Source organism: Mustelus asterias, chromosome 25, assembly GCF_964213995.1.
Source record: "Mustelus asterias chromosome 25, sMusAst1.hap1.1, whole genome shotgun sequence".
In the NCBI taxonomy this organism is placed as follows: domain Eukaryota; kingdom Metazoa; phylum Chordata; class Chondrichthyes; order Carcharhiniformes; family Triakidae; genus Mustelus; species Mustelus asterias.
The window spans coordinates 17,594,134-17,666,222 of record NC_135825.1 but is presented as its reverse complement, the minus strand read 5'-3'; the positions used below and the strand labels follow the sequence as shown (position 1 = coordinate 17,666,222).

The window sequence follows — 72,089 nt, the reverse complement described above, 5'->3', positions numbered from 1 at the left end:
AGGTTTGATAAGGGATAGTCAGCAAGGTTTTGTCAGAGGGAGGTCATACCTAACAAATTTGATTGAATTTTCTGAGCATGTAACCAAGTGTGTGGATGAGGGTAGTGTGGTTGATGCAGTTAACATGGATTTCAGCAGTTTACATGGATTTGGCAAACTCCCACATGGGAGACTTATCAAGAAGGCTAATGCACATGGATACAGGGTGATCTGATAAGGTGCATTCATAATTGGCTTAGCGGTAGGAGACAGAGGGTGGTGACAGACGGCTGCTTTAGTGACTGGAGGCCAGTGACGTGTGGCGTACCACAGGGATCCATGCTGGGCCCCCTATTGTTCGTCATATATAAATGACATAGATGACTATGTGGGAGGTCGGATTTTGCCGATGACACAAAGATTGGCTGGGTGGTTAATAGGGAGGTTGAGTGTCTTGGATTACAGGAAGATAGAGACGAAATGGTCAAATGGGCAGATAAGTGGCAGATTAAATTTAACCCTGAAAAGTGTGAGGTGATGCATTTTGGAAGAAGTAATTTGACAAGGAAGTACACTATGAAAGGTCTGACACTGGGAAGTTCCGAAGAACAAAGGGACCTTTGTCCATAGATCTCTGAAGGCGGAAAGGCAGGTTGATAGGGTGGTGAAAAAGATATATGGCACACTCACCTTTATCAATCAGGGTATAGATTACAAAAGCAGAGAGGTCAAGATGGAGTTGTATGGAACTTTGGTAAGGCCACAGCTGGAGTACTGTGTGCAGTTCTGGTCACCACATTATCGGAAGGATGTGAACACACTGGAGGGGGTGCAGAGGAGATTTATCAGGATGCTGCCTGGGATGGAACATTTAAGTTATAAAGAGAGGTTGGATAGGCTTGGGTTGCTTTCTCTGGAGCAGACAAGACTGAGGGACGACCTGATTGAGGTGTTCAGGATTATGAGAGGCATGGAGGGGGTGGATAGGGAGCAGCTGTTCCCCGTAGTTGAAGGGTCAGTTACAAGGGGACACAAGTTAAAAGTGAGGGGTGAGAGTTTTAGGGGGGATTTGAGGAAAAACCTTTATACTCAGAGTGTGGTGACCGTCTGGAATACACTGCCTGGGAGGGTGGTGGAGGCAGGATGCCTCACATCCTTTAAAAAGTACCTGGACGAGTACTTGGCACGCCATAACATTCAAGGCTATGGGCCAAGTGTTGGCAAATAGGATTAGATGGGCAGTTCAGGGTCTTTCATGCATCAATGCAGACTCGATGGGCCGAAGGGCCTCTTCTGCACTGTGGGATTCTGTGATTTTGTGAAGTCAAGAGTTCTTAAAGGAAAATTCCAAATCAACGTCACAGTCTCCATTGAGAAACTTTAAGAACCGTTAGCCACTGTGGACTTGAAACCTTCCACTGTGAAGAAATATTTGGATACTCCATGAATATCTTTTCTGACTTGTTACTCCGTCAAATTTTAATATCTGATATACTAGAGTTTTAACTTTTGTGCATGCTTGGGAGGTTTGTAAGGCTATTGTTTTTGTATTAGTAGGTGGTTTGACATTTGAAATGACTTGTTAATTCCTATATGCGGCATGGTAGCACAGTGGTTAGCACTGCTGCTTCACAGCTCCAGGGACCTGGGTTCGATTCCCGGCTTGGGTCACTGTCTGTGTGGAGTTTGCACATTGTCTGCGTGGGTTTCCTCCGGGTGCTCCGGTTTCCTCCCACAGTCCAAAGATGTGCAGGTTAGGTTGATTGGCCATGCTAAAATTGCCCTTAGTGTCCTGGGATGTGTAGGTTAGAGGGATTAGTTGGTAAATATATGGGGGTAGGGCCTGGGTGGGATTGTGGTCGGTGCAGACCCGATGGGCCGAATGGTCTCTTTCTGTGCTGTAGGGTTTCTAAGATATCTTTGGGTTTTAGCAATAAAATTAATTTTTTACCTTTTGACTTAAGGACTTATTTTCCAACAAGCAACACAATATTTATTAAATTGGCAATATCACCTCTTTGTTAAATTCAAACTCTGTTATAACCAACTCAGGAGTGGAATAAAAAAACGACAGAGGGACAAAGAGAGTCAGTTCACCCCTATCAACATGGTCGTAATACTATTCAAGGACCTGGTCAGATCACATCTGGTATCCCGTGTACAGTTCAGGTCACCAGATCTTTGAAAGGATATATTGACCTTGGATAGAATGCAGGTCACATTCAGCGGAATATTATTAGGACTCCAAGCATCAGATAATAAGGAGTGATTACATAGTCTAAATTTGTATTCTTTGTAATTTAGAAGATTTCAAGTTAATTTGAGGATTTTTAGGATTCTCGAAGGTTTGATGGTGCAGATAGAGAGAGAAACATGATCTAGTAGCAAGTGATACAACTTTAATATCAGAGTCAGGGCATTGAGGAGAAAAGCTTAGGAACATTTTTTAACGTGCACATTGGTAGAACCCTCTCCCACAATAAATAGTAGGTGCTCACTCTATTAATAATTTTAAATCTGAGATTTAATAGGAATTCCCATTGACGTCACCCCACACAGCAGGAAACCCGTAGGCGGGAGTGAGCTGCCAGCGGGATCGGAGAATCCTGCCGGCGTGAATGGCTGGAGAATTTTGACCATTATCTATAAACAGCTGTGCATGGCTCGTATGAAAAAAAACAAGGGCAGGAATTCTCCAACCATTCACACCGCTGAGATTTTCTGGTCCTGCAAGCAGCGAAACCCATGCCATGGGTTTCTCAGTGACATGGTGTGACTTCACTGGGAATTCCCATTTACAGTGACAGGACCAGAAGATCCCACCACCAGCAAACAGTACACCACCTACCACTGCTGGGAAAAACTCTGGGGGAAGGCCAGAGAATCTGGTGATGCATCCATGGGAAAATGCCCCACTCATGATTATTATTGATTAATCAAACAAAGCACAATCATAAATGGGTTAAGTTCAATGTCCACCAGATAAGATTAAATACCTTTGCTCAGTCTTTAAGCATGATCCCAAACTTTGTGTGGCGTGCTATTTTAACTCAGCACCTTGTTCTCATGCCCACATCTTCAATCTTGGCCTGCAACAACGCTCTAGTGAAGCTTGGTGCTAACTGGAAGAGCAGTGTCTCATCTTCCAATTAGGCACATTACAACCCTCAGGACTCAACATTGAGTTCAACAACTTTAGACTGTGACCTTTCTCCTCCATCCCAAACCCCTCTATTTAAACATCCCATACATTTATTATCTCAATGCAATAACCCTCTCTCTCTCCCACTTCCCCAGCCTCACCTGCACCCTGACATATACACACACACACATGTTCTCAAATTTGCTACTTCTTGTTGCAATCTCTCACAGCTACCACTTATTATCTAACACATTTCTCCCCTCTTTAGTTCTGATAAAGAACCAAATGGACTTGAAACATTAATTCTATTTTCTCTCCCTGTAGATGCTGCCAGACCTGCTGAGTTTTTCCAACATTGTCTGTTTTTGTTTCAGATTCCAGCATCCTCAGTATTTTGCTTATTAAGATTAAATACAAAATAACTTCAAGTCTTCACTATCGGCTTAAAATCAAGAGCAAAGAAGAAACAAATACAATTATACAAAATTGCAAAATTTAGTGGCTCCAGGCCTCAGGCCTACATTACCCCTGATTCAATGCAGGAAGTTTACTAACTCTCTGGAGATGGTTATGAGGCAGAAAGGTTTGTAAAATGGAGGTGAAAGACACTGGGAGGTAAGCCAGATATCTTCCCGGCAGCACAGGACATTCCCAGGAGCGGGAACAGCAGGAGATAGGCCACCCTCCGACTGGAGATGAGTGGTCAATTATTTCAATTAACTGTTCAGCTAATGGTCATTCTACCACAGCATCATGCCTTTTTCAGCATTGACAGGTCCTCTCATCACGTAGGGAGGCCATGGACTTCACTGAGGAGGCCTTCCATTGGCCATTTCTGGGAGAGGCAGTGGGTGGTGGTGAGGATGGACCTTCCGTTCTGTTTGCTCCAAGGCCGACAGTGCATGCCCTCTGTGGCAATGCCCGTGCCATGCGTTTCTAATGCCATCAGCCCAACCCACTGATCACTGGGACCTGCTTGCCCAGCGCATTGAGAAACATTCCTGACTGTCTCTTTGAGCTTCCCTCAACATGGAGGTGGCCCCTTCTTCTCCCTGCAGCCCCAGTAGTGGCCATGCCTGTTGGTCACATCGCTACAGATGCCAACCTGAGGTTCCTGCTGACAAAAATGAGAAAGCTTAAATTTGGAGGCAACTCAACAGCATCGTTAGATTAGAATTGTTCAGGAGACAGAGAGTCAGAATAATGAGTTTGTGCTCAAATTAGGAGGATGTGACTGGCACTGAGCCTCAGGAATCTCTGCTGTCTCCTCAGCATTACTATATTTGTGCCTTGGATGATGTAAGAGAAAGCCATATGCTCAGGTTTGTTGAAAACAAGAACTGAGAGTAACTTATGTAGATGATTGATGTTTATGTTAGAGGGGCTGCAATACAATGGGATGGAAGTTGTATAAAGATTTGGTTCGAACCCATTTAGAATACTGCAGTCAGGTCCAGGAACTGCATGTCACAAAGAATTAGAGGGGATGTAGCACAACTTCATCAGAATGATAGCGAGGGGCAAAAGAATTAAATTATGAGGGCAAGTTGCTAGCATTTGGCTTGTATTTCCTCGAGTGCTAAAGGGGTGATCTTATTGAGGCCTAATAGATAACTAAAATAACAAGAATGAAAATACTTCCATAATGTTTGCCTTCATAGAAGTCCTTGAAGTGTACACTTCTAGAGGTCCCTTGTTTATCTCTGGTCTCCATCTAACCTTTTCCAAGATTCAGGTGGCATACGTCACAAATTTGCAGTCAGTACAAAGGCACTTTTATGTAAACATGTGGAAAGCAGATTTGTTTGCTTGCATTCTAGATTAGACTGCATGTAAAACCATTAAAGGTTCATTTATCTGCAATGTTTTTCAGATCATTAACATTGCTTTCCATTAAATTGTTATTCTATAAGTGCTTATCTCTTTAATAGAAGGCATTCAATTTGGTTAAGCAATATGGCGGGGCGAATTGGTAGAAACACCCACACTTCCAGCTCAAGGCCATCTCCAAACTAATCAGTAACCCCAGAAGGTCAAATCAGATACTCTTATCCCAGAAAATGAGGATGCTGCATCAGTCTATTCCGCATTGTGGCTGATTGCTGATTGTCTGCTACCAATTAGAAAAAGTCATTCCGTATTAATCCTGACAAACCTCCTAAAACAATAAAATGTCTTGAAATGATTGGAACCACCGACACCCATTGCAAGTAGCTGGCACGGTGGCACAGTGGTTAGCACTGCTGCCTCGCAGCGCCAGAGATCTGGGTTCAATTCCTGGCTTGGGTTGCTGTCCATGAGGAGTTTGCAAGTTCTCCCCATTTCTGCGTGGGTTTCCTACGGGTGCTCCAGTTTCCTCCCACAGTTTCCTCCCACAGTTTGGAAGACGTACTGGTTAGATGCATGACCATCTAAATTCTCCCTCAGTGTACCCAAATAGCGCCGGAGTGTGACAAGGGGATTTTCACAGTAATTTCATTGCAGTGTTCATGTAAGCGTACTTGTGACACTAATAAAATAAACTTTAATATAAAACTTAACTGGATGGGCCAGGCACTGGATAATGCTGTATAGTCCCTGGAAGAGAACCAAGAGGCAATCAATGAAGACATGACTCGGTAACAGTATAAGCTAACAAAATAGTACAGTTTTTAGGTTCCCAGATCACCAACAACCTGTCTTGGTCTCCCCATGCCAACACTATAGTTAAGAAAGCCCACCAATGCCTCTGCTCTCTCAGAAGACTAAGAAAATTTGGCATGTCCACTATGACTCTCACCAACTTTTACAGATGCAACATAGAAAGCATTCTTTCCAGTTGTATCACAGCTTGGTATGGCTCTTGCTATGCCTAAGACCTCAAACAACTACAAAGGGTCGTGAATGAAGCCCCAGCCATCACGCAAACCAGCCTCCCATCCATTGACGCTGTCTACACTTCCCACTGCCTCAGAAAAGCAGCCAGTATAATTAAGGACCCCATGCACCCCGGACATACTCTTTTCCTCCTTCTTCCGTTGGGAAAAAGATGCAAAGTGTGTGGTCACGTACCAACCGACTCAAGAACAGCTTCTTCCCTGCTGCCATCAGACTTCTGAATGGACCTTCCTCGCACTAAGTTGATCTTTCTCTACACCCTTCATTCTAACACTTCATTCTGCACTCTCTCCTTTCCTTCTCTATGAATGGTATGCTTTGTCTGTACAGCATGCAAGAAACAATACTTTTCATTGTATACTAATACATGTGACAATAATAAATCAAATCAAATCAAATCAAAGCATCAGATCAAACCTAAGAATCGGTGCAGTGCCTTATTTTGCCAGCTTGGATCTTGTGTATCTCTTCTGTGGGGACCATGAATTGGATTCAATTGAAATTTGAATTTGGTTTTTGAAGCAAGCAAGGAATGAGTTTGCATTTGCCTGGTCCATTCTGAGCATTGACTTTGTAACTTTGAAATTGAGTTAAAAATGTTTTTAAAAAGTGTACAATTGAATAGGTTCCAAATATTTTCTCCAGTGTTATGGTTTTAACACCATTGACACGTCTTTTAAATAGTGCATCATGTGTGGTACAATTAACATTGATGTGATAATTTATAGTGACAGAAACAATGTAACATACACCACACGAATATTTTTCCTCTAAACACCTTCAACTCAATCCCTGATTTATTGTTAAGAATAAATTATTGTTTTTATGCAGTTAGTTGTTAGGATCTGAATGTAGTGCCTGAGAGTGTGGCGGAAGCAGATTCAATCATGGCCTTTGAAAGACAATTGGATCATTATCTGAAAGGAAATATGCAGGGCTACAGCAACGGGTGAAGTAGTGACACTAAGCGAGACAGCACAGAGACAATGGACCAAATGGACTCCTCTGCAATGTAACCCTTCTATGATTCTATGATTACTACAATGAAGGGAATTTGTAGAATTCTAATTGCTTATAAATTCCTGGCATCTGATCTGTCAACAAGGTCCTCTCTCAAAACAAAGAACAGAGAAAAGTACAGCACAGGAACAGGCCCTTCGGGCCTCCAAACCTGTGCTGATCGTGATGCCCTAACTAAAATAAAAAAACCTTCTGACCTTACTCAGACCATATTCCTCTATCCCCTCCCTATTCACAAACCCATCCAGATGCCTCGTAAATGTTGCTTATGTGCCTGCTTTCAGCACCTCCTTCCAGGCACTCACCACTCTCTGCGTGAAAAACTTCCCCCGCACATCTCCCTTGAACTTTCCCCCTTTCACCTTGAACCTGTGCCCCCTTGTAATTGGCACATCCACCTTGGGAAAAAGCTTCTGACTATCCACCCTGTCCATGCCTCTCATAATTTTGCAGACCTTTATCAGGTCTCCCCTCAGCCTCCGTCTTTCCAGTGAAATCAATCCTAGTTTATTCAACCTCTCCTCATATCCAATGCCCTCGAGACCAGGCAATATCCTGGTGAATCTTCCTTGCACTCTCTCCAAAGCTTCCACGTCCTTCTGGTAAAACTAAATGCTTTGCACTTAACTGAGATATGAAGTGGCTACTCTTCTTTTCCAATCTTCCTTTCCCTTTTTGAAATTTTAAGCATGATACCTGAAGTGTTATACGTACTCTTAAAACATTTGTGTAAGATGGCCGACCCAACATGGCTTTGCTCATGAGTTGTCTTGGATCTTGAACAGATCATGAATATAGCTCCGAGCCTGGCTAATTGTAGCTTTAAACGGAACACTCTAATTCAGCAGAGAAACAATTATACTACTGAGGCAAGGGAAAGAGCAAATACCTGTAAATTTTAACCTCGGGGTCTTTATTTTTTTCATGGGACGTGGGTGTCACTGACAAGGACAACATTTCTTATCCACCTTTAATTGCCCTTGAATTGAATGGTTTGTTCAGCCATTTCAGAGGGCAGTTAAGACTGTTTTGGATCTGGAGTCACACTTAGACCAAGATGGTAGATTTCCTTCCCTTAAGAACATCAACAAACCAGATGGACATTCATGACAATAAATAATGGTGTCATGGTTACCATTTATATATTTTAATTGAATTTAAATACCACCATCTGCCATGATGGGATTTGAACCCATGTTCCAGAGCATTAGCCTGCACCTCTCAGTTGTTAGTCCAGGAACTTTAACCACTACACCACCATTGCCCATCATTAAAACAGCCAACTCTGTCGAAGGGTCATCCAGACTCGAAATGTTGGCTTTATGCTCTCTCCACAGATGCTGTCAGATCTGCTGAGATTTTCCAGCATTTTCTGTTTTTGTGAATAAAACAGCACGGTGGCACAGTGGTTAGCACTGCTGCCTCACAGCATCAGGGTCCAGCTTCCATTCCAGCCTCGGGTCACTGTCTGTGCGGAGTCTGCATGTTCTCCCCGTGTCTGCGTGGGTTTCCTTCAGGCGATTCGGTTTCCTCCCACACTCCAAAGATGTGCCGGTTAGGTTGATTGACCATGCTAAATTGCCCCTTCGTGTCAGGGAGACTAGCAGGTTAAATATGTGGAGTTAAAGGGTTGGGGTCTGTGTGGTATTGTGGTCAGTGCAGACTCGATGGGCCAAATGGCCTTCTTCTGCACTGTGGGGATTCTGTGATTCTTTCTTTGTTTTAAAGTTGTCTTGTATTTGTAATGAAATGCATAGCTTGGCATATGATGGATGTGTTCTAAACACTAGATTCATATCAATATACTTGTTTTATATTTGTACATCTATGTTCGAGTCATGAGTAATTTGATTACAATATACTTTGAAATATCGCATAATGAAATCAACTAGTATCTAGAGATTAGTTTGACCTTATTTCAGTATTCTTATAATGTCTGGGACTCTCCCAGCATCCTGCTGTTAACCTCACTCAAAGCAGCAGCTTACTTCACACCATTCCTGATCAGTTGTTCAATATTTTTCAGCCGAAGTTCTGTGTTTTGTGTTCCAGAGACCAGAGAGAAAAGAAATATCCACCGAAATTTTACCGCTTCGCCTGCCCGAGGCTCATAAGATCCCACCCGAGGCTAATGAAACATGCCATTCTGCGAGACAGAATCGGGGCGGGCGTGCTGGTAAAATTCTGCCCATCATTTCACATGGGCCCAGAATCAAGTCCAATGAGGTCCTACATGGAAACATAGAAACATAGAAAACTACAGCACAAAACAGGCCCTTCGACCCCACAAGTTGTGCCGAACATATCCCTACCTTTTAGGCCTACCTATAACCCTCCATCCTATTAAGTCCCATGTACTCATCCAGGAGTCTCTTAAAATACCCTATTGAGTTTGCCTCCACCACCACTGACGGCAGCCGATTCCACTCGCCCACCACGCTCTGTGTGAAAAGATTCCCCCTAACATTTCCCCTGTACATACCCCCCAGCACCTTAAACCTGTGTTCTCTTGTAGCAGCCATTTCCACCCTGGGAAAAAGCCTCTGAGAGTCTACCCGATCTATGCCTCTCAACATCTTATATACCTCTATTAGGTCTCCTCTCATCCTACATCTCTCCAAGGAGGAAAGACCGAGCTCCCTCAGCCTATCCTCATAAGGCATGCCACTCAATCCAGGCAACATCCTTGTAAATCGCGTCTGCACCCTTTCAATCTTTTCCACATCCTTCCTGTAATGAGGCGACCAGAACTGAGCACAGTACTCCAAGTGGGGTCTGACGAGGGTCTTATATAGCAGCATCATTATCCCCGGACTCCTAAACTCAATCCCTCGATTGATAAAGGCCAGCACACCATACGCCTTCTTAACCACCTCCTCCACCTACGGGGCCGATTTTAGAGTCCTATGGACCTGGACCCCAAGGTCCTTCTGATCCTCCACAGTACTAAGAGTCTTTCCCTTTATATTGTACTCTTTCATCCCACTTGACCTGCCAAAATGGACCACTACGCATTTATCTGGGTTGAAGTCCATCTGCCACTTCTCCGCTCAGTCTTGCATCCTATCTATGTCCCTCTGTAACTTCTGACATCCCTCCAGACTATCCACAACCCCACCAACCTCCGTGTCATCGGCAAACTTACCAACCCATCCCTCCACTTCCTCATCCAGGTCATTTATGAAAATGACAAACAGCAAGGGTCCCAGAACAGATCCCTGGGGCACACCACTGGTGACCGACCTCCATTTAGAAAAAGACCCATCTATACACACTCTCTGCCTCCTTTGGGCAAACACAGTAACAGTTTTAACAACACCAGGTTAAAGTCCAACAGGTTTATTTGGTAGCAAATACCATTAGCTTTCGGAGCGCTGCTCCTTCACATCCTTTGGGCAAGCCAGTTCTGGATCCACAGGGCAGCAGCCCCTTGGATCCCATGCCCTCTCACTTTTTCTAGAAGCGTTGCATGGGGGACCTTATCGGACGCCTTGCTAAAATCCATATAAACCACATCTACCGCTTTCCCTTCGTCAATGTGTTTAGTCACATTTTCGAAGAACTCCACCAGGCTCGTAAGGCATGATCTGCCTTTGACAAAGCCATGCTGAGTATTCTTGAGCATACTAAACCTCTCTAAATGCTCATAAATCTTGTCCCTCAGGATCTTCTCCATCAGCTTACCAACCACTGAGGTTAGACTCACCGGTCGGTAATTTCCTGGGCTATCCCTATTCCCCTTCTTGAAAATAGGAACCACATCCGCAATCCTCCAATCCTCCGGCACCTCTCCCATCTCCATTGATGACGCAAAGATCATCGCCAGAGGCTCTGCAATCTCTTCCCTCGTCTCCCACAGTAACCTGGGGTACATCCCATCTGGACCCGGTGACTTATCTATCTTGATGCCATTCAAAGATTCCAGCACAACCTCTTTGTTAAAGTCCACATACTCAATCTTTTCAGTCCACCGCAAGCCCACAGTACATCCACCCATGTCCTTCTCCTCTGTGAAAACCGAGGCAAAATACTCATTAAGCACCTCTGCCATTTCTACTGGTTCCGTACTGATTTTCCCGCCTTCACCTTTTATAGGCCCTATTCCTTCACGTCTCATCCTTTTACTCTTCACATATTTATAGAACGCCTTAGGGTTTTCCTTAATTCTACTTGTCAAGGCTTTCTTGTGACCCTTTCTGGCTCTCTTAATTTCCTTCTTTAGTCCCTTCCTACAAGCCGTATACTCATCTAGATCCCTATCTTTGCCAAGCTCTCTGAACCTTTTGTACGCTTTCCTTTTCTTCTCGACTAGGTCCCGCACAGCTTTCGTGCACCACGGTTCCTTTAACCTACCAACTCCTCCCTGTCCGCTCGGAACATTGTCCTGTAGAACCCTAGACAGACATTCCTTGATAAACTGCCACCTCTCTTCAGTAGATTTCCCCGAGAATACCTCCTTCCAATTTACTCCTCTAATTTGCTGCCTTATGTCTTCATATTTCCCCTTACTCCATATAAACACTTTCCGAGCTTGTCTGATCCTCTCTTTTTCCAATGCAAGCATAAAGGAGATAGAGCTATGATCGCTATCCCCAAGATGCTCTCCCACTGAGAGATCTGACCCCTGTCCAGGCTCATTGGTCAGTATCAGATCAAGTACAGCCTCTCCTCTTGTAGGCTTGTCCACATGCTGTGTCAGGAAACCCTCCTGAACACACCTAACGAACTCCTCCCCATCCAATCCCCTTACCCTAGGGATATTCCAATCTATGTTTGGGAAATTAAAGTCTCCCATCACAACAACTCCTTCACAGAAGCTGGTGAGCTGAGAACAGATGCTGGGTCATTCACTTTTCCGGTGATGTTGACTTTGCGCAGTGAGGTCGGCATGCAGAGATGAATCAATCTTGTGGGCGATGGGACAGAATTTTCAGCCGAGGCTGTGTAGATGGGACTAGGTGGGCAGACCAGGATCCAAGAGTTCCTTGTCCGTAATGCTTCCAGTCACATGATAAAATGGCAGTCTGACTTTGCAGTTTGGCAAAGCGACGTTGCTGGTTTCACAGCCAGAGGCTGTCACATGATTCCCACCGCAGCAAACAGTCTTTGATAAAACACGTGCATCCCTCGTCTGGGTGCCTGAGATGGTTAAACGTCCCAACCATTGTGAATTGAGAGTTGTCTCAGAGGATGAGTAAACTCCTGTTGCTCAGCCTGATTATGAATTTCAAATCGTCCTTGCATAGCTTTCTTTCAATTTGGTTTATGTAGCCCATGGTGGGCTGTTAGATGCTCTACAAACGAATGATCGAGTTTCCCCCACACTGCCCGGTTAGCATCTTTTGATCGAGATGACCAACAGGCATAAATTTAGCCATTCTCTGTCTTTGTCTGGTTTGAATTTTTGAGAGATTTTTGCAATGGGTACATCTCTCTGTATATTTTATTGAGGTCTTAGTGCCATAAATTTGGCATCTACCATTTTCTAATCAATCTGCTTCATTGCCTTTACCCAAGTGGCTCTGCACATTGCCCCTGCGTTGATGTGATGACTTCTTTCCAAAGATTTCATCAGAAGACATTCCCATGTGCCCAGGCCTCAGAGAACAACTTCAAGTCTAAATATAAGTGCAGGGTTACAACGAAGGACAATGTTCTAGCTGGAACCAAAGGTGTTGTTCGTCATAAGGCTCACAATACAATTATAAAGGTAAACACCAAAATGTGCTTATCTTTCATTTGAAATATCAAACGTAAGTCTGGGTTATTTTTGCCAGAGATATGCAGCACTTAGCACACAAAGTTATCGATAAAAAATGATAAGTTCAGTATATTAAGGCAAAGCAGGGGACCAGCAATACACTAGCTGCAAGATGGCAAAGCTTCTACTTGCGACCGGTGAGTTTGCTTTTTCATGCGAATATATTTTATGCTTTAGGATTTTATTCAGGAATTAAATTGGGAATAGAACAAGGTGAAGACTCCTTCCCAGTTTCTTTGTAATTAAATCAATTCTTGTTGAAGGTTTTGGCCTTACTTACATGCTCATTTTGTCACAGTTTAATGTTGAGAGACTTATACTTATTCAGGTCAAACCTAGCTTGGTGAGTCCATTTATTACTGCATGTTACCTGCTGAGGGATTACTGAAGAAATGTTACCACTTGTTTTTTGCTTTTGATTGTAACAGCAAATTTTATTTTACACATTCATAGAAATTCTACAGTGCAGAAGCAGGCCATTTGGCCCTTCAAGTCTGCACTGACTCTCCAATGGAGCATCCCACCCAGACCCTATCCACGTAACCCCAAGTATTTACCCATTAATCGCCCTAACCTACACATTTTGGGACACCAAGGGACAATTTAGCATGGCCAATCCACCTAACTTGCACTATGGGAGGAAACTGGAGCACCCAGAGGAACCAACACAGACACAGGGAGAATGTGTGAATGCCACACAACCAGTTATCCAAGGCCGGAATTGAACCTGGGTCTTTGCCCTGTGAGGCAGCAGTGCTAACCACTCTGCCACCATGGCCCCTTGCCACTGTGCTATGCTCCTTATGACAAACATCCTATAATCTGACTCCGTCATACACCACAGAAGACGTGTGGATTCTATACATACTAAAAGCTTTAAATAGTGACTAGATAAAATGATTTCTGCAACCTGCAGTCATTTGTGATTTAATTTCTATTTAATTAACCCAAAGTATTGTCTTTTGAGATAGCAGAGTCCTTGTAGACAAATTTGTCAGTAATATTTCATTGTCTCTCATTTCATATTTCCATGAAATGGGACAATGCTCTGTTATACAACTCTGTTATACAACTCTGTTATACAACTCAGGTCATTCATCTGCTCTGAAACCCTCATACATGTCTTTTCTACTTGTGGATTTGATTTTTCCAAAGTTCTTACATAAACTAGAGTTCATCTAAAACTGTCCATATCCAAACTCAAACCAAGTCCTGTTCACCCATCACACCTGTGCTTACTGATCCTATTTTGGCCCTCCATCTGGCAACAGCCAATTATAAATTCCCATCTTTTTACTCAAATCATTCCAAAGGCCTTGCCCTTTCCCACGACTGTGGCATGCTCGAGCTCTGCAAGCCTCCAAGATCTCCACCCTCCTCCAAATCTGGCCTTTTGCATTCCGGCTTTTAGTCACAGCAACATTATGTCTGTGCCTTTAGATGCTCAGGTCTTAAGCTGTGGAAATCTGCCCTCAGCCTCTCCATCGCTCTCCCATTCTCTCCTTCCTCAGGAAGCTGCTTCAATCCTATCTGTTTGACCATGCTTTTCCCCATCTGCCCAAATACCTCCACAGCCACAGGAGGCCTGGAATATTCTGCCACTAGCCATAGCACCATTATGTCCATGATCTGGGGTTATAGTTTGTGGATTAGGGGTAAACCTTTCAGAACTCAGGTGAGGAGACGTTTCTTCGCCCAGAGAGTGGTGAATGTGTGGAACTCACCACCACAGAAAGTAGTTGAGGCCAGATGTGGTGATTTCAAGAAGAAATTAAATACAGCTCTTGGGGCCAAAGGGATATGGAGGATATGGGGACCAGGGTATTAATTTTGATGATCAGCCATGATCATAATGGCGGAGGCACAGTGACACAGTGGTTAGCACTGCTGCCTCACAGCGCCAGGGACCCAGGTTCGATACCCGGCTTGGGTCATTGTCTGTGTGGAGTCTGCGTGTTTTCCCTGTGTCTGTGTGGGTTTCCACCGGGTGCTCCGGTTTCCTCCCACAGTCCAAAGATGTGTGGATTAGGTTGATTGGCCATGCTAAATTGACATTGGTGCCAGGGGGATTAGCAGGGTAAATATGTGGGGTTATGGGAATAGGGCCTGAGTGGGATTGTGGTCGGTCAATGGGATGAATGGCTTCCTTCTGCACTGGAGGGATTCTATGATAATGACTAGAAGGGCCAAATGGCCTGCTCCTGTTTTGAGTTTCTCTCTTTTATTTCTGTCCCTAAACATCTGCATCGCACAGCCTCTCATTTCTTCCTCAGCACTAAAGTTAAATCCTACCTGTTTGACCAAAATTTTCCTCACTTGTCTGAACATCTCCTTGCGTGGCTCAGTTTCAATATTTTGTCTGACAATTGCTTCCATTGCATTAAGATCTGGTTGCTCTGTTAGATCAATGTTTCAAGAGTTTTTGTTTGATTATTGCCAAGTTTAGGGAGAAATCCTCTTGAAAGCTTCACCCCAGCGATTCAATACATTTGTAGGGGAAGGCAGGTCAACCCAAAAAATTCAGGCCAGTGGACCAATTGTTCTTTCATCACTCCATGCAGTTATTTTCTTATCCTATGTATTCCTGCCATTTCTCACCTCGACGTTCATTGAAACGCTGTACGTGTTGATAACATTTGAATTTGGGCGGCACGGTAGCACAGTGGTTAGCACTGCTGCTTCACAGCTCCAGGGACCTGGGTTCGATTCCTGGCTTGGGTCACTGTCTGTGTGGAGTTTGCACATTCTCCTCGTGTCTGCGTGGGTTTCCTCCGGGTGCTCCGGTTTCCTTCCACAGTCCAAAGATGTGCGGGTTAGGTTGATTGGCCATGCTAAAAATTGCCCTTAGTGTCCTGGGATGCATAGGTTAGAGGGATTAGTGGGTGAAATATGTAGGGATATGGGGGTAGGGCCTGGGTGGGTTTGTGGTCGGTGCAGACTCGATGGGCCGAATGGCCTCTTTCTGTACTGTAGGGTTTCTATGTTTCTATGTTTCAGACGGCAGAACTTTGTTCCATCTGCGCAATAGTATTATTTCATTAAAAAAACTTTCTAAATCAATAGGTCTCCAATGAATTCCATCGATGGAATGTCATCACATTGTTGCATGAAGATGTAAGAATACAGAGGCCACATGTGATATTTGTCCAGCAAATAGCAGTCAACAAATTCAGTCATCTGTATAACCGTGGCAAGTGTATTCATAAGAATGTCAATGATACATTAATGCACTGAACACCTCATCAAAACAGCTCAGGACCCCTGCATTGTTTCATTGAGCTAACTTACCAGAACTCAAACTTAAAACACTAGAGCTAAAATACTGTTGTGAACCTCTGCAATTTCAGACCTTATTTTCTCATAACTCTTAACACTTCTCCTATATGCTTTATTACAGTGGTGGTCTTGTTGGCGTGCCTGGAACTGGGTAAGTCTCTGCATAATTTCAAGCTTTTTTACAATTGAATGTGATGAGTTTAAGCACTGTCCCTGATTTCCATTTTATCTCACGGACAGGCTCTGCCTACAGACTGGTCTGTTATTTTGCAAACTGGGCTCAGTACAGACCAGGTGCGGCGAAGTACACTCCAGAGAACATCCCCCCTTGCATGTGTACTCACCTGATCTATGCTTTTGCTGTCATGAAGAACAATGAAGTTAGCACCTTTGAATGGAATGATGTGACTATGTACAAACAGTTTAACGCCCTTAAATCCAGGTACTGGATGCCGGTAACAAACTCCTGAATTCAACGAAGTTTTAATCAACTAGACATTATTTAGTTTACTAGAAAAGAAGAATTTCTCTGCACTTAAATTCCCATATTTTACTTCTTACTTGTTTCTTTAGGTTCCTGTCTTAATTCTCATTCTAAGACGGGCGGCACAGTGGCACAGTGGTTAGCACTGCTGCCTCACAGAGCCAGGGACCCGGGTTCGATTCCCGGCTTGAGTCACTGTCTGTATGGAGTTTGCACATTCTCCCTGTGTCTGTGTGGGTTTCCTCTGGGTGCTCTGGTTTCCTCCCACAATTCAAAGATGTACGGATTAGGTTGATTGGACATGCTAAATTGCTCCTGAGTGTCAGGAGGACTAGCTAGGGTAAATGTATGGGGTTATGGGGATAGAGCCTGGGTGGGATTGTGGTTGGTGCAGACTCAATGGGCCAAATGGCCTCTTCCTCCCACCAGGGCAGCACAGTGGCACAGTGGCTAGCACTGCTGCCTCACAGCTCCAGGGACCTGGGTTCGAATCCCAACTTAGGTCACTGTCTGTGTGGAGTTTGCACATTCTCCCTGTGTCTGCGTGGGTTTCCTCCGGGTGCTCCGGTTTCCTCCCACAGTCCAAAGATGTGTGGGTTAGGTGCATTGGCCATGCTAAATTGCCCATAGTGTCCCGAGATGCATAGGTTAGAGGGATTAGCGGGTAAATATGGGCGGTTACGGGGATAGGGCCTAGGTGGAATTATTGTCGGTGCAGACTCGATAGGCCGAATGGCCTCCTTCTGCACAGTAGGGTTTCTATGATTCTATGTATCTGCACTGTAGGATTCTATGATTCTATGAAGACAATGTAAGTTATAATAACAATGATAATGATGGGGTAGACAGGAAAGACTTATTTCTCCCAGTTCATGGTGCACAGTGGCACAGTGGTTAGCACTGCTGCCACAGTGCCAATGACCCGGGTTCGATTTTGGCCTTGGGTGACTGTGTGGAGTTCGCGCATTCTCCCCATGTCTGCGTGGGTCTCCTCTGGATGCTTGGGTTTCCTCCCACAGTCCAAAGTTGTGCAGGTTAGAGGGATTGGCCATGCTAAATTGAAGCTTAGTGTCCAAAGATATGTAGGTTATGTGTATTTGACTTGGTAAATTAATGGGGTTATGGTGATAGGGCAGTGCTCTTTCAGAGAGTCAGTGCAGACTCGATGGGTCAAGTAGGCTCCTTCTGCACTGCAGGGATCCAAGAGTTCTATAGGTGGTTGAGGGGTCAAGTGCCAGGGGACATAGACTTAAGGTGATTGGTAAAAAGATTAGAGGGGACATCAGGAAAAGCTTTCTCACCCACCCTGAGGATGGTGGCTGTCCATAATTCTCTACCTAAGTGGGTGGTTGCGAAATTTAAAAGGTACCTGAATTGGCATCTGAATTGCTGTAGCCTACAAGGTTAAGATGAAGTGCTGGAAAGTCAGAATAAAATGAATGGCTAGTTCATTTTTTCAGAGGCTAAATGGCTTATTTCTATACGGTAACCTTTCTATGGTTCTATGACTTTAAAGGACAAGCAGGCTATGTAACCCCAATCAGTCTTGTCTTAAGGGGACGAAGAAGATATTCACTGAGCTCTGCTTCACATGAGGCAGAGACACACACCCATTGAATAACTCAGTGAAGAATAGTAAATTGCTGCAGAGAGCATTTCATACTTGCACATAAATTAGGGCCCAGTCACATTCTTATAGATTCTGTTCAGAATGTACCTATTATTCTGCCAATTGGACTGAGATACTGAACCTTAATTATTTGCAGTATTGAAGAGCGTGCTCTTATAAAGATTAGGACTGTGATATGTTGGAGTCATTATTCTAACTGTATTGAATGTGTTTTATTCCCTCAACTATTTTATTTCTAATTCAGCTATTTGTTTTATTCACAACAGGAATGGAAACCTTAAAACAATGCTCTCTGTTGGAGGCTGGAACTTTGGAAGCCGAAAGTAAGATTGAAAGATTGTTGGTTTAGTGAAGCATTTTTTAAAAAAATTTCATTCAGTAAGACTAGTTCACTAACAAATATTGTCTTGCTTCCAAACATATGTTGGCAAGAGTCACCAATGTGTGTTGGAAGCCCAAAGAGAACAGTTTCACACTTGTTTCACTGTCAGTTTTCCTATCAATATTGATTTTGTGTTAACTTTCTCTATAGATTCAGCGCTATGGTTGCCACACCCGGAACTCGTCAAATATTCATAAAATCTGCAATTACCTTCCTGCGCAAATATGGATTCGATGGTTTGGACATTGACTGGGAGTATCCTGGGGCAAGGGGTAGCCCATATAAAGATAAGCATCTCTTTACCGTCTTAACACAGGTAGGAACCTAACTGGCACATTACTCAGTTTAAAAATTGTCAGAAATTGAATTCTACCCACAGGTTAATTTGCTTGTCATTTGTAGAAAAGTGTTGCATCATGTAAGTAAAGGAAGCACATGACCGTGTTAGTGTCAGTGACATGTCCTTGTGTGAATGTGAAAAGCAAATTTGGAGATATCAGTGATCTTAGAAGAACGTGCCACAAATAAATCTTAATGTTAAAGTGATATATATCTTGTTGTGGATTAGAAACATGGGAACATGAATAACCTTTGAGTCAATCCTCCATTTGATGAGATTCCAATCATAGTTCATTGAAATCATTATAATTAAGTGTTTTTCTTTCTTTTAATTAGTTAGCTAAAGAGTTTATATTTCAAAGGGCAATTACATTTACCCTCAATTTCTTCACCTCCACTCTTGAAGGCACTGACACACTCTGGGGTACCCTGTTCTCCCAGCACCATTGTTATCTAAACAGTGCATGCCAACCTTTTGTAGAGCATTGTGGAACATGTCTAAAGTGTATTCATCCTCAGCTGATGTCTTTATATAGACATTTAATAGTGATAATCACTGGATATTTCTCAGGAACAGAAACTTCAGTGGATTTTTCTCCCCTGTTCTACAGTGATTTAAAAAAAATCCTTGAACTGCTGTTAATCTGTCCTCTGTTTGAACCCAGCTAAAACTCTAAACCTCCCTTGTGCCCGGTTCGTTAGCATGCTATGTTTCGCTGTAGATATATATTTAAAACAAAGAACTCTTTGGCCAGACTTTCATAGAATCCTTACAGTACAAAAGGAGGCCATTCAGCCCATCGAGCCTGCACTGATAGCAATCCCACCCAGGCCCTATCCCTCTAACCCTACATATTAACCCTGCTAATCCCCCTGACACTAAGGGGCAACTTAGCATAGCTAATCCACCTAACCTGCTCATCTTTGGAGTGTGGGAGGAAACCGGAGCGCCCAGAGGAAACCCACGCAGACACAGGGAGAATGAGCAAACTCCACGCAGTCACCTGAGGTCAGAATTGAACCCGGGTCCCTGGCGTTGTGAGGCAGCAGTGCTAACCACAGTGCCATCGTGCCATTTCCATTTTGTGTAATCTGTTAATTATGCTAACTCCAATTTCTTTTTGATGTTTAGGAATTGGTGGCAGCCTTTGAAGCAGAAGGGAAAAGCATTGGGAAACCAAGACTGTTACTTTCAGCTGCAGTGGCAGCCGGAGTATCCAATATTCGAACCGCCTATGAGGTTCCAAAGCTGGGAAAGTGAGTGTTGCCTTCCTTCTTATAGCACCAACATCAAGAAGATCAACTCACTCAAAATCAGCCATCTTCAATTAGCTCATTACACATAGTCACCATTTTTCTTTGCTCGAATTTACAAGGCTCATGAATGTGTTTGTTTCCTCTAGCATTGTCTGAGCTAAATAATAGATTTTCTATCATCATATTTACTCTTTCCATTACTTTGAAAACCTGCACATGTCTCATCTCAACCATTTCTCTGTGAAAATAATATCTTCAGGCCATGCTGAAGATCTGGAATTTCACCATCGCAATGGCAGTTAGGGATAGGAAATAAATGCTGGCCTTGACAACGATACTTACAATCAAAAATCTGTTGGACTGCTCCTCCTTAAGCCATTTCTATTTTATCTATATCCCAATTATGATAGGATAACGAAACCTTCTGTCTTTCTCCTGAATTGGCTTCACAATTCATCTGTGCAATTTCATCATTGTTTTCCCTGGCTTACATCATAGTGCCTTGAGATGAATTCTCCTAATAGATTTGCTCTATCATTCACATTGACCAGATATTTTGTGGGTATGATCAGTGGTTGCTCTCAATTTTCTTTTCTCTCTAATCCTTATCAGCAGAGACTATTTCCTGTTATATAAATTTTCTGTTATTTATTCCTAAAAGTATTTTGCTCATTAAAACTAAAATTTATCGGCCATATCATTCATTATTTTGTCGAAGGTAATGGTGTGGACTTTCTGCCCATGTTCCCTGATCTTCTGCTGTAACTTCAACAGAAGATTGACAGAAAATGCTAAGTGTCACATTCACTGATCTACTGCTGAAGTTATGGTAGACAATTAGGAAGTTGCATCAAGTCCAGAGTTAAGCAGAGATATAGCTACTTGATAGTAGTTTGTGCCATTTCATTCAATGCTGAGATTAAAATTTGTAAATGATCTTGAAGTGTTCAGAAAATATTATTGGGCGATTCAGGAACATCTGCATGCTATTTTCCTTCCTTTGTGAGCTCTGAAATTATGGCCAGGAATCTCCCAACCCACCTGCCACTGGAATTCTAGCGGACGGGAGGGGCGGACCATGTAAAGGTTCATTGAAGTTGGGCAGGAACCTTTGGTTTTCAGGCTAGCACGGCCGGAGAATCCTGCTTGATGCCACAAAGCAGCATGTTTGTCCAGAATTAATGTTATCAAGGCTATCCTTGTCGAATTATTCCATAATAATCGGGATGATGGGCCATGACCCATAGGCTGGAATTTTACCGTCCCGCCCGCCACGGGAATCGGAGCGAGAGAGGGGCAGACCATGGAAAGATCCGTTGACCGTGGGTGGGATTTTCCAGTTTTGGGGCAAGCAAGGCCAGAAAATCCCACCCTTTGGGCAGAATTTTACCGGCACGTCCTTCCAAGGTTCATACGATCCTGTCCGAGGCCAACGGAGAATGCCATTCTCCAAGCCTCACCCGCCCCCGGAATTAGGTGCGGGCGTGCCGCTAAACTACCGGCCATAGTGTGTGATTGTAGCATTGCTGCAAAGAATAAGGCATAAAACAAGCTAAAAGGAAGTGAAACATAAATTGAGTTTTAGAGTATTGGAGAATGTGAAAACAGCAAATAAAGCTAAAAACTATACATATTTTATATGTAAGATAACAATGTTACTTCCTCCTTACAGAACTCTAGATTTCTTCAATGTGATGACATACGATTTCTATGGTCCATGGAATCACTTTGTTGGAGAAAACAGTCCTCTTTATGCTCTCCCTAATACCTACGGAAATAACCATTTATTTAACATGGTTCGTATTCATGAATATTATTTATTTCACTTTTAAAGCAGTACTAACTTCAATTTTACAACTGAGTGAATTGCTTGCAGTCTATACATTAACATTACCAATCTCTCCACAGGCCGGAACCATCAAATACTGGAAGCAACAGGGCGCTCCTGCAGAGAAACTGAACGCTGGTTTCGCCGGCTATGGTCACACATTCAGACTGAGCACATCCAGAACAACTCCCGGTGCCCCAGCAAGTGGCGGTGGACCAGCTGGGCATTATACACAGCAATCTGGTTTCCTGGGTTACTTTGAGGTACATATGGTGCCACTTATAGGCCGAATATCAAATGCGAATAGATCGAATATCTAAGTTCCTGGAAAATGGTGTATTTTCCCATGGGAATATGTGGGGAAGAATTTTCCCGTTCCGCCCGCTACGGGAATCATAGCGGGTGAGGCAGACGGACCATGCCAAGGTCCATTGACCTCGGGCGGGATTTTCCAGTCTTCGGGCGAGCATGGCCAGAAAATCCTGCCCATAATCTTAATTGGCATTCATTATATTTCATCTTTCTCAAAGTGGATGAAAGGATAGTAGACAATTTAATGGACAAGAACTTGTTTTTTTTAAATGAAGCAAACCATTTGGATTAAATTTCGGTAGTAGATGGTATTTTTGACTTTGGGTGACATGACGAAATGAGGCAGATCAATTCACCCGCCTATTTTACACCTCATGATAAAATTGACAGTTGTGTAACTGGTTCCTGAATCAATATCCTCAATTTTACGCAAGCATTTAAAGACAAATCATTCATTAGATTCAACGTAGAGTTTTGTGTGCATTATGTAAGAAAAACCCAGAAGAACTAAGGAAACCTAGCAAGAACTAATGAATTTAAATAGATCCTAACTGCACTTAAATTACTTCAAACCAGTAATAATTTTCAACGACAATACAATGGTCACATCCTAATGTCTCTTTCTTTTGACAGATCTGTCTCTTCCTGAAAGGCGCTACCAAAAAGTGGGATGCTTCACAGATGGTTCCTTATGCCTACAAAGGAAATGTTTGGGTTGGATACGATGATCCTCAAAGCTTTGACGACAAGGTCTGCTTTACATAATTGCTGTATACTTTAAGAGTCTTACAGTGCTTTACTGTCATATATGGCTAATATGGTGATTTTATTTTTCCTTCTGATATTGGATTCCAGATCAAGTGGCTGAAGCAAAGCCAAATTGGAGGAGCAATGATGTGGACCCTTTCTCTGGATGATTTCAGTGGCACTTTCTGCCACCAGGGAAAATATCCTCTCATCAGTCAACTACACGATCGTCTTGACATTAACAAACGTAATTCTTTGGGGCGAATAACCTTAACCAAGCGCTTGCTGCTGCTTAATAGAAATTCGATACGAAGTGCCATTATTTTTGCTAAATGAGGCTAACAAATCATCCATTCAGTGTGATTTGCTTCTGAATACCTAACTTGAAGAATATTAATGTGGATAGTTAGCACCAACAAACACCCCAAACCATAGGTAACAGAACAATGCAGAGGCAAAGATGGCCCAGAACCTCCGTTCTTCAGGACATTGTACCTGGGGGGTGGAGGTGGCAGGCTATCACCAAATATGTGATGGGGGAACCCCCACCGCTCATTGGAAGCAGTCCAACAATACTAGTATTGAAATATAGTACAACCTCAACCTCTGAACTCAGAGCTGTTGGTGTGGAATTGAAGTTAGCCCCAATTACTTTTTTAACTGAGGAGGGGTTCTGTGCACCCCCGTGGAATGTTTCTTGGCTGCGGGAGGCGGCCTGCCATTAGCCAATGGTGGGATCTTCTGGTCCCGCCATGCTCAATGGGGTTTCCCATTGAATCCACCCTCCAACTCCCCACCGCCACCGGGTAGAAGATCCCACTGGCGGGAAAAGCCAGAAAATTGCCCCCCACTATATCAATGCACATCATTTTTTAACCAAATTGTCGATTAATGACACTTACTTCCTTCCAGAATGTGGACCTGGTGTCGCCACCACTGCTGGCCCTCATGGGGATAAGACAAATCCTCCTGAAGTCACTACCGCACCATTTGTACCAAAGACCACCGAAGCTAAAACCACTGCTGCTCCTCCTGCGGTTAAGACACCTCCTGGTAATGCTCAATTCTGTACTGGCAAAGCCGATGGTATGTATCCTGACCTAAAGAATAAGAACGCCTACTATGAATGTGCTCATGGAAGGACCTACCTGGAACATTGTGGTTCTGCACTAGTCTATGACACTTCCTGCAAATGCTGCAACTGGCCTTGAAATAAAACAGGTACATGGACTCCACTCATATAACTAACAATGTTGGCTGGTTGCTGTGGGTTTGGGTTCACTTCGAAATTCAAATGCTGTCAACTCTCATGGGGATATAAGAATTGTGAGACAAAAAAAGACCAAGGCCCAACCAGTTTGCCTTCTGCCCGCCTGAGAGTGATGGTTCCAGCACAGTAGGAAGCTGGTTGAGCCCACGTTAGTGTGTTGCAAACTGACCTTTCCTCATCCTTTCCACTTAATCCTGCTGGTTTCCTTCCCCCTTCAGCTGCTTCCAATTGCCTTTTGAAATCCACAATTGAATCTTCCTCCATTGCTTTTAACAGGTAGCATACTCCAAACTGTAACCATGTACAGCATAAAGGCATCTTTCCTCATCTTGCCTTGTTCTTTTTTGTCAATTGCTTAAAATTTGTGTTCTTTAGCTCCCGACTGTCCAGCAAAAGAGGATTATATAGCGCCTTCCATAATCCTCATTTTATCCCAAAGGGTTTTATAGACAAGGAAGTACATTTGAAATGTGGTCACCGTGCAGTCAATTAGGACACAGCAAGATCCCATAAACAGAAATGTGATAATGGCCCGACAATCTGCCTTATTTTCAGTGATGTTGATTGAGGAATAAATACTGACCAAAGCTCTGGGGAGCAAAATAGTGCCACGAGATCTTTGACTTCCAGTCGAGGCAAGCAACGCCTCTGTTTTGTGTCTTATCTGAAAGCTGTCACCTGGGGCAGTGTCGGACTCCCTCAGCACTGCACTCGAGTGTCAGCTTCCATTTTGTAGTCAAGTCTCTGCTCTGTGACTATGACCCCACACCTTCTGACATCAGAGTCAAAAGCGCTGGTGGTGGAATGAAAGACATTGGGTGGGATTTTCCTGAGAATAAGATGAAGAATGTTAGGATGGACCAAAGGTCCGTTGCCTTTGGGTGGGAATATTGCTTTTTCTAATTTCATGCCAGAGGCTTAATTTTAATTTTTTTGCTCCTGAACGCTAACAAACTCTATTTTTTTCCCAGCCCGTCGCTGATTTACAGCAATGAAGCTCTAATGACCATCAGTTTAATCATTGAAAATTTCATCACTTGTCAGAACAAATGTACAAGAACCATCACAGTGCTGGCTCAAAGAATTCTCTTTCCAGTAAAGATAATGATTAAAACTAAAAAATAAAATAATTTGCAGAACTAATTATCTTGTATTTTCTTTAAAAATTATAAGATTGGCATTTCTGTAATGCTTCCTCTGCCAAATGCTCTGTGCAAAGAATTCTCCTTCAGTGCAGAGACTGTTGGCTGTGAATATCCAATTCTGTGTTATATTGACTGTTTAGAAGGAAACATACCAAAGTTGCAACATGGGGTGAGACCATTCGGCCCAAGCAATCCATGCTGGCATTTACTCTCCACACGAGCAAGGTCAAGTCATTGTTACCTGCCCTCTTTCCATATCCCTGCTTGAATTTAAATGCTTTCATTTCTGAAATTAGATCCAGGTTCTCCATAACACCAGCCATCAAATGTAAACCATCACTGCTGGAAACAGGAACAGGCCATTCAGCCCCAGTCTTGGGCTGGGGAAGGGCTTTTGGGCCCTGACAGCCATGCACTATATGGTGTGCAGGGCATGATCAGTCACTTCTGGAATTTGGTCCTGGGGGTGGGGGGAGGGGGGGGCAGAAACATGATTGTTAGAGGTAGAGGCCACAGTCATGGTCTGGGAAGGCATCTGCTTCCTGTAAGTTGGGAGCTAAAAAGTCATGAGAGGGTGAGATATTGAATAGTCTCATTAGAGATGGGGGGGGGGGGGGGGGGGAGGGGGGGTGGAGGGAGTGTGGGGTGGGGTCCAAAAATGTCTGGACATATATGGTCTTCAGAATGGGAGGGATCAGATAACCAAAGGGCCTGGGGACATCAACATTAAAAGGTTCAAGGGGCAGGAAAAGAACATCAACATGGATATTGATGAGATCAATGGTAGTGGGTGATGCTAGTGAAAGGAGGAAGGGGAATTATGAGGGATTTAGGATGGAGGAGGATGCATGTGACTTGGTGAGTGATAAGGGGAGGAAGCTGATCTCTCAGATGAAGTTGGCAGCACCAATTTCAAACTCACCTTGCAGTGATACAGCTCAAACAACATGCCAGAAAACAATTGGCCAGGCATGGGGGTCACAGGTCATGTGGGAGGAGCTCAGCACAGCTAATCTTGCCTGATTAAAGGGGCACCCTATAACTGTCTTCCTCAAACTGTAGACTGGATGGTTCACCTGACTGCTGGACTCGAGGGTCTCCTTCTTCTTAGGCAGTCCCTCGGAGTCAAAGACACTAAAATTTAGTTCTCAGATGACTGAGAAGTCCAATGCAGGCTCTGTCATGGGTGGTCAAAGGAGTGGGTGGGAGGGATGACCAGGTTGCCATGCACTCGATGTTTGTGTTCAGCTTACTCGTGCCGATGAAGCTTGAAATGTTTAGCTCCCCCCGTATGCATTTCCTCCACTTCAGGAAGTCATGGTCCAAGGATTCCAAGGTGTTGGTAGGAATGTTGCACTTTTCCAAGGAGGCTTTCAGGGTGTCTCTGAAGCATTTCCTCTGCCCTGCGGGGGCATATTTGCCATGTCGGAGCTCCAAGTAAAGTGCTTGTTTCTGGAGTCTCATGTCAGGAATGCAAATGATGTGGACTGCCCAACAGAGCTGATCAAATGTGTTCAATGGTGGATGGTTGAGATTTTAGCCTGAGCAGCACGGGTGGTACTTCTCCAGCATTTTGAGGTGCCTGCTGTATATAGCCCACAGGTAGAATTCAGTGGACCCATTAGCCGTGGGCACCAATCCCGTATTGGCCATAAAACATCACAAGAGAACAAAAATGGGATTTGCGTCGGTGAGATTTCAGAACGTGATCTTCTCAGGTCCTCCCCAGTGACATGTTCAGGGTAATTCCCAGGAAGGGTCCAAATCTGATTAACATGAATTTGGATGCATTATAATGTACTTTGCGAGGTTAGGATTGAATCTTCAGACCCCATTGAATCTCCCCACCCACAAGGCATGAGGTCACATGGGCACAAGTTATTAATGGTTTTTTAAAAAGAGAACCAGGCGCCAAGAGGGAGGAAGGAGTTGAGCACCTGTCTCCGCTGATCACCAGGAGTCCTAGGTTATAGAGATTTCTGCCCAGCTCTGGGGAGTGGGGGGGGCGGGGGGCGTGTAATGTCCTAACTATTGTTAGGGTCCTGGACCAGAACCCCAAGTTACATTAGGAAGCCAACGATCCTTCTTTTTTGGTAGAAATGTGAGGAAATGACACTTTCTTCCAGAAATGATTCCACTGACAAAGTAGGGATCTTTTATCGTGAAACAAACTTTATTTAACAACACAGTTTAAATATGACTCTAACAAATGAAACAACTTAACGATTAACTGCGGAACAATATTTAAAACTGAAAAGGAAAAAAAAATAGTTTCTAATTTATCATTGTTTCAGTTCCAAATAAGCAACATTCCTCTTACAGAGTTACTGAGTAGCTTGCAGAAACCCATCTCTTCAAACAATTCCTAGTTAGAACTGCTTTCTGCAAAAGCAATTTTTCCCTCTCCTACAGACTCAGCTGTGCACAAAAACTACATAATCACATGACCCTGTCAATCACCCTAATCAGAAATCCCAAGAGAACTTAAGTAAACAAAAGTCCTTTAACTCTACTGAACATAAAATGCAAGGCAAAAATGAGCAATTATCCTATTCTTCCAGCATCTGAGTTACATTCCTTCCAAACATATCTACCTGTACCAATTGTGCTACTATCATCACATGATATTAGGTGTTGTGGGCTTTATACTAAAAGAAAAATATATAGTTTGCACATGTAGATTCAAACTAACAACGAGCAATTTATTGAACAAAATGTTCTACGCACAGATTAGAAAATGAAACTAAAACAGAAGCCTGTGAAATACCCCAATGACCTCAGGATCAAGTCATGTGACCTGCTCTGAAAGCAATCATGCAACCACTTAAATATATAACATCCCCCCCACCTCCCCCCCCCCCCCACCTCTTTACTTCTGTGGTCATGACAACAAATTACTATGGTGTTATACATAGGATATCAATATACTGGATGCAGTACATTGCATCATCAATCATTATACACCGTCAACAAGAAAGTCGATCAGGAGGATATCTATTCCGCTTTGGTTGCATACGACATTCTGGAATTTGGCCATCCTTGACCCTAGAATTACGATTTGGAACTTCAGTCAGCACTTCTTCTCTTGGAACTAATTCTGCATCATTCCAATGTGGTACAGTCGCAAAGACACAATCATCAGGTAACTCAGATTCAACTAAATCTTCCATTGTAGTGTTCACAACACTAGGGACTAAAGAAGTTGGTACTTCTGGAGATGATTCTGAGAAATCATTTTGAGATGACAACAATTGGTCAGCATGGTGTCGCCAAACTAGTCCATCTTTGATTTGAACTGTGTAAGAAATTGGACATGTTTTTGCTAAAACTATGGCTGGTACCCATTTTCAGGGGATTTTCACAGTAATTTCATTGCAGTGTTAATGTAAGCCTACTTGTGACACTAATAAATGAACTTAACTTAATTTTCTCACTCTTGGCATAATCATGCAGTAACACTAGATCTCCTTGCTGAAATGAGTGTTGTTTTTCCCCCACCTCCCCTCTAGCAACTTTAGATTCTTGTTGATGCTCTATCTCTGAAGCTTCTGGAGGTAATAACAAATCAAATGTAGTTCTCAGCTTCCTGTAGTAATGCAGGTGAACGTTGGGTCGTCGCATGAGTGATGTTTCTATAAGATGCCAAAAAACTATTCACACAATGTGATAGCAAACCTCGTTCCCCTGAAGCTTTTAAATAATGTTTCGAGGATTGTATAAATCTTTCAGCTAATCTATTTGTTGATGAATGTTAAGGTGTGGATTTTAAATGCTGAATACTATTTACCTTGAGATAATCCTCAAACTCTTGTAAAGTAAACTGTGATTATCACCAATAATCTGTTCCAGTTTACCAAATCTTTTCAGTGGTTTTTTCAGATGTAGTAGACCTCATGATAACAACTTTTGGTGTAAGTTTTAGGGCAAATCCTTCATGATTAAAGAACCCAGGGATAAGAAGAATGGACAATTCGTTAAAATGGCCGGCTGGCTGTCAAAACTCCAAGTGCAAACCTGTCGGTGGACCTTTACAGCCACATGAATATGCAAGAGGCTGGGAATAACGAGAAAGTCGAGACAGGGATGATCTAATCATCAGGAAACAAAGGAGAAACCATGGCCAGCAGACGAGGGGTAAATAGCCCAGCAGCGAGACAATGAAAACGGAGATCAGCCCATCCACGGAAAACATTAAGACCCATCTCGCTGATGGGATACCAATCAGGTCGATTCAGAAAACATTTAAAAAGACATTAAAATATCGATTAAGGGCAGTCCCGACAGTTCCGGCCCTTTGTTCCAGTCGATCGAAACTACCAGTGATCAGAAATTGCTTTATGCGAGAGAATCACCGGTGAGGTTTAAAAAGGACAAGCGAGCAACGGCTCACGCTCTCTCTCTCTCTCTCGATGTGTGCCCGCTCTCTCTCTTAGCTTTTCACCTCTTCCTCCTGGCACTTGGCTCTTCAGCTCTCGCATCACATGTCCCCGCTCCTGCCCACCAGCCGGACCCGCATCAAGACAAGTAAAGCCACTCTCAAAGTGGTAAGTACCTCCGCCGGCTGAAGTTCCCGATATAAGGTAGAGGACGAGGGTTGAAAGGGGGTGGTGTTTAGTGAAGTTAAGTGTGATAAGACTGTGTAAAAGTAAGAATTTACGTTGTGCCGATAGTGTTTCTTCCCATAGAAAATAGTTTAAAGTATAAGCTTTATTATTGTATGGTGTGGTGTTGGGAAGGTTGATTTGCTGTTTGAATAAATTATTGTAACTTTGAAACCCGTTTGGAGTTCGTCTTGCTTTTCTGTTCTCTCATCCGTATACTCTGGCGGGGTCACAATTTCAAGAGCTCGCACCGTAAATCCGGAGTCTAGAACCAAGGGTGATCTAAGTGCCTCGAAAATGCTCACTCGGGGGAAACGACTGGTCAGGGATAAACAGTGCAGTTTCCCTCTTTCTTTCTCTCGTGGAAACTACCTGAGTGAGGTGGTTACAGGATGGCCGTTTGCTCCACCAACGAGAGAGAGAATCACTCAGGCATTGGCGGTGGTCAGGATACCTGGTGTGGAATAAGGTCCAGGTCACTGGTTAGGAATAAACAGTGAGCCCGGCCCAGCGCTCTTTCCAGTGGAAACTGCCCAAGTGCGGCGTTCCTCGGCTTTGAAGTTTCAGAGCCCGCTGGAAAGAGACCCCACAGGTATTGCTATACACCGATACCAGCCTGTGAGTGGAGTAAAGGAAACGGACCCGCTACACTGGCCACTTTAAGTGTGCATCAATTATGACTAAGAACATGTAACCCTCAAACAGACCAGCAAAATCTACATGCAATTGTTGCCATGGCATTTTAGGTCACTTCCAAGTGTGTAAAGGAGGTGAATTCCTTATTCACGCATAGCATTGACACTGCCCCACTTTTTCTTCAATCTGAGCATCCAGACCCTTCCACCAAAAATAACTATGTGCTAATTCCTTCATTCAGATTATACCAGGATATCCACCATGTAATTGTTCAAGAACGCTTCCATACAGACTAGGAGAAATTATCACTTGGATTCACTTGAACATCCTTCATTGAACCAAGTGTCTTTTCTCATAAACTGTTCTATTTATCCAGAAGGTTCTGCAGGTGTGTTTTGACATCGACCAATCTGTTGAGAGCACTCCGGTGAAGATTTATCTTCTCCAAACACAATCTCCTGAATAGAGCTGGAAAATTACCATGGACCACATGGAGAGGCAACTCCACTGATTGTCCACTCACTCTACTTTGACCATGATGCATCCTTCTAATGGCACAATCTCTTCTGTGGTATGTCCTTAAAATCACATCTGCTGGTTTTGTTGGCATGTAGTCTCAGGAATTAAAGTTACAGCAGTAGCAATATCAACCTCCATCCTAATAGGTTGTTACTTAACTTCAGAATCACCCAGAATCTATGTGATTCACCCTGTATGTATAAAGACATTTAGTTGGAGCTCTTCATCATATTTCTGGACATTCTCTTCTTCATAATCGTAACTATTTTCTTCCATGCTGTAAATTCTTGTTCTTTTTCTTGAAGGTAGTCAGATTCTTCTTCTGCATATTCTTCTGAGGCAGAGCTGGTCTAGCCACACAAGCATTTGCAATGTGACCCATTTTGCACAAGTCTTGCATTGACTATTCTTACTCCAGCATTCACTTGCTGAATGGCCAATTTTGGCACATCTGTGAAATCCTTGCTGCTGCTTTGCCTTCTTGAAGGCAGTTCCCAACTTGTAGATCTTCATTCCTGCACCAAATTACTACATCTGTAGCAGCCAGTTCCATCAACATTGTGATTTCTACTACTGTCTTTACAGTCAAAGTATATTCCAGTAAACGATCTGCTTTGAATAGCCTCATTTTGGAAACCACAAACTAAATGATCTCAAAAAATATCTTCTAATGACTCACCAAATTCACAACATTTGGCAGGTCTTTTTAAGGTTGCCACAAACTGAGCAATTCTTTCATTTTCCACTTGATTCCTTTGATGGAACCTAAGCCATTCCGCGATGATTAGTGGCTTTGGAGATTAATACTTTTCAAGGACCTTTGTCAAATCATTGCAAGTTTTGGGCTTCATTAGGGTCAAAAGGTCCAAGTCTCCCCATGTCTGCGTGTGTTTCCTCCGGGTGCTCCGGTTTCCTCCCACACTCCAGAGATGAGCAGGTTAGGTGGATTGGCCATGATAAATTGCCCCTTAGTGTCAGTGGAATTAGCAGGGTAAATACATAGGGTTACGCGGATAGGGCCTGTGTGGGATGGTTGCCAGTGCAGGCTTGATGGACTGAATGGCCTCCTTCTGCACTGTCGGATTCTATGCCAATGTGACAGCAGTGTAACAAGGTGGCTCGAGGAGGAAAAACAATTGTCAGTGATTAGTGCTGGACCAGCTAAAGAGGGAGCTACATCTGGACAACAACCATCTCTCCAAACACCAGCTTTCCAACATGACTAGTGCAGAGGCTGCACCTCGACACTGAGCCCCAAGATGCCATCAGACATCAGGACGCATGATCAGTAGAATATTCATTAAAAATCAAAGCTATACTTTACATCGGCCACCCAGAGATGACTAAAGGCCAGCACAAGTATAAACTGTGAAAATGTAGCTAGATGCAATCTTGAAAGGACCTCTTCTTGAGCTTAACTTCCCTTTACATTCTGATGAGTTTATGGCCAAGTTGAACTCTTTAACCTGTGTTTTAACACCTCTTTAACCTGTGCTTAACCCTCTCTCCACTCACATTGTCTATACCTTTAAGACTTGATTACCTGTAAAGACTCGCATTCCAACAATTATCTTGTAAATTGAGTTTGTGTATATATATGCCCTGTTTGTGAACACAACTCTTCACTCACCTGAAGAAGGAGCGATACTCCGAAAGCTTGTGCTACCAAATAAACCTGTTGAACTTTAACCTGGTGTTGTGAGACTTCTTACTGTGCTTACCCAGTCCAACGCTGGCATCTCCACATCAGGTTGAGCTCCGCAGTTAATGTTGTCTCCCTCCAGTTGTCTCTCCTCCTACCGGCACTGGGTAGGGTTTGACAATGCTGACCACCCTTTGCTGCCAGACTCAAGTGGGCAGTGGGTAAAAAAGGAGAGTTGCAACAAAGATGGCGCCGAAGCTTGGCGACTTCTTGCAAGCTGTACCCAGCATACCTTCTAATTTTATCTTTTACTCTCGTTCTATGCTTCTAATGACTGTAACACTACATTCTGCACCCTCTCCTTTCCTTCTCTATGTACGGTATGCTTTGTCTGTCTAGCGTGCAAGAAACAATACTTTTCACTGTATACTAATACATGTGACAATAATAAATCAAATCAAATTAAGGGGAGATTTCCCTGTGTTAATTTTTTATTTACCCTCCAGATAAGTGCCATCGCTTGTACAGCCGGCATTCATTGTCAATGTCCCAGTTGCTGTTGTGAATGTAATGGTGGGCCTTTTCATTCAACTACTGGGAGTTTTGTACTGCTTGATGCAACTGCGTGGCTCACTAGGTCACTTCACAAGTCAGTTAAGTATCCAATCATCCCTAACTTAGAACATAGAACATAGAAAAGCTACAGCACAAACAGGCCCTTCGGCCCACAAGTTGCGCCGAACAATTTCCTTACCTTCTAGGCTCATCTATAACCCTCTATCTTACTAAACTCCATGAACCTATCCAAAAGTCTCCTAAAAGACTCAATCGAATCCGCTTCCACCACCACGACCGCTTCCACCACCACTTACCCCTAACATCTCCTCTATACCTACTCCCCAGCACCCTAAACCTGTGGCCTCTCGTGACAACCATTTCAGCCCTGAGTAAAAGCCTCTGAGAATCCACTCTATCAATACCTCTCAACCGCATTTACACAGTTTGTGCCAGTGTTATCCTTCAGTCATGTGTGGCTGGCACGTTGTACATTAGCAGATGTAACAGGGAACTTTAATCATTTGTAGACTTGTGCATGTCCCCTGCAAACATTTCCTTGCCCTGATCTAAACGCGACCACCCCAATACTCATCCACAATTTCCATGTGAATACACAAGGTGGCAGCACTGAGAAGCTGCTGTGTCTCTCTGTTCTCACAATCACATGTGCCTTGAATTGTTGGAAGGTTCGTCCTGAACAAACCCACTCTCGGCGTTGTTACTACAAACCAAGGTTTTCTGCAAGCGAAACATCAAATTGTGCAGGGTTGGGGATAATCCATGGGAAGCCCTCACTGCTGATTGGATTGTCAGGAGATGAGGAGTCAGGAAGGATGTGGAGAAAGCAGAGAAGCAAGGCCAAAAGAAGGGGTGGGGAGGGGGGAGGGGGTGGGGGTGGGGGCTGAAAAATCAGTCGGTCACCTTGCCAGTTGTGGAAGGGATTGCCACTCAGAACCATCCTTCTTCTTTCTCTCTTAGGCAGTCCCTCGGAGTTGAGGATGACTTGATTCCACAGTAAAAATGAGTTCTCATGTGACTGAGGATTCCATTGTGTGACCTCCAGTCTCTGTCATGGGTGGGGTGGAAGAGTAGGTGGGGCTGGAGGAGTCCGGGGGGTGGGGGGCAGGTGCCCAGGTTGCCACATGTTCCTTTCATATTCCTTTCAACTTATTCATAAGTTTTTTTTAAAAATAGATAAATGTTTATTATTCAACACCTGAATGTATTCATAACCACACCCAGTCACACAACCATACAGGTGCGGACACTCATACGGAATGGAGTCTGGAGGTGTACAAAGATGAATATTCTGCGGTTTCAGTTTCAGGTTTCTCTTGTTCTTCCCCAGTCGAGGTGTAATCAAAACAGTTTGCTTCCTCAAATGGAGGCAGAAAGGTCAACTCAGAGGGAAGCAAGTGTGACAGAGATTTTCTTTTTAACTTTTAGTACCTTAAATGCATGCCACCTTTGATGATCTCAATCGTTTCTGGTTTGTGCGTTTGTGTCTTTATGAGGGTAGGAGTGGATGTGATTGCAAATATACTTGGATGTTGAACTATCTATCTCCTGATGGTTCTCAGATTTTTGTCCCTTTGCAAGTTCGGAGTTTTGTCCTTTACTGCTCCAAAAATCCAATTTATTAAATGTTCTTATTTGAAAACTAGTTTGAGCAGAGTGTTTTTGTCCATTTCCTCACAATTGGTTTGTATCGGTTAGGCCATTGTTAAACAATGGGGTCTGAGTGCTATCCAAGCACATACCATTGAGATAGAATAGGGTTTGTTCAGACACATTTTTTGTTTTCTCTGAAACCAAAAGTCAGTATTGTGTTAGAGTGCGAGATCAGAAACCCCAGGTATATTTGCTATTTTGGTATTAATGTGAGGATGTGATGTTTCCAATTTGGCAGCCATGCACTTTGAGCTTGGAATGACAATGTGCATTCAGACAGTTTGATTACTATTTAACACCTGAAAAATAGATATGCTGCCATTGAACTTTTAGATCCCTCCCTCGGATGTCTTCTTAACGGTTGAAAAGATCAAACGTCTCCTCATAATTTACATCCCGACACTTTGGATCGGCCTTACCCACTCCTGAATGGTGCATCTGCCACTACTCGTTTCATTTGGAACTTCACTCTCCAATGGCACGGTGGCACAGTGGTTAGCACTGCTGCCTCACAGCGCCAGGAACCCGGGTTCGATTCCCGGCTTGGATCACTGTCTGTGCGGAGTCTGCATGTTCTCCCCGTGTCTGCATGGGTTTCCTCCGGGTACTCCGGTTTCCTCCCACAGTCCAAAAGACATGCTGGTTAGGTGCATTGGCCATGCTAAATTCTCCCTCAGTTTACTTGAACAGGTGTCGGAGTGTGGCAACTAGGGGATTTTCACAGTAATTTCATTGCAGTAAGCCTACTTGTGACAATAATAAATTTTAAAAATCCCTGTTTTCCTTGCATCAATTGATAGCTAAGCACATTGCTGAGAATGAATGTGAAAATAAGCTTAGAATTATTATCCTTCAGGCAAAGGGTCACGAGTCATTCAGGAGCCTCAGCAGAGAACGGTAAGCAGTATTCACAAATAGTGCAGACCTGTAGCGGAGCACAACTAGCTTCACCTGACATCCAAATACTTGGATGTAGGGAAGATTGAAGGGGATACAAGCTTCCACAGGGTTTACATCCTTGGGATTCAACTGACTTCCCTAATTTGGGTGAAAGATTGTCAGAATTGCAAGGCCTCCTCTCAGTTACACACAATCCTGGCTTGGAACTATATTTCAATTCATTTACTGTCACTGGGTCAAAATCCTGGAACGCCCTCCCTCAGTGTGGGAGTAGTTAAACCACACAGTATCAACACAATGAAGACAAACAAATGTAAGAGACAGCTCACCACTAACTCTCAACGGCAACTGGGGATGGGCAATAAATGCTGGCCAGCCAGCGTCGCCCATATCCCATAAATATGGCACTGCTGCCTCACAGCACCAGGGACCCGGGTTCAATTCCAGACTTGGGTGACTGCGTGGAGTTTGCACATTCTCCCTGTGTGGGTTTTCTCTAGGTGCTACAGTTTTCTCCCACAGTGGTTCACGGAGGTGGCTCACTGCCACCTTGAAGGAAAATTAGGGATGGGCAGCAAATGCAGGCCTTGCCAGCGATGCCCTCGCCCCGTGAATTAATTTATAAAAATAAAGCCCAAATAAAAGGGGGACCCTGTCATTTCTCCATGCACTGCAGCGGTTCAAGAAGAGAGCTCACCAACACTTTCTCAAGGGCAATCAGGAATGGTCAATAAATGCTGGCTTAGCCAGCGACGCCCATATCCCATGAATGAATTTAATTAAAAAGTAGTTTCTCTGGAACAACAATTCTCACAACATATTGTTAAAGTCCTGTGAAAAAAATGAGTCAGAGTAGGATCCATATCTTGTGACAGGATAGCAGCTGTTGCCCTGCCAATGTGTCACAATAAGCTCAGCATGGTCAGAAAATTACAATCTGTTAAATCAGATTTAAGAATGTGATAGAGGTAATATCAGTGCACTGTAGCATGGAGTAAAGGGTTTGATGCTGCCAAGTGAACACTTAATGCATGCCTGTGCGTAGGAAGGCCAGAAAAGAAAGCCCCCTCCATTACTCTTACATCCATAGAATCTCTACAGTGCAGACGGAGGCCATTCGCCCCATCGAGTCTGCACCTACTCTCCAAAGCGTATCTTATCCAGGCCCACCCCATCCCAGAGCACCACGCACTTAGCATGGCTAATCCACCTAACCTATAAATCTTTTGGACTCGAAGGGGCAATTTAGCATGGCCAATCCATCCATCCTACACATCTTTAGACTGTGAGAGGAAACCTCAGCACCTGGAGTAAACGCACGCAGACACGGGGAGAACGTGCAAGCTCCAGACAGACAGTCACCCAAGGCTGGAGTCAAACTCGGGTCTCTGGTGCTGTGAGGCAGCAGTGCTAACCACTGTGCCACCGTGCTGCCCCTCATTGTCTCTTACATTTGTCGGTCTTCATCATTTTCAGATTGCGTGCATTAAGACATTGCATGTACATATTGAGAGAGATATGTTAGCATTCAATCCATACTGTTCAAAACAGCTTTCTTCATGGAAGGAATTGTGAGGATGCATAATGCAGTGTCCTAAAAGCTGAGCTGGAATCCCTGGGGAATATCCTGCCCAATAGTTTTAAGGATGCTCAAAACAAAGTTTGATATTAGGCTGGGAAAATCAGAATTCCTGAGAGACAAGTTGGAGTAGGAAAATAAAAACAGAAAATGTTGGAAAACCTCAGCACGTCTGTCAGCATCTGTGGAGAGAGAATAGGGCTAATGTTTTGAGTCTGGATGACCCTTCATTTAAGTGGGAAAATGATTGTTTTCCTTATCCTTGATTCTCATATTGTTTTCCTTAACAACTGGGGCTCAATCAGCCTGAACAAGTTATGAACAAAAGGACATATTGTCGTTACAACAGCTGACTTACTGCATCACTGTTACATTTTCCAATAATGCCCTTTGTGTATGAGTGTTGGATTGTCCATGTTTTTTTTTTCTCTGCTTGTGTCACTTGAGGGTCTTTGAGTATCATAGAATCCCTACCATGCAGAAGAGGCCATTCAGCTCATCAAGTCTAAACCGATTCTCTAATAGAATATGTTACCCAGGCCCTATCTCTGTAACCCCACACATTCCCCTGGCTAACCCATCTAACCAACACATTTTGGGACACCAACGGGCAATTTAGCAAGGCCAATCCACCTAGCCTGCACATCTTTGGACTATGGGAGGAAACTGGAGCACCCGGAGAAAACCCATGCAGATGCAGGGAGAACATGCAAACCCCACACATACACTCACCCAAGGCTAGAATCGAACCCGGGTCCCTGGAGCTGTGAATCAGCAGTGCTAACCACTCTGATGGGGCAGCACGGTGCCACAGTGGTTAGCACTGCTGCCTCACAGTGCCAGGGATCCAGGTTTTATTCCCGACTTGGGTCACTGACTGTGTGAAGTTTGCACATTCTCCCCATATCTGCGTGGGTTTCCTCCAGGTGCTCCGGTTTCCCCCCACAATCTGTGCTGGTTAGATGTATTGACCTGAACAGGCACAGGAGTGTGGCGACTAGGGGAATTTCACAGTAACTTCATTGCAGTGTTAATGTAAGCCTTACTTATGACTAATAAATAAACTTTACTTTATTTGTGCCACCATTTATATCAAAGTTTCCATACATTTACATCTATCTTAAAATAATTGAAGAATAATGTGTGTTCTGGAAATCAGAAAGTGCGAAGTTCAGCCAGGTTCGCTGCATCTGTGGAGAGAGAAACCGAATTAGCTTTGCGAGTCCAATATCACTATTCTTCGGACCGAACAAGAGTTATACTGAACTTGAAATGTTAACTTTCTCTCTCCACAGATGATGCCAGACAGGCTGAGGTTTTCCAGCATTTACTGTTTTTGTTTACATCCATCTTGGTGTTCAGGTTCAGGACATATCCAACAGTGACGCACAAAGAACAATCTTTCCCAAACCTACTGCTGAAACAAACCAGTGAGTGGGAAATATAATGGGGACAATGGTAACTTAACCTACCCATCGAGCGACTGGCGAGACTGCATGGGGACAACACTGATTTTTATGTTTACCCGATTTCACTCCTTTTAAAATCTATGGCATGGGATATTGAATAGGTTGTAAAATCATCAATCGACCCAATCCTATGAGCTTCTCATCAGGCAGTTAGGGTGAACACAGGACGAAAATCTTTGTCTTTATTTGTGGCTGGGATTCTCTGATGCTGCTGAAAGTGGAAGGAGTTTTGGCTGGAAAACCAAATTTTCTATCCTCACTTGAAGCTGGCGGGTACGGATGGGATCAGAGAACCCCGTCTATTATCTCCTAAACACTGGGTTGCCTGCGCTTAAGGGGGTCTGACCTTTAGGGTGCAAGAGGGATAAGAGTCACAGGATCTGTGGTTGAGGCAGCTGCAGTGTCGACTTAACTGGTGACAAAATATCCAATGTGACTCCTAATGAAGTGAGAGTGCACCATATGGCATATGGACATTGAGGCCAGAATTTTACCGGCACGCCCACCCCGATTCCAGGGGCAGGTGAGGCTCGGGGAACGGCATTCTCCGTTGGCCTCGGGTGGGATCGTATGAACCTCGGGCGGACGTGCCGGTAAACTTCCGCTCTGAGAGTGGCCTAGACTTGAATTGTATGCAATTTCTTTTATTCATTCCTGAGACATGGGCATCGCTGGGTGAGCCAGCATTTATTGCTCATCCCTAGTTGCCCTTGTTTGATACAACTGAGTGGCTTTCTAGGCCATTTCAGAGGGGAGTTAAGAGTCAACCACATTGCTGTGGTTCTGGAGTCACATGTAGGCCAGACCAGGTAAGGACAGCAGATTTTCCTCCCTGAAGGACATCAGTGAACCAAAGGGTTTTTTTGACAATCGACAATGGTTTTATGGTCATCAGTAGATTCTTAATTCCAGATTTTTTTTTTTGAATTCAAATTCCACCATCTGCAGTGGTGGGACTTGAACCTGGGCAACAGGACATTAATTTAGCGATAATACCACTCAGCCATCACCTGCCTCGGGCCTCGTGGCTGTTTAATGTCAGCTTTACCTAATTTGTTTGCCTGATGCTGCTAGCACCAGGCCAGCTGTGCTTTGGTAAACCAAATCTACAAGCATCCTGAGCTGCAGTTTTTTCCACATATTTACCTGGCTGTGAGGTGGAGGAACGCTCATACTTAACTGTTAATTAAAATATATTCTTGTATCTAAGGAAGTCTTTACCATCAATAATGGTCACTTTCTGGCTCCTAATTCTGGAACTGTCTGGCTAACAGTACTGTGGGAGCACCTTCACACCATGGACTGCTACGATTCAAGGAGAAACCTCACCGCCACCTTCTCAAGGACAAACAAGGAAAAAAGAAATGACAGTCTTGCCAGCCATGCCCACACCGCAAAAATAATTTGTTTTAAGAAATGGATGAGATCCAAAGAGGGATGTAGTCAAAATATTGTGCTCACTGGGCAGCGAGCTTGTTGCACAGGTGGCAAGGCATTCATCATTGCAAGCAGATGTGATGGTGTGAGGTCTGCGTTCTGCTGACAGGAGTCTTAATTCTCCTGAAGACAGCTTAATGAGAATTAATTAGAATGCCACTCAAATCAATATTACTGTGTGATAAGATCATTTCCTCCCTCGCTTTCTCACCGCTGTGAAGGTTGAGTTTGAAACGATGCCACTTGCAATAACGACTCTGCTGCTCGGATGAGAAATGAGCAGACAACCAAAAACAGTAGAGAATAGAGAAACTGAGACAGTGGGTGCAACTTTACGACCTCCTTGCACCCATTTTGCGGTGGGAAAATGTTGTAAAATCAGGTGTCAAGCAGCTAGCAGGAATGGTGCCCATTTTCGTGCCTCTTGCGATTTTACGACACCCGGATTTCTAGCGTGGTCAGCCTCGCACCAGAAATGGGTGAGACGCTGATTAATTTATTTAAGTAGTGTTTTGCATGTGTTTAGTGAGCCCGGCGCTCAATCGTCCGGGTTCGTTTGTCTTTATGGCCTCGCCGAGAGAAGTTCTCTCCGGCGAGGAAAACACCTGCTTCCCATGAATGGGGAACAGTCATGTTGGCCTCGATGGTGGAATTGGAGGTTATTGAGGCCCCCCGAGGAGGCTGAGTGCAAGGCAGGGTTGCCCCTTGGGCAGTGCAAGACTGGCAGTGCCAGGGTTCGGGGCCAATTGGGGGTGTACCGGGGGCAGGGCCAATGAGAGGTTGGGAACTGTCGGGATGGGCCAATGGGGGGGCGGGGCCAATAAATGGTGGGGGAGGGAAGGTGGCCGCGATCAGTCTGAATGGCAGAGGGGTGACAGGGGGCTGCATCTCGGGCCATGGGCCCCCGTGATTGCGGGTGTGGGGGAGCTGGTTGAGGCTGCCTGCAGTAGCAGGGGCCTGACAACTCTCTCTCTGTCTATCAGACCCCTGCTCCTGCTAATGCGCATGTGCATTAGGGGTCTGCACATGCGCAATACCTCCCTCTACAGGCTGTCTGGTAAGTTAAGCCCCGCCCACAGCCTTTCTGGCTGGCCTATTTTTTCAGAGACAGAGTGCATAAGATTGGGCATGAAAACCCGCCCAAAAAGCGGATCAGCAATTCTCCCTTTTTTACGCTAGCTGGACACTTAGAAAAAATCTCGTAAAATTCTACCCAGTGAGTAAAGTGCCCAAAGTGCTTCACTTGCATGTTTTGTCCATCAAGGGAGCAGACAATAAGCATGGTTGAGGAAAATAAATAAATGTACTTGTGATTACATGTGATGTACAGCACAGAAACAGGCCATTCAGCCCAGCCAGTCCATACTGGTGTTTATGCTTCCCTTGACCCCTCCACCCATCTTTCATCATCTAAATCTTTCTCCCTCATATACTTGTCTAACTGCCCCTTTAATGCATCTTATCAACTTCAACCACCCCTGTGGTGGCAAATTTTACATTCTCACCACTCTTTGGATAAGAAATTTCTCCTGAATTTCCAATCGGATTTCTTGTTGACTATCTTACATTGTTGGCCTCCATAGTCTTTCCCAGAAAAGGAATCCTTGGCCCAGATCTTCCATTCTCCCCAGAAGACTTCCATTCTCCAGATTGTCGCAGGCCAAACACACGACCTAAGATACCCATCGGACCCCATGGAAGTCCTGACATGCTGATTCCGTGAGAATTTCCCAAGAACTTTAGCCCAGTGGCATCCAAAATAGTCCCTGACTCTGAGCTTGAGTCAAATACTTCGAACAGTTCCGGGGGACTTATTTGGGCAGGAAATGTAGGATGGAAAAATCCTAGCCTACCATCTGGGTAACTACAAAATTGATCCCCAAACACTCATACTGATCCATCCAACTACCCTCCAACACCCCCACAACAACACCCCCGACTCCTCAATTCCCTCTACATGACATGACCAGCCCCCATCACCTGTCCGCCAACTGCCCCAATCTGACCTGACTAGCCCCTGACCTGACAACTTTACCCAGCGCAACTACCCCTCCAACCAATGTTACCTATCTATCATCCTGAATACCTACCATTGTACCCATGTGCCCCTTCACCCATATGCCATCTTCCACCCTGCCATCTACCCTTTTGTGACCCTACCACCTCACTCAGCTGCCACTTGCCTCACCCACCCACTCATCCATTCATATCACTCACCCACCACCCTGTCACCTGACCCTTCAACTTATCCATCCGTTCACTTATTCACTAACATTCGTACAGCTAGAGCCATAAAAAGGAGGCATGACTTTGGGACTGATTTTTTGCTGCTCTTTGCATGAATTTCTTCTCAGGACATTTCAAAGTGATTTACAACCAGATACTTTTGAAATGCAGTGACGATTGTAAATGGGAGAAAATAACAGCCAATTTGTACTCAATAAGATTCCGCAAACAGCAATGTGATAAATGACCAGAGAATGGCAATAGGGAAGTGTAGGAAATAAATTGCAGGAAATGAATTGTTAGATCTAGAATGTGCAGCTTGAAAGGGTGATAGAGGATCATTCAATAATAACTTTCAAAAAGCTGCTGAGTTAATACTTGAAAAGTAAACAAAACTGCAGGACTTTGAGGCAAAGTCTAATTAGGTATCTTTTTCAAAGGGCCAGCTCAGGCATGATGCCCCGGGGGTGACATGGTGGTTAGCACTGCTGCCTCACAGCGCCAGGGACCCGGGTTCAATTCCCGGCTTGGGTCACTGTCTGTGTGGAGTTTTCACATTCTCCCCATATCTACATGGGTTTCCTCCGGGTTCTCCGGCTTCCTCCCACAGTCCAAAGATGTGTGGGTTAGGTGGATTGGCCATGCTCAATTGCCCCTTAGTATCGGGGGACTGGCTAAAGTAAATGCGTAGGGCTTTGGGGTTATGGGGATAGGGACTGGGTGGGATTGTGGTCTATGCAGATGGGCCGAATGGCCTCCTTCTGCACTCTAGCATTCTAAGTTACATGATGGCTGAGTGGCCATCTCTATTGTATCATTTATCTCTTATATTTAGCGATGTTGGCTAAGGGATCAATATTGATCAGGACACCCTGTGCTGCTCTTCAAATAATGTCAAGGTACATTTTAGATTCACCTGAGATGGGGCCTCAGAAAGCAGTATCCGCTCGGGATTGAATCCAAGTGTCAGCCTGAGTTATCATCCTAGTCCTTGGGGCAAGGATTGAACCAATATCCCTCCAACTCAAAGGTGAGCATACAATCACCAAGCCCAAGGGTGGCACTTTGATTTTGGAGAGGCTCTTAAATACAAGGAGGAAGTAGCAAGACAAAGTGGCTAAAGGAGGACATTCTGGACGTGGAACCTAGAATGTTAGCATCACCTCAACCCTGAATGTCACTGCAGGAGGTGACCAGGGTGCTGTTGAAGTTCAAACATCTTCAATTGCTCCCCCCACTCCCCCCCCACCACCCCCAGCCCCCCAACCTTCCCAGCACTTCCCCATCATAAGGTCAGTAGTGAGGCAGTTCACCAACAAGGAGGTCAGGAGTGTAGAGTGTGAGGGAATGCACAAGATGGAGTCAGAGGATTGAAGAGCTGGGACTGGCACATAAAGCTGGCTACAAAAATGGAACTCAAGAAGCGACTTGGAGAAGAACTTGCCTTCCAGGAGCTCAGAATGTGCAAAGATGTTTCACAGCAAATGTAGTCCATTTGGACTGTAGTCACTGATGTAATGTAGGAAACACAGCAGGCAGTTTATGCGCAGCAAGATTCCACAAACTGTGGTGTGATAACGACCAGTTATCGCTTTTAGTGATGCTAGTTGGATGACCATTATTGCCCAGGACACCAGGGAGAATCTCCCTGCTTATTTTTGAAGTAATGCCATTTGATTTGTTTACAATCGCCTGAGGTAACAAATGAGACTTCAGTTTAATGTCTCATCTGAAAGACAGCGCTCCTCTAATGTTGCACTGAGGTGTTAGCCTCGAGCCTGTGTGGAAGCCTCTGGAGTGGGAATTGAACTCACGATCTTTGGACTCAAGAGGCGGGAGCACTGCCAACATCTGCCAAGTTACAGCTCCACACTGCACAATCTAACATAGTACTCCATTAATGAATATCAAGAAACAGGGAACCACACTACCAGCAGAATCACATTAGGTGGCGGTATGGCACAACAAAATAAGTAAAATAATATTGCTGAGCTGAAAAATAATTATTGCGTAGTAATAATTCCATTCCATGACTAATAGGAAGGAGATCCTTGCCAGGGAGGTGAAATCTCTCAGTAGAAGGCACATATGTTGTTGTCAGTGAACCCTTTAACCTCAAACACAGAGGGCTTTACCATCACTTTCTAAGTCAAATTGGAATGATGCCCATATGGTGGGATGGAATTGTAGTGTTCGATGTTTTGAAGCTATTTAAGGGATAGAATATGTTTTTGAAATGTCATTTTGATGAATTCCTCATTGGGGGAACTAGATGTCCCGATTTTCCTCTCTGGGAAATTTCAAAAAAGGAAATTGAATGCCAAAGTCTGGATTGAAAACCTATTGCGTTGCGGATTGGAAGACAATGCTGATCTGAATCTTTTACACTTTTGCATAATGAGTCCATCTCAGAACGAATGTTTATTCATTAATGGGTTGTGGGTATCACTGGCGAGACTGGCATACATTGGTCATCCCTAGTTTATTGAGAAAGTAGTGGTATACTATCTTATTCATCCGCTACAGCCCAGATGAAGGAAGTGTTCCCACAGTGCTGTTAGATAGGGAGTTCCAGCGAAAATGAGGAGCCAGAACTATATATCCCAGTCAGGATAAAATGTGGAGATGGTGGTTCTTCCATACACCAGCTTCCCTTACCCGTCTAAGTGGTAGAGGCTATGGGCTTTGAAGGTGCTACCAAAGAGGGTTACAGACATTGCAGCAACACGTCCTGTACAGTAAGTAAGTAATTTTATTTATTGGTGTCACAAGTAGGCTTACATTAACACTGTAATGAAGTTGCTGTGAAAATCCCACACTCCAGCGCCGTTTGGGTACACTGAGGGAGAATTTAGCATGGCCAATGCATCTAACTAGCACATTTTTGGACTGTGGGCGAAAACCGGAGCACCCGGAGAAAACCCGTGCAGATACGGGGAGAACGTGCAGACTCTGCACTGACAACATCACAGTCATGAGATGTTATTGGTGGACATTTATGGTATGAGGTGTCCATCAAGCAGACTGCTTGGCCTTGCTGGGTGTCGGGCTTCTTGAATGTTGTTGCGGCTATACAAGACTAATTGAGAATATCAATCACTCTTGTGCTTTGCAGGTGGAGAAAGCTTCAGGAATTATGAGGTGAGCCACTCACCAATGTGAAATCATCAGTGCACTGCCTCTCTTCTGACCTTATGATGGGGAGTGGGGAGCAGGGGGAGAAAGTCATCGATAAAACGGCTGAAGGTGATTGGGCTTAGGACAGCATGCTGACAAACTCCTACAGCAATGGCCTGGGCTGAGATGTTTAGACCAGCCCCAAGTGAGGTCCCCCAAAGGTTGTTGATCTGGACGACACCCCTCGAGTTGTCACCGCCTGGCTGAGATAGCCCCAAATTGTTACAAACCTGGGTGAGGAGGGATCACTGACTTTGTGTATTTATTCAACCAACCCTCTGCTGGTAGCAACAAAGGGCTTAATTTAACAAGATTCCCTTTCTCATGGATACCTTTTCCAGAACCAATATGTATGTTTGAAAAGGAGTCAATTTAACCAGACTTTCTTGAGTTATGATAAAGATAAGGAGGAATGGTAAAAAAATATGTATCCCCATCCATACGGATTAGAACTAAGAATTGAGTCCAATAGTAAGTAAATATAAATAAAATGTTATATGGAACAGTCCTTGAGTTGCGAGGAGTAGATGATGAGCATTGCGGCCAATACAGGTTGATTTCAGTCTGCAAGCAAATAGTTGCTTCTTAAGTTCAGGGATTCTGTGATTTGGAAGAGAGATTTCAGTTCCTTTTCCCCAGCTGTGGTCTTTTAGCTGGCTGATCAACTTCCACAGTCAGAGGGAAAGTTTTAGATGTTCCTGCAAAAGATGACTATTTTTGCAGAGGCTCTGACTCAGTTACCGTATCACTTTCAGTGTGGCAACCTTCATAGAATCATAGAATCCCTACAGTGCACAAGCCATTCAGCCCATTAAGTCTGCACCGACAACAATCGTACCCAGGCCCTATTTCCGTAACCCCAAGTATTTACCCTGCAAATCTCCCTGACACTAAAGGGCAATTTAGCATGGCCAATCAACATAACCTGCACATCTTTGGAGTGTGGAAGGAAACCCACGCAGATACGGGGGAACGTGCAAACTCCACTCAGACAGTTACCCGAGGCCTGAATTGAACTTCAGTCCCTGCCGCTGCGAGGTAGCAGTGCCAACCACTGTGCCACCATGCCACTGCTATTTCTCACAGCGCACACACACGCACACAGACCAACAGACAGACACACAACAGGCTGGTAGCAAGCAGGCTTTTAATCTCCTGCTATGTATATTCCAACTATACACACCACGAAACACTAGTCTCATCCAGCCTCATGAGACACTAGTCTCATCTTTTAGATGAGATATTCATTACGTTCTTTTGTCTTTACCAGAGATTGTGATCAGCTTGCGAATTCTTTTAGAATTACCTTGTCTGGAACCACAAAGGGGGGCTTTCTTGAGAACCATTCCTGCAACCATTCCTCTCAGTGACTAGTTGTACGTTCTTTGCCATCTTTGCCACCTGTCTCCCTTATAAATATAAAACTCAGGTCTTTTTAAAGTCCAGTTTTCCTGTGTATACGCCCATGTTTGTTTTCTTCAACATCATAACAAATTTCACAACCATCTTCCTTTGTGCTGAATACAACAGCAGCCAGTGGAGAGCTTCAGGCTCCTTGGTGCCATCTCTGCTTAGGTGTTGCTTTACTATCACAGATAACAATCTTAAATACCCGTATTGTGACTAGCTTTGTTTCTATTGTGATTTATTAATCGTATCTTCCATCAACTATAACGTTGTCAACAGCTCATAATCTCACCTCAGTTTTAACGTGTGGCTGTGTATTGTAATATTATACATATATTTATTTTCTTCAATCCATCAATATAGAGAACAAAGAACAAAGAACAAAGAATAGTACAGCACAGGAACAGGCCCTTCGGCCCTCCAAGCCTGCTCCAATCACGTTGTCCTATCTAGACCAACCGCTTATATCCCTCTATTCCCCATCTGTTCATGTGTCTATCCAGATAAATCTTAAATGTGGCTAACGCAACTGCCTCAACCACCTCACTTGGCAGTGCATTCCAGGCCCCCACCACCCTCTGTGTAAAAAACTTCCCCGCACATCTCCACTGAACCTGTCCCCTCTTATCTTGAACTTGTGCCCCCTTGTAACTGTCATTTCTGTCCTGGAAAAAAGCTTCCAACTGTTCATCCTATCTATACCCCTCATCATTTTATAAACTTTGATCAGGTCGCCTCTGTCTCTGTCTTTCCAAGGAGAACAATCCCAGTTTATTCAATCTCTCCTCGTGGCTAATACCCTCCATACTAGGCAACATCCTGGTAAACCTTTTCTGTACTCTCTCCAAAGCCTCCACGTCCTTCTGGTAGTGTGGTGACCAGAACTGGACACAGTATCCCAAATGTGGCCTAACCAACATTTTATACAACTGTAACATAATGAGACCCAGAGTAATGCTCTGGGAACCCGGGGGTTTGAAGCTCACCATGGCTGATGGTGAAATTTGAATTCAATGAAAATCTGGAATTAGAAGCCTAATGATGACTATGAAATCATTGTCCATTGTCATAAAAAAAAATCTGGTTCACTCCCTTAGGGAACGAAATCGCCCTCTTATCTGGTCTGGCCGATACGTGACTCCAGAGCCTCAACAATATGGCTGATTCTTAAATGCCCTCTGAAAAAAGGCCACTCAGTTCAATGGCAATTAGGGATGGGCAATAAATGCTGGCCCTGCCAGCGACACACAGATTCCCTGAACGAATAAAAAAAAATAGCAATCTCTTTCTAAGTAAGTTTGGAGATTTAATCCTGCCTTATAATTGATTCTGGTATGGCACAACATAACAAAATGGAACCAACTTTAGCAGTTGGTGCAAATGGGTGGTTTGCAAGTGGAGTATATCTGCAATCTGCTTGTTGTTGCTGCTGTGAGGCCTAAGCCACTTTGAGGCCCCAGCCTGGATTCCATGGGTCCAGCAAACAAATTGTCATTGCAATGTAGCGTGCTGGGCAGGAAGGGTAGGTTATCAGCCAGCTCCTCCAAGAGGTTTGCCACGGTCCTTGTCCACATGGGGCAGAGTGCGGGGAGGGGGGGGGGGGGGGGGGGGTGGGGGGGGGGGAACAAAGAAGAATTTCTGTGTGTGTGGTGAGGGGATGGAGTGGGGAAATACCAACAAAGGCTGATCTGCAGCAGAAGCAGAAAAATCCCCCAAACTATTCCATATTTTATTTTTGTCAGGCTAGGATCATTGTGCTTTCACTCTGTTGCTCTCTTTCAGTTTCTCTCTACATTGTCTTTCTCGATGTGTTTCTGTCAGCTGGATTATCGGCAAAGGGTGAGATCTGAGCACCCTAGCATAAATAATTTGATTTTTCAGATGACAGCCCTTGGATTACCATTCTCTGGTGACAGTCAAAAGTCCCACCTCATAGAGGTGTCGGCCAATCGGAGGCTGGCTTTGCACAACAGTGGGAACGGAGGTCACTGCTGATGCTGCAGGGAAGCCAAGGAGGCGGCATTCAGCATTAGACCAGGAAGTTCAGGTAAGCCCAGGATCTTGTTGGAGGGGCCAGGCTGACAGACACCAGCAAAGAATGGATGGGTGTATGTTAGACAGGACAGGAGAGGTCGGATGTGAGAAAGCAAAACTGTGGGGAGTGTCCCTTGATTGGCAACCCATCCAACACCTGCTCTGCATCTCATTAAAATGCAGGGAGCATTAAGTAAGAGGGGCCCGGCATTCTAATTTATGGGCCCTCCTTCCTGCTTTCCCACCCAAGGGTCCCTGTAAATTTCAACCCTTTCTCTCTCTTTGAATTCCTCTCTCTCACTCTTCCTAGATTTCTCTACTCACTCAATATTTCCCTGTCTTGCTCTCACCATACTTTCCTTTCTCTCTCACTCGCTCTCTCTCCTTATATTTCTCAATCTCTCTCCCCATATTTCTCACACTCTTCCTTCCTATGTTTCTTTGTCTCAATCTCCCTGGAAGTTGAAGAAGATGTCATATATAGGCTGGAATCTTATGGCCATTCACACTGGTGGGATTTTGTGGTCCTGCTGCAGTGAACGCGGATTTGGTTGAGCGCCAAATTCCCTTTTATGGGCCGGAATTTACGGCCTCACACGTCTCAAAAGAGTAAAATCCCACCCGACCTTCCTATGCTCCACCCCTTGCCCGCTCCGATTCTCGTGATGGGCAGGATGATAAAATTCTGGCCTATGAACCAAGAAAGCAGCATCCTTGTGCCTGGATATACCTCCCTATATATCTCCTGCCTAAAAGGGGACTACACCCCCTGGGGTAATTCCCCACCCTGTGACCCGATTGGTCCCCCAAACCAGGTGGCGCTGAGTCTGCTGTGTTGCCCTTAAAGGAGCAACCACCACAAATCACCGCAGCTGCCAAGGTCAGGAAGGTGAATTTACAGGAATTAACTCAAAGAGGCAGTTCGTAGAACCAAAAGAGAAAATGCTGGAAAATCTCAGCAGGTCTGGCAGCATCTGTAAGGAGAGAAAGTTGCTGACATTTCGAGTCCAGATGACCCTTTGTCAAAGCTAAAAGGCATAAAAAGTGGGAGATATTTATGCTGCAGGGTGAGGGAATGAAAGGTGAATCATAGCCACAGCAACCAGGAGAAAAGGCTGCTAATGGCAGTCCATGGAGAGAATTAAGGATGTAAATGGTCAAACGGCAGAGAAGCTAAAATCAGAGGGTAAGCTGTGACAGATGAAGATGTGGGATGGAGGGGGGGGGGGCGGGGGTGGATGGGAGAGAGGTAACATTTAGAAAAGGGGAAGTTCGTAGATGTAGGTCCTCCCCAGGATAACAGAGATTCTGGCTGATTTTTCTCTAGACACTGCCCTGTGGTTTCAAACACACCTCCTAACTTCAAGGAGAGCCTTCAAGGGTGTTGGAGGTTCTTCTGGAGTAAAACCTGGAGTACACTGCACAGTACAGTTCGGGTCTCCAGATTAGCAAAAGGACATAGAGGCGCTGGAGAAGGACTTGATGAACATGGTCATTCCCATCAAGAAAGATTGAATAGGACTGACTGAATGGCTGAATTTGCCTACTTCTGCTCTAATTCCTATGTTCCTATGTCAATGTCAGGAAACAGTTAAAGACTGTTCCATTTTATGAACTAATTTAATTACCTTGCAATAATTCCATGGGTATTGGATAACATTTTTTATTTTGTAAGAACACCTCAGCTTGTTTTACTTGCATTTCATCATTCCAAATAGAACAATTTACTTTGTCCCACCGGACTATCCTATTTCAGGAATAATTGCATAACTGCTTGCGTTTTTTTTTACCAGAGCTTTTCCTGTTTTTCTGGAGCACAGCTCTCTGACAGTTACTCGCCGAGTAATTGCTATTGCTGTTGTTACAGGACCTCCTTCTGGTATCAAACGGCTTCAGTTGAACTGGGGCTGTGCCTGTTAGAAAAGGACTGCACTCTTTAACTTGGCCAGCTGGTCCCGAGGAAGGGATGAAGAGGGTTAGAGGGAGTGTGGGAACAATAACAAGCAGAGTTTATATATAACAGCTATCTCCCATTGATGGAGGGGAGGTCACCCCTCCCACATTCCCTTCCGCAGTTTGCTGCTCTGGATCTGCTCAGCTTTTTACGGTGTTTAGTGCCAAATTCTCTTGCCCTTCTTTTATGATTTCCCAAGTTTTCATTTTCCATCCTTCCTTACTCTATTCAGCCTTTTATTTGTTTTAAATATACTGAACCTCCCATGACAGTGGTTAGCATTGCTGTCTCACAGCATCTGGGACCTGGGTTCAATTCTGGCCTTGGGTGACTGACTATCTGTATGCAGTTTGCACGTTCTCCCCGTGTCTGCCTGGGTTTCCTACGGGTGCTCCAGCTTTGTCCCACACTCCAGAGATAATTGGCAATGTTAAATTGCCCCTCAGTGTCGGAGAATAGCAGGGTAAATATGTGGGGTTACAAGGATAAGACCTTGGTGAGATTGTTGTCAGTGTAGGTTTGATAGATCAAGTTGCCTCCTTCTGCACGTTAGGGATTCTATGATTTTATCTTGTATCACACTGGTTGATGTGTTGTACCTTGTGATGCACACAGTAAGTGTCTGCCCTCGAGCTAGCTTTAGTTAAGCCTGAAGCCTCACAAAGTCCAATTGCTGCACATCATGGGATCATGATGCACAGAGTGCACAGAGTGAGGCCATTCAGCCCATCATGTCATGGGTCGAATGGCCTCCTTCTGTACTGTCGGGATTCTATGATTCTATGCCTGCGCCAGCTCTCCAAATGAGCAGTTTGTCTCGTGCCATTCCCCTGCCTTCTCCCCATAAACCTGTACATTCTTCCTTTTTTAGGTAATATTCCAATTCCCCCAGGAGTGCCTTGATTGAACCTGCCACTCACTCGAACAGTGCATTTAAGACAGTAACCACTTGCTCCTTTTGCCAAATACCTTAACTTCATCATGATTCCTCCTCCATACATCTATCAATTCCACTCTCAACCTTTTCTTCCCCAAGGGAAACTGTCCCAACTTTTCCAATCTATCTACGTAACTGAAGTTCCTGATCACTGGCAATCTCAAGGTCAGTTTGAGCTGAAACACTATCACCATGGAACATTTTCAGATTGGCAGATGCATTTAAATTTCTGGCTCCTGGTCAGAAGACTGCATCATGAAATGACTGCTCCATTTTTCCACCGACTGGTCCGATGTCTGGAGGATTTCGATTGTTTATATAGTTAGATAAATAGACTGACATCAAAAGCTGCAGATGCTGGAGTTAAAAAACAGAAATCCTGCTAAATGAAATGAATCTAGCAAAACAAACTGGATGGATTTATCTGTGGGTCGGTTTTATCTTTCCTGGAGCTGTTAAAACTTGTATTTATACAGCTCATTTCACAAACCCAGTATAACCAAAGTGCTTTAGTACTTTTGAAGTATTTTTTCAAGTGGAGCCACTGGTAAAATGAGAGCCAATTTACACATAGCAAACTCTCATCAACAGTAACACGATGATGACCAGGCAATCTATTTGAAATATGGTAGATGACTGATAACTATTGGCCAGGGCACCTATTCAAATAGTGACAGGTGGAGTGGGATTTTCCGGCCACGCTTGCCCCAAAACCGGAAAATCCCACCTGAGGTCAACAGACCTCTGCGAGATCCACCCACCTGCTCACTACAATTCCCATGACAGGCGGGACGAGAAAACACTGGTAGGGATCTTTTACCGCCATTTGAGATGAAGCCTTGATAGATAACACTGCTGGCAGTGTAGCACCCTATCAGTTCTACATTGGAGCGTCAACTTACATTATATACTCAAATCACTGGAATGGGAATTCAACCCACAGCCTTCTAAATGCAAGGTAAGAGTGCTACTGAGTCATTGTTGACTCCTGCTGATGTATAGTTTCATGGACAGTGGTCACACGATTGTTCTTTGCCCAGCTCTCCACCATTAATTGGCCACTACTCATTTGTATGCCTGGACAGCGGGTGCTCACAAATCCACTCAATGATGGGACATCCTCCAATCACTCCACATCCACACACCAGCCCTTTCCAACAAAAGCTCATGGATGGAAGGTCCCTCACTGACGTTCCCCTCCTTAACTCAAAAACACAGTGCATAATTGGATCCATCTTACTACTAGCTTTGTTTTGAATCGGGACCAGCGACTAAGCTAGAGGTTTCTGATCAATACGATTCTACAGCACATTGTTATGCTACAGCAGCACTGATGATCTGAAGCGGAAATAATATTAAGATTTTTACAGAATAAATCATCCAAATTCAGCTATGCTCATTTTCCATCTTATATCAATTTGATAGGCCTTTCTTCACGTGACCACATTCTCCATAATTTCCAGAACAGGTAAATTAGAGATGCATGTGGCCTGAGGGTTGAAGAGAAGATTACTGAACTGCAACGTTTTACGATGGGTGTAATACTTATTCCTAAAGACATTTTAAATTTTTATAAATTGATCTGCTTCAAATCTAATTCCTGTTTTTCCACCAAAGACAACAGGATTGTATCAGCTCTTAATCACAAATTCTGCATAATCATGATTATCTCTCCAAATAGGCAGATGCTCCTTATGAATTACAATTGCAACTCTCTGTGTTAAAGTTCGGAATAATGAGCCTTAATGCTTGATGACTCCGTTTCTAATTGGATTGTCTAGGGTGAACCACATTCCTGAGTGCTGACAGTTGGGGGGGTTGGGGTGGCAGAGGTAGGGTGAGGTGAGCAGTGACACAATGATGCAACATGTGCACAGGTGATATTAATCTTTAATTTCATGATTTCAAATATGCATTGAGCTGCTTTAAAATCACTTATCTGCAAATAAAACAAAGGCACTGACTTAAGATGACTGCCACGAGTCAACTGATGTCTGGTATTACAATTTGGCTATTTTCTGGAAGGCTCCAGTGTGAACTACAATTATGACATGCCAAGGTCAATTTCTGAGGACTTTCACATCTGCAGATGCCAAGAATTATTTCAGCGGTTTACTGAAACTGTTTTGGCCCTCATTATTTGCATTTCTATAAAACTAACTTTCAAGTAGAGACAGAAAATCTAACAGAAAAATTATTATCTAGATTCTAGAAGGTGTTCTTACTATTTCATCAAGTTGAAGGGTGAATCATTTGGGAGGTAATGGCTGGGATATTAAAGAAGCTATCCACCTAGGTCATGGCAATTACCAAGCTTTATCCAGATGTGAGCTTACCATTTATCTTCTGAAATCGCTATGGTGAAAGAGGTCATGTGACCAGAAAAACAAACTTCTGGTAGAATTCTTCAAATGGATCAGTAACATCATCTCTCTCTCAAGTTCAAACCCTATCTCTGACACACTTTGGAAGCCACCACAGAGGTAGAGAAATGTAATCAGAAAGAACCTTGGGTATAATTGCATCAATGTTTGGGAAATAAAAAACAGATCACAGTTTAAAGGAGACAGTCTCCAAAAAATTGATGTTTGCATCAACCTCAACTCCACTAGAATTTCAAGACCACTCTGGAAAAATTCTGCCTCAGTTTCAGATACCAGCAAGTACTCAAAAACAATGAACTCTCAATTTTCCTTTTATTAGTGAATTTTAATTTGGCTAAGGAGTAACCTTCAACTGTAGAACTTGTCATTGTGCATGCTTGTATGAGTGGGTGTGTTGTGAAGGTCAGGACATTGGATTTGCCTTTCTAAATATCTTTATATCTTTATCTGGGCATATTTTAGCTAACTAACCCCTTTTTGTTTAAACTCAAGAAAGGCCATCAGACTGGGTTCTTTGCAATCAGCAAGTAAATGAGTAAGTAGTCATTTCCTCAATACCTTATAAATTACAAAATGCCCTGTTACAATCAATTGAGAAGTGGGACGGAATGGACAAGCCCTGACATGTGTCCTCCCTGAACGTAAATGCAGGTTTGGGAAAAACAAATAACTCATTGCTTCTGTTGCCAATCCTTACCTTGGCAATCCTTTGGAAATGTACCCATCTGGATATTAAAGCAGGGCAGGAGCTGGCACAGCTCATGGTTCATGGCAACCATTATTGGTTAAGAGATGCCTGTGGAACAATTTGCTTTAGAGTGATGTTGTAAGTGGTTCTAAGGTTCACCATACATGTTATTCTCTATATACTGGCTAGTCTCAGTTTTGTGATTACCCGCTGTGGCCATTTTGTTCAGCATTCTTCCTGTGTGTAGCCATGTGGAACAAATTTCAATGTTTTATCCCTAAAAGATGTTGGTTTGCAGTAGATTCGAGATGGTTAATCTGCAATATCTGTGCACAATACTTCTGAGAGAGAGAAAGACATGGGTCTTTGCAGCCTTTCAGTATATTCTTCCAATCTCTATCCTGATGACCTCTCTCTGGTTTTGGAAACCAGGACCTTAAAGTCCCGCTGACTGTGTCTTCCAGAGGAACTTGATTACTGTGCTTGCTGCAGTCATTGTTTTGTAAAACAGGTAATGGTATTCAGATAACTCATCTCAGAAAGTTTTGACATGTTTCAAAATAGAGTGAAGGCCAACATAAAATGATATCCTTCACCCTTCTTGACGTGGTTTGAGAGTCTGTTCCATTTTCATTGCACTTGGGTGGAATGCCAGTTATGCTCATGAGTAGTCAACCATTATTTTCGTAAGATTACAGTTTGTTTCCTGCAAGAAGGGAATTAAAAATATTATTATTTTTTTTAAAACACATCCTCACAACAACATCCAGTCATGAATGGTGGTGGACAATTCAACAACTAAAGGGAGGAGGAGGCTCCACAAATATCCCCACCTTCACTGATGGGGAGCCCATCATATCAGTGTAAAAATCAAGGCTGAAGCATTTACAACTTAAGCCAGAAGTGTCAAATAAAGTTTTAAAGTTAAAGTTTATTTATTAGTCACAAGTAGGCATATATTAACAATACAAAGAAGTTACTGTGAAAATCCCCTAGTTGCCACACTCCGGCGCCTGTTCGGGTACACTGAGGGAGAATTTAGCATGGCCAATTCACCTGACTTGCATATCTTTAAACTGTGGGAGGAAACTGGAGCACCCGGAGGAAACCCATGCAGACACAGGGAGAATGTGCAAATTCCACACAGACAGTGACCCAAGCCGGGAATCGAATCTGGGTCCCTGGCGCTGTGAGGCAGCAATGCTAACCACTGTGCCACCATTCTGCCATCATGGCCTCCTCCGGAGGTCCCCAGCATCACAGGTGTGATGTTCAATTTACTCCACATGATATCAAGATATTTAGTCGGTACAAATTCAATAGGCTGAATGGTCTCCATCTGCACTGTGGGGATTCTATGATTCTATCAAAAAGTAAGTGAAGGCACTGGATATTGCAAAGGCCAGGGACCCTGACAACATTCTGGCAATAGTACTAAAAACTTCTGCTCTAGAACTAGCTACACCCAAATCAAGCTGTTCAGGTCCAGCTACAACAGTGGCATTTACCCAGCAATGTTACTCAGTTATTTGGGGATGTTCATTGATGATTGCAAAATGTTTAGCACCGTTCACGGCTCCTCATTTACTGAAGCAATTCATGTCCAAATGCAGCAAGGCTTGGACAGTACCCAGGCTTGGGTTAATAGGTGGCAACTAACACTGGCACCACAGAAATGCCAGGCAATGACCATCTCCAACAAAAAAGAATTGAATCATCTCCCCTTGGCATTCAATGGCAGTACGATCACTGAATCACCCACCATCAATATCCTGGGGGTTACCATTGACCAGACACTGAATGGGACCAGCCATATAAATACTGTGGCTAAGATCCGGTAAGAGGCTGGGAATTCTGCAGCAACTAACTCACTTCCTGACACCCAAAAGCCTATCCACTATCTACAAGACTCAAGTCGCAAGAGTGATAGAATGCTCCCCTCTTGCCTGGATGAGTGCATCTCCAAGAACAGTCAAGGAACTTGACACCATCCAGGACAAAGTAACCCACTTTATTGGTACCTTCCATCACCAGTGTGTACCATTTACATGTGGCAACTCACCAAGGCTCCATCGACAGCACCTTCCAAGCCTATAACCATTACCACCTAAAAGATCAAGGGCAGCAGATGGCAGAGAACGTCACTGTAATATGCCTTTAAGGGATAGCAGCATAACATCACTTTGGGGGAAGTGCATCATGTATCCAGTCTCAGTTTCATCTGTTTAAAGTTTAAAAGTTTATTTATTAGTGTCACAAGTAGGTTTACATTAACACTGCAATGAAGTTACTGTGAAAGTTTGCAGCCTGTGAGCAGAACACATGGCTCTGCTGAGGATGTTTTCAAGCTTCGTAACTTTGTATGAATGTTCTTATGTTCCTTGTGAAAATAAATGAACCCAAAATGTGTTCACCTAATAACTTATGTGTGGCTTATGTGCTTTTATATCATTACAGAAGTGTGACAACTGCCATCTGCAAGTTGCCCTCCAAGCCACCAGCTTGATTTTAAACTATATTGTCATTCCGTCACTGTCACTTGATCAAAATCCTAGAAGTCCCTTCCTGTACAGTATGTATACCTACATCACATGGACTGCAATGGTTCAAGAAAGCGGCTTGCCACCACCTTCTCAAGGGCAATCAGAAATGGGCAATAAATGCTGGCCTCGCCAGCAATGCCAGCATCCCATGAACAAATGAATTAAAAGTAACCACGGGATGTTTTATGTCCATCTGAGACTTCTTTGGTCGAATACTTCATCTGATAAACAGCACCTGACAGTATGGTACCCTCTCGGCAATGTACAGGAGTGGGACTTGGACCCAGAACCTTATGACTCAGAGGTGAGTATGCTACCAACTGAGCCACAGCTGACACTGTCAGTCATAAAGTGATTGACTTTTTCTGAGGTGGAAGTGGAGAAAAAGCAGGGGGGATTGCAAAGGGAAGGCAATGACCAAGTGGTATTACCACTGGACTATTAATCGAGAAACTCAGCTATTGTTCTGGGAACCTGGGTTTGAATCCACCACGCACGGCAGATGGTGGAATTTGAATTCAATTTTTTTTAAATCTGGAATTAAGAATCTAATGATGACCATGAAAACATTCGCGATTGTTGGAAAAACCCATCTGCTTCACTAATGTCCTTTAGGGAAGAAAATCTGCTGTCCTTACCCGGTCTGGCCCATTCTAGAGCCATAGCAATGTGGTTAACTCTCAACTGCCCTCGGGTAACTCGGGATGGGCAATAAATGTTGGCAAGCCAGCAACACCTAATTCCCATGAATGAATAAAACATGTGCGGATGGAGGAAGGAAGATGACTCACCTGGATTAGGGCATTAAATATTCTGTTTATCCCAATTGCTTTTTTCAAATTTTCATTTGAATGTTAGATGAGTGTTGCATAATAAAAGCAATCTGGGTTTGTACTTCACTGATAGCAATGCAAAAAAAAAATAAAGATAGTGGTTCTCTTGATTAAAAACCCATTAGAGAATGAATCCAACTGAAAGCAGCAACAGCTGGCTGGCTGTGTGCCTGGATACTGTGTGGCTACAATGCTAAGGACGGGTGTTGAAAAGCTGTGTATGTACGTGGTCGGAGGGGCGGGAGAGCGAGGGGGAGGGGGTGCACAAGGAGAGCTATTACTTTGAAATTGCCAGGCAACAAGAAGAATACTTATTCCATCTCAAGAGTGCTCTATTTTTTTCTGGTATTTGAGAGATGATCATTTTTCAAAGAGATGAGGCCCCAATTCAGAACAAAAACAAATGAATTCATACGTAAAAGGAAATATGCAAGTTTATTGTTCGGTGTGACTCACTCTTGGAGGCCGATGTTGGCTCTAGTTTAAAACAGCAACAAATTACATTTCTAGTAAAGAATGTCCAGTCACCTGTTTAACAGCTCGATTTGGCTTTGGAAAATTATCTGTCAAAATTCAATTAGACCTGATTTTAACCGAATAGAAAGCAAGCGGATAACTCAGTAAAAATGGGAAATTTATTCCCTCTGTACCTGCTATCTTAGTAGATCATAGAATCCCTTAATTGCTGAAGGAGGCCATTCGGGTCTTTGAGTCTGCACTGATTCTCTGACAGAGTACCTTACCCGGGCTCTCTCCCCCACCCTAGCCATGTAACTCCACACATTTACCATGGCTAATCCATCTAATCTACACATTTTGTACAATCAATGTACATCAATGGGGATGAAATAGAAAGGGTCTACAGCTTCAAATTTTTAGGTGTCCAGATCACCAACAACTTGTCCTGGTCCCCCCATGCCAACACTATAGTTAAGAAAGCCCACAACGCCTCTACTTCCTCAGAAGACTAAGGAAATTTGGCATGTCACCTATGACTCTCCCCAACCTTTACAGATGCATCATAGAAAGCATTCCTTCTGGTTGTATCACAGCTTGGCGTGGCTCCTGCTCTGCCCAAGACCACAAGGAACTACAAAAGGTCATGAATGTAGCCCAATCCATCACGCAAACCAGCCTCCCATCCATTGACTCTGGCTACACTTCCCGCTGCCTCGGCAAAGCAGCCAGCATAATTAAGGAACCCATGCACCCCGGACATTCTCTCTTCCACCTTCTTCCTTCGGGAAAAAGATACCAAAGTCTGAGGTCACGCACCAACCGACTCAAGAACAGTTTCTTCCCTGCTGCTGTCAGACTTTTGAATGGACTTATCTTACATTAAGTTCATCTTTCTCTACACCCTAGCTATGACTGTAACACTACATTCTGCACTCTCTCATTTCCTTCGCTATGAACAGTATGTTTTGTCTGTATAGAAACAATACTTTTCACTGTATGTTAATACATGTGACAATAATAAATCAAATCAAAAGTAAAGAACAAGTCCAAACTACCTAACCTACACATCTTTGAAGTGTGAGGGTAAACCGGAGCACCCGGAGGAAACCCATGCAGACACGGGGAGAACATGCAAGCTCCACACAGTCAGTCACACAAGGCTGGAATCTGGAATTGAATCTGCTAACCACTGTGCTACCCATAGGTGGATAGGTTTTAATTTTAACCTCCTATTTAGAGCAGGCAATCTAAACATTGTCAAACAGAATGGTTCCAATTTTAATATGCTTTGATGATGCACCAGGGCCTGACTGTGTTTTAACCTCTCACCCAAGAAAGGGGACCATTGTGGCATCCTCACCATACCAACCTGGCGCCAAGTGGATTCAGGATGAGGAAGAGACCTGGAGAAGTGCTCATTTCATTGCTCTACCTATTTCCTTGTTGGTCAGAAGGAGGCCTCACTGGGAAACCTTAGACTTGATACCTCTCCCATCTCCCCCGATCTTTGTGTCCTCACACTGCACCCACTCCCTCCCCCTGCACCACCTACTCCTGCAACCACAGTATTAAACAAAAAATCTCAGCTATTTGGCTGGAGCGCTGACACCAGTGGGACTGAGCAGCCTGGATTCCAGTTCCAGATTGCTGCCTGCTCACCTCTGCTGTGGGATATATGCGATGGAGAGAGGAGCAGGTCAAGCATGTTGATTACCCCAGCCATGACGGGATAATTTGCCGATACTCACCCTCCTGTTCACTCACCCCCTTGGTTCACTCAAGAACATTCATGGAGTGAAACACGAGGAGACAACCAATAATGATAAACCAAATCAATGAGCACTAACAGATTATTTGATTCTGTGAGAGTTGTGGCTCTGACTGAGGCACAATATGTGCCATCCTCAACTAATGACCACTCTTTGTCACACACACTCTCTCTTTCAGACACACACACTCTCTCTCTCTTCCTCTGACATACACATGCACATGCACACAGACACACTCTCATATATACACACAGATTTAGTCACTCTCTCTCATATATACACACTCATTTACTCACACACGTGTTCACTTACTTATTCACACTCACTCACTTACACACATGCATACACTCACACACATGCTCACCTACACACAAATTCACTCACACACACATTTCCTCACCCAAACACATTCACCCTCTCACACTTGCTCGCACACACGCACTTTCTTTCTTTCTCTTTCTTTCTTTTTTTCTTTCTCTCTCTCACAAACACACACACTGACTCACTTAAGGTCAGCCATCCCACCTACTGCCAATTGAGGCCCTTAAGTGGCCAATTAATGACTAATTAAGGGCTTGACCCTGCTGCCTGCTCATCCCTGTCAGCATGCAGCATGCACAACAGGTGCATCCAGTCTGTCACCTCCAGGGTGGAGTCTTTCAATCAAAGGCACTGATTAGCCAATCACAGGACTGGACACGGGAAAAGAGGGCCCACACAGAGCCATTCCCCTGCCCTTGCTGCTGATCTCCTGGCACCCTTCCCTCTGTCTCCCCCATCCCACCAACTTGCCTCTCACCCCACCCTTGCCACATTACTTATCTTTAGCCTGGTCCATGATCCTGGGACTCTGGTGCCTGTCCTTCCGGCAGCTGCCTCCCAGTGGTGCTGCTGAGCTCAAGAGGTGCCATCCTCTCATTGGCTGGCATTGGGATACGAAGCTTCTGCTCCCATGATCTTGATTCCAGGGCAAGGTCCCCTGGCATGTCCACTATGACGGTCTCTAATTTTTACAGATGCACCGTAGAAAGCATCCTTTCCACATGTATCGCAGCTTGGTATGGCTCCTGCTCTGACCAAGACTGCAATAAACTACAAAGGCTCGTGGACGAAGCCCAGTCCATCGCTCAAACCAGCCTCCCGTCCATTGACTCTGTCTACACTTCCCGCTGCCTTGGAAAAGCAGCCAGCATAATCCTGGACCTCATGCACCCCGGATATACTCTCTTCCATCTTCTTCCATCAGGAAAAAGATACAAAAGTCGGGAAACATACCAACCAATTCAAGAACAGCTTCTTCCCTGCTGCTGTCAGACTTTTGAATGGTCCTATCACACATTAAGCTGATCTTTCTCTTTACCCTATCTGTAACTGTAACACTATATTCTGCATCCAATCCTTTCCTTCTCCCCGATGTATTCTACGAATGGTATGTTTTGTCTGTATAGCGCATAAGAAACAATGTGACAATAATAAATCAATTCAATGAATTCATTTCAATTCAATGTAGTTCAGCAGGCCTTCCCAGAAAGAGGCAGTGGGGGTTTCTTGCTCAATCTCCAGCTGTCAGGCATGAGCCTCAGTGCCTTAGCAAGATTCCGCCCATACAGACACACAGACTCACTTGGACGCACACTCCCATATCCGCACTCTCACACATTGACACACACAGAGCTTCATACATGGGCGGCACGGTAGCACAGTGGTTAGCACTGCTGCTTCACAGCTCCAGGGTCCCGGGTTCGATTCCCGGCTTGGGTCACTGTCTGTGTGGAGTTTGCACATTCTCCTCGTGTCTGCGTGGGTTTCCTCCTGGTGCTCCGGTTTCCTCCCAAAGTCCAAAGATGTGCGGGTTAGGTTGATTGGCCAGGTTAAAAAAAAAAAATTTGCCCCTTAGAGTCCTGGGATTAGCGGGTAAAATATGTGGGGGTCGGGCCTGGGTGGGATTGTGGTCGGTGCAGACTCGATGGGCCGAATGGCCTCCTTCTGCACTGTAGGGTTTCTATGATTTCTGTGATCTATGACTCACACACAGACACACACATTCACTCACGCATATGGACTTGCAGACACTGACACACAAGCAGCTGTGCACATGCACTCACACACAACAGTCTCACACAACGCATACACTCATACAAGAGAGTCTCAGACAACTTGTGCACATACACACACACACGTACACAACAGTCTCACTCACATGAAGACAGCACTCACACGCAACACAGTCTCATAGTACCTGCACACACTAATACAAGAAAGCCTCACACAACATGCACAAACATATGTTCCCAATAGTGGGGGAGTCCAGAGCTAAGGGTCGTAGTTTCAGGATAAGGGGTAGGATGGAGGTGTGGGGAAGTTTCTTTGCCCAGAGAGTGGTGAATCTGTGGAATTCACTATCGAAGAAAGTAGTTGAGGCCAAAACATTGTGTGATTTCAAGAAGAAATTAGATTAAGTTCTTAGAGCTAACGAAATCAAGGGATATGGGGGGAAGGTGGGATCAGGATATTGATTTTGATGATCAGCCATGATCAAAATGAATGGTGGAGCAGGCTTGAAGGGCTAAATGGCCAACTCCTGATTCTAGTTTCTATGTTTCTATGTAAACACACCATTCTACAACAGTCTCACTCACATGAAGGCAACACATTGATACACAAAACAGTCTCATAGAATACTCACTCATACAAGACAGTCTCAAACAATACATAAGCACTTAATAACAGTCTCACTCACACAGGCATGCATACATACATACTCACACACAACACAGTCTCACAGAACATGCACGCATACAAAACTGTGTCACACAACACATATACACGCACACACACGGAACTACAATCTCACACATGCAGACAGACATGCATTCAGACAGACAAACACAATACAGTCTCATGAAACACACACTCACACAAAACAACCTCACCCTAGCAGAATTTAATCAATGGTGTGCCATTCCCGATGGTGGAACCGGACAGGGTGTCACTTCTGCTTTCATGTTAGGAGCTGGCACATTAGTGTTTCAAATGAAAATTTAAAGGGTTAACACCCCACCAATGCCTTCCCTGAATGACTGCCTCCCGACCAACCTCCCCTTCTGGCATTGCCTGCTGCTGGACATGCAGCCTCGGTTGTTGACTGTTGAGAGCCCATCTTCATAATAAAGGAAAAATACTGCAGATGCTGGAAAACTGAAATAAAAACAGAAAGTGCTGGAAAAACTTAGCAGATACTTGTAATTTAAATCATTTTTATGTTCATGAAAGAATAAGTGTTAGTGTGTTTGGCAACATAGTTAAGGTTTCAAGTCCGCAAGACTCTTCTTCAGTGCTGAAAAGGGATAGAGATGTGATGGATTTGATAGTGGGAGGAGTTGGAGAAGGTGGTAGCATTAAGGACTAAAGAAGGTGCTGATAGTGGTATGAAGGCAAGATAGAAGAATGCATTAATAGCAGAACAAAAGCCAATGTTCAAGTGAAAGCAAAACTAAATAACAAGTGACAGATGGCCCTGTGTGGGTGATTGCTTTGGGACAAAGAAAGAAAAAGAGGTCAAGATGGAGGAGAAAAGTTACTGTCTATAGTTGTTGAACTCAATGTTGAGTCCAGAAGACTGCAATGAGCCGAATCGGAAGATGAGATGCTGTTCCTCCAGTTTGCGTTGGGCTTCATCAGAGCATTGCAGCAGGCCAAGGACAGACATGCGGGCATGAGAGCAAGATGATGTGTTAAAATGGCAAGTGACAGGAAGGTTGGGAAGATTGCAGAGGAAGCAGAGGTGTTCCACAGAGTGGTCTCCCAGTCTGTGCTTGGTCTCCCCAATGTAGAGGAGGCCATATTGGGAGTGGCAAATGCAGTTGCTCCTTCTATGATTACATGGGAAGATGCCATGGGAAGGGCATTTTTCAGTAATTTTAGTGTAAACTGGAATGCACATTCAGTTCATCCCATCTTAGTTTGCCGCATGTCGCATACCCAAACACAGGGATCGGTGTGAAACAATGATCGGGTTCTTATACTGGTGATTATTGTACAGTTTTCTGCAGGCTTTACTTGTCCTTTACCAGGACTGAGCTCACTTGAAAACTCCTCCAAACACACTAACACTTATTCTTTCATGAACATAAAAATGATTTAAATTACAAGTATAAAAAATTGCAGAATTGTGAGAAAAGAGAAAAGGGGAAGTGAGACTGCAAGAGCTCCGTGCATATGATCGATGTCATGGGCCGGACTGATTTTTTGAAGTGTAGCCATTAGCACACTTGGGATTGTTCAGAAGGTGCTGCCCAATCATGGAATTACATCTAATTGTCAATGATTTGTTTGTGGTTTTGCCAGCCCGGCTTCTGTACCTTGGTCATTATAAACAACCGGAAGAACATGTTGTTTGAAGTTTGGAATGAAACAGGATATGCGTGAAAAACTGAGCAGGTCTGGCAGAAGCTGTGGAGAAAAAAAGAGAGTTAACATTTTGAGTCCTTATCAGCGGCACAGTGGCACTGTGGTTGGCACTGCTACCTCACTGCACCAGGGACCCGGGTTCGATTCTGGCCTTGGGTGATTGTCTGTGTGGAGTCCACACGTTCTCCCCGTGTCTTCATGGGTTTCCTCCGGGTACTCTGGTTTCTTCCCACAGTCCAAAGATGTACAGGTTAGCTGGGTTGGCCATGCTAAATTGCCCTTTAATGTCCCAAGGTGTGTAGGTTTAGGGAATTAGCAGTGTAAATATGTGGGGTTACGGGGATAGGGCCTGGGTAAGATGCTCAGTCGGTGAGTTAATGCAGACATGATGGGCCGAATGGCTTCCTTCTGCATTGTAGAGATTCTATGACCAGAATTTTATCATCCCGCCTGTCACAGGAATCAGAGCAGGCAAGGGGCGGACCATGGAAAGGTCTGTTGACCTCGGGCGGGATTTTACAGTTTTGAGATGAGTGAGGCGATCAAATCCCACCCTATGACTCTCCTTTAGAGCTATTTGAACTTTGGCTTTCTTGCATTTGTCCTCTGAGTGAAGATCTAAAGCTTCAGCAACATGTCTATCTTTTCAGCAATATTCTGCATACCCGAACAACTGTCACTATCTATCTAACTCCAGCTCCCTGTACTTTTCCCATTCCCTCTAATATTTAGCCACTGAACAGCTCAGATGGGCCCGACGCTGTTGCCACATTCTTCTTGAGTCGGGCATCACCTGTCCTCTCGATATGCATCATATCTCGTGACTCCTCCCTTTGTTCTTTTGCTGACCATCTTACATTTCCACTTCAAGTCACTGACTCGCTGACCAGCTCTTCTCTCATTTTACCTTTTCAAAAGCCTTCATAATTCATCTTGAATATGGTGAATGTTGGGCCGGTGTTGCAGCCTGTCAGTATTAGCAGGTCTTCGGCCTGTCAATGTTGGCACCAACTGTCCCCATCAGGGAGTTCCGCAAAGTGAAACGGGAATAATGAGCAGCTGTGGGAGCGGCAGGAAAGATAAACAAAAAAAGGCGAGCGGAAGAGAGTGACAGACTTGAAGCCAGCTACAATTCAGCCCCAGGGGAAGGCCGAAGCCAGATAAAAGACAAGAGAGCAGCAGGAGGAAAGTGAGCAACTGCCAATGTGTGGCTGAGGAGGAGGGAGTGGGCACATGTATCGACATGGAAACATATCCCCTGCCTAAATCTTGTACACGGCTCAATGTGTTACAAATAACAGATCTGTGAAATAAAAAATAAATAATTGTCCACTGAATTAAGATAGTCCTTACTTAAAATCAGAAGCCGTAGCAGTGGCATTGTGCTGGAAATTCCATGGAGCGCATTTTCATTGTGAGCTGGATGTGAGCTGTCTGCCATGTTGATTCAAGCAAGAAATTTGGCATGTCAGCTACGACTCTCACCAACTTTTACAGATGCACCATAAAAAGCATTCTTTCTGGTTGTATCACAGCTTGGTGTGACTCCTGCTCTTCTCAAAACCGCAAGGAGCTACAAAAGGTCATGAGTGTAGCCCAATCCATCACCCAAACCAGCCTCCCATCCATTGACTCTGTCTACACTTCCCGCTGCCTCGGCAAAGTAGCCAGCATAACTAAGGACCCACGCACCCAGGACATTCTCTCTTCCACCTTCCTCCATTGGGGAAAAAATACAAAAGTCTGAGGTCACGTACCAACTGACTCAAGAACAGCTTCTTCCCTGCTGCTGTCAGACTTTTGAATGGACCTACTTTGAATTAAGTTGATCTTTCTCTATACCCTAGCTATAACTGTAACACTACATTCTGCACTCTCTCGCTTCCTTCTCTATGAATGGTATGCTTTGTCTGTATAGTGTGCAAGAAACAATACTTTTCACTGCATACTAATACATGTGACAATAATAAATCAAATCAAATTAAATGAAAGACCAGGGCCTGCCCCAAAACAGGCTTTAAGTCCTTTAGAAAAGTAAATAAGACCTGCATGAGACGTGCCTGTACAATACGTTTGGCTCAGTTGGCTGGACAGTTGGTTAGTGATGCAGAGCAATGCCAACAACATGGGTTCAATTCCCAGAAAACCAGATGAGGTTATTCATGACTCATGGTTATTCTTAGGGCTCAATTCTCCCACCTTGAGATGAAGTGCCCACGCCGGCAGGAAAATGGGAGTCTCTGGCGGCCTGGCACTGCCACTCTGGCCAGATGCCTTGGATTCCGAGAGGGTTCAAGGAGGTCAGTCCACTGGCCATTTGCCCCTCTGCTGCCACCAGGTTGCAGAGGAAGGGTGCCTCAGGGTTCCTGGAAGTTGGATGGGCTCAGACTGGGGGCAAAGCGTTGACCTCGACACTCTCCCTGGCAGACCTGAAGATCACCCCTGGAATGGTGATTTCAGGCTGCCCTGTGATCACCATCTGCGTTCCTGCCTATCAGCCTTGAGAATGCTAAAGTTGCCTGTTCACTTTAATCCCCATGCCCCCGCCCCGATCATCTGGCAGGACTTTAATTCATTGCAGCACTCCATTCTGCAGCAGAGATTTTCCTTTCTCCCTGTGAGAAGCTGCAAGTGTGAGCAGACCCCTTTGAAATCCCTGAGAGGAGATGTCGATTTCATTGGGGGCTGGGGGGGCGGGAGGGTGTTTCCAGTCTACCCAACTGTGCACTCAGCCCCAGTGTATTCACACAGCTTTGATTTGAAGTCTCAGAGGCTTCCTAGCGAGCTGAATTCTTTGAAATCCCCTCCATTCCAATGGAACCCTTTGATCTCTAACAGATTAGAACATAGAACATAGAAAAGCTACAGCACAAACAGGCCCTTCGGCCCACAAGTTGCACCGAACAATTTCCTTACCTTCTAGACTCATCTATAACCCTCTATCTTACTAACCTCCATGAACCTATCCAAAAGTCTCTATAGAACATAGAAAAGCTACAAGATTCTATTGACAGTTCAATGAATTTCTATCATCCTCCAGTCACATGCATTCATGTTCATTTCCCTTCATGCTTGAATGGATCCCAAGTACCCCATTGAGCCTGACCACTATTGAGAGTCTAATCCTGATTGACAGCCTGTGGTTTCACTTCCTCATTTGCAAACCACACTCATTTTGAAGGAAGCACAGGTTGTCAATCAGGCTTGTACTCTTCTCTGGGTGGGAATGCAATCAGGGCCGGCAGGGCAGGGCGGGTTAATCCTGAGAGCACTCACACCGGCCGGGAATCCAATTTTTGGCCAATACCCCATTCACTGGGGCATCGGGATTCCAGTCAGCCATCTGAGCGGGACGGAGAATCGTCCCCTATGTTTCTCAATCTTGTCCCTCACTTGAAGTGTGGTGATCCTCAGGCTAAATCACCACCAGTCAGCTCTTTCCCCTCATGGGGGAGAGCAGCCTGTGGTCATCTGGGACTATGGCGACTTTACCTTTACCTTCTACCTCATTGAATGTTTTTAAGGCAAGGATAGATAAATTTTTGAACAGTAAAGAAATCAAGGGCGGGTAAGTGGAGCTGAGTCCACGAAAAGATCAGCCATGATCTTATTGAATGGTGGAGCAGGCTCGAGGGGCCAAATGGCCTACTCCTGGTCCTAGTTCTTTTGTTCTTATGTTCTTGCCAGCTTAATGTGGGTTATTTAAGTGTGCTATAAATGACATACATTCAGGGGCAGAGACTGCGAACATATGTTCCCTGTTGCTTTCTTCACTGGCAACACCTCAGCCAATCAGTTCCGACTTGCCAGCCAATCAGCATGTCCTTTTACATGTGACATAAATTGTTGTGATTGTTTGAAATTTGGTACTCTTGTCTTTGTCCGAATGAGTGCAGAATGACAAGCTTCAGCAAAATGTCTCTCTTTTCAGCAATTATCCAAGTTCTCTCTGACTAAGTAATTGTTTAACTGACATACTGGCACTGGTGTGTGCAATCTCCTGATTAGGGAGCTGTGAACTGATGCATTAAATCTGAGGTTATACTGACAATGTCAGACAGGGCTGGAAAAGTCATGGTGATGTCATATTTTCTAATTGATAATGAGTTTTTATAACCTTTATTTTTAAGGGTTAGCACTTTGTTAAGTTCCTATTTCCCTTTCTTGTGTTTTTTTTCCTTTGAGTAGCAAAGTGAGCTGCCTTCATTGGTCGGGTATTAAAGCATATGTCATGTTGCAGCTGTATAGAACTTTAGTGAAGCCAGATTTGGAATATTCTGTACAGTTCCTCCACTATCAGAAGGAACTGTCTGAAGAAGGAGAAAGAGGGATGAGGTTTATCCGGAGGAGCAACACAATACGGGCAGCACATCGATCGACTAGTAAATCTTCAATTCCATTGACTTTATCAGGTAACCTATTACGCTCTGCGTTCCCAAGTTGAATTTCCACCTCAGACACTCCCTCTCATGGTCTCAGAACATTCAGAATCCACCACTGAACAGATTTCTTCACAGCAAGAGGCATTGCATGGGACCACAAGACAATTGCCAACTGCAACTAATACTCTGCAATAGTGGGGTCAGTGGTATATTGTAACTGCAGTTTTTGTCGCCCTAAGCTGAACAGTGGTAATCTTGCAAAGTGAACACAGGACACATGAATTCTACAGCCGGTCATCAGGATGTTTGATAAACATCAAGGGTGGATCTCCTTTCTTCCAGTGGGATCGCTGGAAGCAGGCTACTCGACCCGAGTGTCATCACAATTGAGCCTAATCCTGCCTTCACCCTGCAAACCACACGTACACATTCCAGCAAGCGACTCGACTCTTTCGAAGCTAATTGTAGCTCCCATGAGTGAAATCAGTGAACTCCGAGCAAAGCAGTCCATGGCTTTCTGATCGACATGGTTTAGATACAAAATGCTGTGCTTACCAAACAGGTCGTTGGGGAATTCAACACACAAAATTGATCACGTTGTGATAGAAGCACTGTGATACGATATATTTCAACTTACTGTCCTGCCCAATTGTTGGAACTGGCAGTGTCTCATTTTGCAAATGACCCTGGAAAGATGTTTCACAAGTTACTCACCATTTGGCAAGTCATAGGTTGTTCTGAGCTGGGGTAAGTTATTATTCTTTTCCCTGAAAACTGCTACTAAAGCCAACACAGATGAGTGCTGAAAGCCTGTACATCCTACACCGACCCATTCATTTAGTAGATCAAAAGACACATTCGCGATGATTTAAGCAGCTTATTCTAACCAAACGTTTTAATTAGCCAAAATTACACTTTTTTTATTCATTCATGGAATGTGGGTGTCAATGTGGGTGTCACTGGCGAGGCCAACATTTATTGCCCATCCCCAATTGCCCTTGAAGGGGCAGTTGAGAGTCAATCACATTGCTGTGGACCTGGAGTCACATGAAGGCCAGACCAAGTAAGGACAACAGATTTCCTTCCCATTCCTTCACATTAGTGAACCAGCTGGGTTTTTCTGACAATGCTTTCATGGTCATCATTAGACTGTTAAAGTCCAGATTTGTTTTAATTGAATTCAAATTCTACCATCTGTCCTGGTGGGATTCGAACCCGAGTCCCCAGAGCATTACCCTGGATCTCTGGATAACTAGTTCAGTGACAATACCAATACGTCACTGCCTCCCCACATGTTGATGTTGAATTGGCTGGGATCTGAGTCCTCCAGCTGTTGTCCTTTTCATTTACTGGCCTGTTGGAGTCACAAGTCCTGCTATTGTGGTCTGGGATCTGAGATCCATGCCTTATCACAGTCACAGATCTTCCCTTTGTTCTTTCTTCTCACTATCTACTTTCTCTATCTCTTAAGAGACCTTGCTTAGGACCTGTTGTATTGCTAACTTTTTCCAATTCCAATGAATGGTGATCAACCTGAAATATTAACATAATTTCTCCCTCTGCAGATGCTGCCTGACACCGGCATCTCCAGATCATGACTGCTGAGTCTTCCCAGCATATTTTCTTCTGACTACTGATTTTATTGGTCAGTTCATGTTGTAATTTCTGCACCCCCCCCCCCCCCCCCCCTCACGTGTGTTCACCTTAAGACCCTTTACACTATAGAGATCAACAGGCTATTAGCATTCAGCAACAGAACCAAGTTCTAGAAACCTTTGGCACCAACCCACAGAAATATCAGCCAATACTTCTGCAGTTATTTTTATTTATCCCTTTATCACGAGGCATCACTGTCCAGGCCAGCATTTAATACCCATCACTGATAGCCTTTGAAAAGTTGATGGTGAGCCACTTTCTTAAACCGCTATAGAACATGTGGTGCAAGTACACCCACAGTGTTATTAGGAAATGAGGCCTAGGGTTTTAGAAATATAGAAAATAGGTGAAAATAGGAGGAGGCCATTTGGCCCTTTGAGCCTACACCACCATTCAATATGATCATGGCTGATTATGCACTTTCAGTATCCCACTCCCACTTTTTCTCCATACCCCTTTATTTCTTTAGATGCAAGGGCCAAGTCCAGCTCCCTCTTCAACATAGCGAATGAAATAACCCCAACAACTTTCTGTGGTAGAGAATTCCATAGGTTCACAACTCTCTGAGTGAACAAGTTCTTCCTCATCTCAGTCCTGAATGGCTTACTTATTTTTAGACTGTGGGCCCTAGTTCTGGACTTCCCCAACATCGGGAACATTCTTCCCGCATCTAGCCTGTCCAGTCCCATCAGGATTTTATATGTTTCTATGGGATCCTCTCTCATTCTTCTGAATTCCAATGAGTATAAGCCTAGTCAATCAAGTCCCT

At 44.1% G+C, this 72,089-nt stretch overlaps 1 protein-coding gene across 1 annotated transcript; it reads left to right on the top strand.

Moving 5' to 3' along the window:
• The first annotated feature begins 12,891 nt into the window (after positions 1–12,891).
• Positions 12,892–24,245, top strand: LOC144511720 (acidic mammalian chitinase-like). The gene is made up of 12 exons (XM_078241944.1): positions 12,892–12,916; positions 16,177–16,206; positions 16,296–16,497; positions 18,436–18,492; positions 18,702–18,867; positions 20,023–20,147; positions 21,820–21,943; positions 22,056–22,238; positions 22,921–23,037; positions 23,143–23,281; positions 23,947–23,958; positions 24,046–24,245. Exons 1-12 carry the CDS (start codon positions 12,892–12,894, stop codon positions 24,243–24,245), a joined length of 1,380 nt encoding a protein of 459 aa, XP_078098070.1.
• Positions 24,246–72,089: the final 47,844 nt, after the last annotated feature.

Coding starts and splice junctions, on each gene's coding strand:
- LOC144511720 (XM_078241944.1), top strand. CDS start 12,892: ATGGCAAAGCTTCTACTTGCGACCG. Junction 21,944..22,055: donor ATAACCATTTATTTAACATG/GTTCGTATTCAT, acceptor ATCTCTCCACAG/GCCGGAACCATCAAATACTG. Junction 22,239..22,920: donor GTTTCCTGGGTTACTTTGAG/GTACATATGGTG, acceptor TTCTTTTGACAG/ATCTGTCTCTTCCTGAAAGG.